Source organism: Bombina bombina, chromosome 3 (genome assembly GCF_027579735.1).
Source record: "Bombina bombina isolate aBomBom1 chromosome 3, aBomBom1.pri, whole genome shotgun sequence".
NCBI classification, from domain to species: domain Eukaryota; kingdom Metazoa; phylum Chordata; class Amphibia; order Anura; family Bombinatoridae; genus Bombina; species Bombina bombina.
The window spans coordinates 65,559,370-65,631,458 of record NC_069501.1 but is presented as its reverse complement, the minus strand read 5'-3'; positions in this window follow the sequence as shown (position 1 = coordinate 65,631,458).

The following is a 72,089-nucleotide window of genomic DNA, read 5'->3' as shown; positions in this document are numbered from 1 at the left end:
ACACAGGTAAAAAGGCTACAGGTGTAGAGGTTCAGGTATGGTCTATGATTAAGGCGGTCAGGATCCGCTGAAACATGTAAGACTGAAACCGGACCTCACATCAGCTCCTATGGTTTTAAGTGTGTGTCTCTGAAGTTTTTTGCAACAATTATTTGTGAAAGAAAATTGCTACAATAAATTCACAGTGTTTTGGAAGTATTGGATGGATCCGCCTCTTCTTTTCTACTTCATGTAACTTGCAAACAGGAAGGAGTTTGCTCTCAGGATCACATCCCAAATTGGAAGGCAGCATCAGGTGCAGCTGTGACCGGGCGAGCTGTGAAATTTGGGACGTAACAGGAACCGCGACTGTGGAGGTTGCAAGCGGACACTCTACACCAGGTAAGACCTCTTCCTTCTGCTTTGAAAGGAGTCAGATCCGGGAGGACAGACCAAGTGAGGCTGCCGCATGAAGAGCGGGGTGAGTGAGAGTGTATTTAACCGCATTTAGCAACCTGTACCTGTAGTTCATATAAAGCTTGCTATATAAAAAAAAGGGGAATAACACACTGCACCTTATGTACTTGTGGCTAAGGGACTAAAGACATTGCAAAGGGCAAACCTGGTTTTGCCATTTTTTCAGAAAACTATAAATTAATCTAGTTTAAAACTATCCTTGTAAAAATTAAAAAAACACCCATATAGCGATAGAAAACAGTGCACAGTCTACCCATCCTAACAACCTAATAGCGGCATTTAGATTGGTTAGCAGTGTTGTGGATGGAAATGGTTTGCAATAGTTAACTCTGAAAGTTGCGATAATGATATATCCTATAAAAACACTATTTTAATAACACCTTTGATGTTAGTGACAATCACGCCAGTGTAAATCAGAAATAAATTCCTACATGAAATATAAAATCACACCATTGTAAATTGTGTTGTCCTGAAGTGCCTATAGAAGTATGTCTCTCCTGCCAATATACGTATGGCCTTCATATGGAGTGTTGAGAGGTGTCTTGTGATGGCAATAGGTTAGTATCACACATGTAAATTAGTTTTATCCTTGTGAGCAAACAAAGAGGTTCCATTAATAGAGCTTTGCTGTAACCTTAAGAGGTGTGAATGGGCTATTGTATCTGTTAGTTTCAGGAGACCTCCCAGTTTCTATTTAAAAAAACAGGCAGTTATCCCATGTAAAGTCCTTTTTGGGAGCTTTTTTTTGTAGAAAACTCATTTGCAGGGGCAGGTTTTTAACAAACAATATGATATAGCATTGTGATGACTCAAGAAATTCATCCAGTAAAAAAAATCTTTTTTTGGGAACCAATAGCTAATAGATTGTGATCGACCCCTTAGTTTGTATGTAGATAATTTTGCAAAGCAGCTCTCAATTACTAATACATGCTGTACCTGTCCCTTTAATCACTGCTAAAATGATAATGTCTGCATTGCTCAAAGGCCTTATATATTATTCATATCCTAAAATATAAGCAACAAGCAAGAGCTTCCGAGATTCTCGGACTTATGGAAAGACCAATTTCCCTTTCAACAATATACACTAATACAAAACAAAATCAAGCGACCCCTAGGCGATGTAATTAAAGTCTGTTGACTTGCCAAGATGTCCTTGGATTACAGGGGGGGATAATACATTGATAAGGTAAAATTTCTATTATGATGGATGCATATAATATCCAGTAGCATAGTGATGCTGCCCTGGGGTGATTCTTTACAGGTCGCAGGGAGGGATCAGCTGCACAGACATCCTGTGATTCATTGACTTGTTTCTCTATCTCTTCAGAACACATTAGCAGAGAACAATTTTCTCAGTTTCAGAAAGATACACTTTATATAGTATAAGTTATTAGTGTTAGTGTCACTTTTCCTGTCAAGCAATATGGCTCCTGAATGTGAGAGCTGAGTGGTGCAGCTGAGCTCTGTGGGCATCTAATATTGAACTGGTTAACGCTTTGTCTGCCACTGAAGTATATTTTTTTAAATATTAACAATTAAAATTTCATTGCAGTTCTCTGGTTATTTAACATCAAAAATCTTATAATGAGACAAAAAATTTAAAGAAAGAAAATAGGCTCTTCTAGGGCGGAGTCCTTTCGTCTAAAGTGTCAAATAATTAGAGCTGGAAAAGATGTCAAACTCAGTTTACAGTTGATTCCCCACACTAGGTATAGATTTCTTTTTTCCAATAATACACAAGAAAATGGGGTGTAAAGGCCACGGACAATATTTATTAACCAATAAATATAAACATTGATAAAACATTTAATAGCAAATAATAAAACCCATGAAAATGCTTGTCCTCCAAATATGCCTTCCACCGGCTTGAATGCCAGGCACATTCCCCACCAATTACTCTCCCGCCTCTTAGGGAGGTACCACCTCAAATTAGCTAAAAGCTCCACAAAAGATAAGCATTCTGCCCACCTGGCCGTGGACTAACCTAAAATACAGGGAGGAAGGGCACTTATCTTTGCAGTTGCAAGTCAGAATGAATGGCAGCTACCCACCTCTCTTAACCAGCTTACCCTCCCCCTGACCTCTCTGTCACCTCACTACATGCCTCTGTGGGGTCTAAAACCCTTCCTTCTAATTCTTTCTAGCAACCCCCACACTAGGTATATATTTTGTTCCAATAATAAACATGTTGCGTGCTTTTAACTGAAATTGAATCTCTAATTATCATCCGTAATGATTGGTTTTCCACCTATAGTTCATGTAAACCCTGAGCCAATTGATCTACCTTTTGTGACAGAGTATAAACAAACTGAGGTAAATCTGCTGGTTCCATATTAAATATTCAGGCTTAGTATTATATCAAGATCCTTTCCTGTGTCTAAACTTACCAAATGAATATAAAGGATTTTTGTGGAAACTCAGCTGCAGATTTTTGTTTTATACGATGAGTGTTGCTTTGTATCACTTTGCAATATAGAGCCACCATGAAGTTTTAATGACTCTTTAAAATGCGCAGTGAAAAATAACAATAACAGGATTGTTACTTAGTTGTTATTATTTTATTACAGTAATATTTTATATAATGTTACTGCAGTAGTGGTGAGAAATGTCATTCAGGTCTCATATTATTACGGCTCCCAGATGAACCCAGATGAATTATAATTCCTACAATGATTACTTAGAGAGTGGCAGAGATGCTTGATAACTTGATGGTTAAATATGAGGTTCGTTATAGATTACCTTCTAGTCTCTCTTTGCTGCGTCTGGCTTTCCTGTGTTACCGCTCTGTGTATGAAGCATCGGATCAAGGGAGTAGGCGTGTCGTTTGGTGACGTCAGAATTGTTTGGCGTGTTGGTAAGCAAAGAGTATCGACAAAAGGTAAAATAACCACAATATGTTACAAAACGTAATCGTCAAGACAATAAGATATTCTTCTACAATTGCTGATGCAGATACAGAGACATTCTCAATGTGCACAATGTTTAGCTGAGCAACAGTTCATGTGTACACAATGAAAGGAAAAAATCATTTACCTTGTTCTTGTTTGTTCCTTACTTGGTTATTATTTAGGGAGTAACGTTACCAAAGGTGAGACGAAAGTACTGTAGGTTCCTTAAGTGAAAGTCTTTCAGATAGAAACTGCAAATCAGATCGTGAAGGGCTGAGTAGAGAGCAAGTTGCTATGAGGCTAGAAAACACAATACTAAGCACAGAATGTAGGGAGGATCTGATATTTAAGGCTTGCAGATTGTTGTGATTGGTAGAAGAGTTTAAAGAGACAGTAACATAATATCAGAATCCTGACACCAGCATGTACCAACAGAATAGTTGGAGGCAGAAACAATCTCTGAAAAATCAACAACTTTATGAACCACCTGGTTCTGTCTCATACCCCAAACCACTTCACAACCACCTGTTCAGAAGAAAAATTAACTGCAACTCTTTATGCTTAATTGCTGCTGCTTGTCTCACCCAGTAAACATATGAATGACTGTTGATCCAACAATGTAACGGACCTGTTTAACAAAACTATAACACTAAGCTTCTAACTTCGCGTGAACATACAACTTAAAACATCCAGACTTCCATCTGCCAATCCTCTTAATCACATTCACTCCCAAACCCAGACTTGCTGCCTCTTTAGCAGCCCCAATCCGGAAAGAATGTGAAACAAATTCTCTCCCACTAACCCAAACATTTTAATATTTTTATGAAAACAGCTACAAACTGGAACCATGACAAATACGATCCATCTTCATGAACTAACAATGGAAACCCCCCACTTGGCCTAATTGCCAACACTTCCCAATGCCTCTATTGGGCAATACAAATGGTTAATTGCAAATAACCTAATTCATCCTCCCAGCGCCCTCCTGGTCATTCTTCGCTTTGCGCAACAAAATCCACAACTCCCTATTCTTAATAGACACATCTGCATCAGTACACCCCTTTGTCGCTTCTATTGGCTTTTCTCAACTCCGAAATCCTAAAATCCCCAAAAAAGTCCCAATACGCTGCCCTGAACAAATTAAAATAAAATTCAGAACTACACACTCCCCACAAACCCCCAATAATTTGATTCACCAGCCCAAAAGCCACTGGTCTACGCTGATCACCGGTATTCTTCTCCTACACACCCCTTACTGCCATACACACCACAAAAAAGCTTAGTCAAATCAGCCTTTCCCAATAACTGAAACAAAAACACCAGCTTCATCCTCCTTTTAATCATCGACTTAGATAAGCCATCAGCTCCCCATTCGTCAATCCACCTCCCCGGGACATGAAAAGCATGAAACGGATCATTAACCCAAACATTCCAGTACAAAGAGCTACAGCAAGTGAACTACAGGCAAAGAACTAGATTTAAGCTGTTTGATAGCAAAACAACATCAAAAATTGTCTGAATGAAAAACCACTCTCTTGTTCCTCAACCAATCAACCAATACCTGCAGACACACCACAAAAGGAAAGAGCTCAAGGAACACCATGTTCTTCGGCAACCCCCACTCTTCCAACATTCCGGCCATATTCCCACACACCATTTTACTTAAAAATACACCCCCACTCCATCAGTGAATAAATGAAGATCGTCAGCCGACACTGCCACCTCTTGCACTATCATTCGCCCATTGAATAAATGTAGGAACACTAGCCACACTTTTAAGTCCTCCTTAAGAGAAGCTGTGAGACTCATCCTGCGATTTGGAGCCTTAGCACCCACTGTCACCAGAGAAAGATTTCTACAAAATATGCACCCCAGTGGGATCACCCTGCAGGCAAAGTTCAGTTTAGCCAGTAAGATTGCAACTCCTTCAGCAACAGCTTCTTCCTTTTGAGGGTCTTAACGATTGTGTACCGCAGACCCATTAACTTTTCTAGTGGCAAAAAAAGACATTCCATTCTTTCTCAATCAATTTGAATTCCCAAAAATCAAAGATGACTATTTCCAAAAAAGGCATCATAAGCTCCTGCACGCACTCGACCCCGCTCACAAACAGGAATAGTCCAAATAATGGACAACCGAAAACAAACCAGATGGCACTCGAACAACCCACTCACAAAATAGCTGAATTTTTCAAAATAAGAGCATGAGATCAAGCACCCCATTGGCAAACACAATCAACATAGAATGCACCCCGAAAATAGCAACCCAATACATGATGACACTTCAGGTGAACAGGTAATAGCTAAAAGGCTGCCTCCCATCTACTTTCGCTAAAAGTGCCCCTTCTCCCGCCTCACTCACAATAGCAATGCTTTATCAAATGAGGAAATCATACATACAAAACTGACCTTCCACCTTTTTCTGAACCGCCCCCAATGGAGATACTCTCAAGTTGGTAAATGGCAGTGAAGCGAAGGAACCCACCATTCTGTCCAATGCCACTTCCTTATCCAATTTTTCTTGCATGACCTCCGGAAACTCCCTAGCTGAACCGAAGATTGCCCTAAATACCTGATAACACAGTCTCAACAAAATGAATGTGAAACACTGAGCTAAAAACCTGATAACAATAGGTCTGTATCCCGTGCCCATCTATTACCTTAGTGTATCGCTGGGCACGGAACCATCCTTCTTATCTTCACCAGAGTCCTGGCTCTCTCCCTCTTTGCCATTTCCTGTCCCTTTTTTGAAGAATTGTGACAAAGCATGCACTTCCCCACACCCTGAAAACTCATGCTTATACTTACAAGCTGATCCAAGCCAACACTGTGCTTTGTTGAACTGGAAGCACAAGCCTTTATGGGCCATGGCTGTGTGCTACCTGGGTGCACCCCCAACAGCATTCCCTCCAGAGCCACTAAAGGAAATAAGAGGATCATCAACTCCAACCACAACCCCATATCCCTGTGTGATGGAGTGTATAAACTCATTCCTGTAGAAAGAGTTAATTTCTCTACAGGGAAAAATGCTATCCTGAAAGAACCAAAATGCTGTAAGGCTTGCCAGCTCACTGCTGAAAACATTACTATTAGTAACAGGCAGACTTATTTTCTATCCGTTACCTATTTCCATCCTGGATGACAACTCCAGTTGAAAGATGGCGACCCTTCGACGCGTTGCGAAAACGTCACTGTCAAGAAGACACGCTCTATGTTGGCTTCTGTGCCGCAATATGCGCATGTGAGAGTACTCCAATCCAATTGCACATGCGTAGATTGACAGAAATGAATATTAATGAGATGCAAAATACTCGCCATCCGATTGGCAAGTGATTTATACCATGGACGGCTTATATTTGAGGGCTGGATGAGGTGATGTCATGGGGATAAAATAAAAATGTATTTTAATAATAAATTGAGCTTCGTTTTCAACACAGAATAAGGTACATTTGATTTGTGTTATAAATTGTAATGTGAAAAGTATGGTCCATTTGGAATAAAAAAAAAAAAGTTAGTAATCCTTTAACAACCAAAGGGTGGTTTTTTTAACCCTTGAACTGCTGACTTTTGTTTAAAAGTGAAAACTTTTCACCCCATTTCCCCTCTGGCGAAACTGTTCATCATATCGCCAACACGCCATACCCCCATACATATGATATGCACTTGTAATTTCATTGAAGTAGCAGAACAAAGAAGAATAATGGTCAGGAAATTCCTCACATATCCAACACGCCAGACTACAGAAAGCCTTACAAAGCAGACAGAAAGCTCAGCATGCTAAGGCACTGTGGCTGAGTCGTGTAGCAACCCAAGGGTTGCAGGTTCGATCCCCGGTGAGATCTACTCAGCCTTTCATCCTTATGAGACCCTTATGGGTGATTAGCCGCGCTTTTACAAGTACCCAATACATACATACTGTACATACTTAGACCAATTCGTAAAGGTTTTTCGGTAGCTTCCTATATCTCTTCTTCCTTATTTTTGTATCTCTAATTAGAAAAAAATACAGTGTCTGCAGCTGTTTTCTGTTATCGTCAGTACTTTGCTACTGACCTATAAAATGCCTAAATAGAAAATATCTTAAATGTCCCTTTAAGAAATAAAAATGGTTTATTTGATTGCCATCTGTATAGGGGCTTCAACACCCTTACTGTTAGTGCAAAGCCACACATATGATACTGTGCTGGCTTGAGGGAAGAAGCAATTTTACTGTCCACTGGGTCACTAAGGAGAGACTTAAGGTCCAAATTATCTAAAATTCACTTGATGGAACATGAGAAGCCACACTTACACTATGGGCCAGATTATGAGGTGAGCGCAAAATATAGCTTACACAAGCGCACACAAATGTCACAAGAGCACACTTCTATAGACTTCAATGGGAGCCTCGTTCTCATGCCGTCAGACACGGCTGAGAACCTAGCACAGCGAAGGGGGTAAGTCACGCATCAAAGGGCAGCAAAGTTTAAATATAAATGTATATGAATATACTGTATACAAATATATTTAAGTGTTTATATGTGTATATACAACTGAAACCAAAATACTATCTAGGATACCCCAATTTAACAGACATTATAGTGAAATATCATATGACATGATCTATTTTATAGCTTTTGTAATTCTAACACCCGCGACCCTACAATGCTGAGAGCACTAATGATTCTGAACAGAAACAGCTGGTGGTCACCCAATCAGCAGCGGTGGTCGCACATCTGTGTCAGCTTCAACCTCTAACAACTCCTCAGAAACACACACAAACAGCAGGTGTACTATCAAGATCCCAGGATTGTACAAGAAAGCTCTGTTGTTTTACACTCAAGCACAGACAACTCAACATGTCTTAATAATACTGAAGAAAAAAGAGGGCAGTTCCTGCAAGTGGCGAGATATCTCCTATAGAAAGTAATAGGGTTCGCTTGAATGAGAAACTTCTCTATGGAGGGCTAAGTTAGCAGTGAGCAGGGAGGCGGAAATTAAATTCTGCATAAAAAAAAAATCACATTTCGCTACTTTCTGCGTTATAGCATCTTGCAATCATATGCATGTGTTTTTCTATTAGGGTATTAAGTATTTTGGGTTTTTTGTCACAACCTCGCCACCCTTTTAGTTTGCCCTATTGACCCCCCTAAACCGCAGTAAACCCACATCACAATTTACCAAAAATTTAAAAATACAGTTATACCTATTCTAAAACTAAAGCTCCACTTAATAAAAAAACATCCCAAATAAAAAAACCCTATACAAAAACTAAACTTTAGTATAGTTTTTTTTATTTTGGGTTGGTTTTTTTTAAGTGGGGCTTTAGTTTTAAAAAAGGCAATAACTGTTTGGTAATTTCTTTGGGTTTTTTTCTCTAATGGTAGCTTTTTTTCAAGTAATACTAGGTTGTTTTTTTCCTATAATCCTAGTTTTTTTTTTTTTGTGTGTAATGTTAGGGTTTTGGTTTTTTTAACTAGGGGGTGTAAGGTTAGGGGGGGCTAGCTAGTTAAACGGTTTAGATGTTGGTGGAATTTTGTGATGGGGTTGTGGTAGTTTAGGGGTTAATAGTGTAGAGTGGTATTTGCGATTGGGGTTGTGGAGGTTTAGGGGTTAATAGTGTAGTGGGGTGGTTTGCAATCTGGGGGTGTGGTGGTTTTAGAGGTTAATAGAGTAACTTAGTGCAACTGTTCAATCCGGCCAAATTCTTTACACAAGCTTTTCAGGTTGGGTAAAAAAGTTTGAGTGCTAAATGCGATTGACTTTGAGCAAAGTGAACTAATTTGCAGTAATTTATACAGTGCGCCACTAGTAATATGGATTTTGAGCATAAAAAAACATCATAAGGCTGGTGGCATCAAAGTAATGCAACTTGGTGGTCAGAATACATCAGCAATCCAGATGAACCACGAGTAAAGGAGTGAGACGCTAGTAGTGAATCTTTCCCTGCTGGTATTTGCCCAGAGGAAAAAGGGACTATTATAAAAGGTTTATACTTCTGCCAAACTAAGCCTTGTAACTTTTTTTAATTTAGAACAAGATCTCTTTAGACTTTTCCGTATAATAAAGTTAAATCTTTTTTTTTTTTTTATTCAAATGAAGATTATAGTGATATAACAGTTGTTAATACAGAGACTGTTATGCACATTAAGTGATTGGGTCTTAAGGAACACTGAACCCAAATTTTTTCTTTCATGATTAAGATAGAGCATGTAATTGTAATCAACTTTCTATATTTACTCCTATTATCATTTTTTTCTTTGTTCTCTTGCTATCTTTATTTTAAAAGCAGAATTGTAAATCTTAGCAGCATTTTAGGTTCAGCACCATGGATAGTGCTTGGGTATTGGTGGCTTACATTAGCAAGAGAACGAAGAAAAATTGATAATAGGAGTAAATAGAAAATTGCTTAAAATTGCATGCTCTATCTGAATCATGAAAGAACAAAATTTGGGTTTAGTGTCCCTTTAAGAACAAAAGTGCTTTTATACTATGAATTATGACGCAAATGTTGACACTTTTATTACATTGATTTAAATTGATATTGAGAAGCTTAAGGGTGTCAGTGAACAGAATAACTATAGGATGAGCTTTAAGAGGCCATTTATCAAGCTCCGAATGTGTTTCTGGCGAGTCTATAACAGCAGTTATGAAGCAGCGGTCGGGCAGACAGGAATCGCCACAATTCAACCCGATCGAGTATGATCAGGCAGCCCACGGCAGAGCGCTATTTTACTTTTTGTTGTGAGGTGACTTTCCACCTCTTAGCAAAACAGCTGTGTGGGCCAGAGGCGCCAAGCAGGACCTATTGGCTAAGAAAGTGGAAATATCACCTCTCAGCAAAATTGCGTTCTGCTGTGGGCTGCTTAGGCACTCAAGGCGGCGACGCTTCAAACAATAAAGGAACTTTCTGCATGAAGTATTTTATACTTCATGAATCAAGTCCCCCTTTATTTGTTCCAATTGTTAATCCTAGCGTTTCACAATCTCTAGGGTTTACCATCACTTTAAGAGTGGTCTGATCAATGAAGATACAGAAAAGTTAAAGAAGTAGTATTGCAGTTTTTATATGCGCTCCCCGAAATTAAGTAAGAAACTTAACACAACCAAAGGCAGACTTATAGTTGCCAGTACAGATTCAATTTTTTCAAACATTTCTATATATTTAGGATTCTTAGACCTTTTTTTTTATTAGAGTGGTATCATGGTATATATGTGAAAGATACAGGGGATTTTTTTTAACAATGATAAGAGATTTCGCCTTTATGTCAGATAAATTATGTTTTATTTACTGTAGACATTGTGAGTCTGTATACATCCATCACCCATGCGATTGGCTTAGGTGCAGTGATAAATATTCTAAATGACTTAATATGCAACAATACAATTTATTTAGAAATATTAGAGATTGTCTTTATTGTAATGTTTTTCTATTTTAAGAAAACGTTATCTTCAGAAACAAGTTACCGCAATTGGTTACAATGTCACCCCTATTTTGCTAATTTGTTTATGAATCAGTTTGAGGAAACATATGTATCTACCAATATATTGTTTTACTATATGGTGCTGTTGGTGGCGCTATATATAAAAAAAATATTATAATATATATATATAATATCTTTGGGTGTATGGTGGGGAGACCCTTGAAAGTTTTGTTAACAGATCAACAAAATTTCTGGTAACATAACGCTTACTCTTGATATGGGAGTGAGATGTCTGTGAATTTTCTAGATACTGTTGTATACAAAGAGATTGGGGTACTAAGACAGATTTATATAGAAAACATAATAATGTATTGCACTATTCTAGTGCACATCCCCCTCACTTGTTAAATTCCTTGCCAATTATTATGAGTTAAATGAATAGTGAGGATACTGAATTAGTTTCTGTGAGATTAAAATAAATGGGACAAAGATTTATTGAGAGGGGATATACTATTGAACAAATAGAGAATGAGATTAGGAGGATTCAGGAGATACATAGACATGAGATTTTACAGGCTAATATATCAGGAGAGTTGAGAAGAGAGATAGTGACTGTTTTACCTTTGTGTCTGAATATAACACTTTGAGCCCTATAATCTATAAAGTGATTAAGAAACATTGGCCTATTCTTTAAGATTGTCATCCTAATGTTGTAGCCTTTCAAAATCCACATATGAAAGGATATAAACAATCTAGGCATTTCATTTGTGGGATATACTTGTGAGAGCAGAAGTGGGCATCAAACAATCAACTATATTGGGTTACATTACTACCAACAATCGAGGTTGTTATCATGTCTGTGGTGCTCTATATGTAGCAGTCTTATTAAGGGTGTGTTTTTCACTCATCCTAGCAGTGGAAAAAGGTTTTTGAAAAAGAATATTATATCTGTAATATCTTGTTTGTTATATATTTTATTAAAATGCCCCTATGGAATTATATATATAGGTGAGATTACACAGAAGGTTAGCAACTGGATCATACATCATAAGTTAACATTAGGAGAAGAGATCTGGGGGCACCTGTGGCTCATCCTTTCCTTATAACAGGACACACAATCTCACAACTGAGATTTCAGATAATAGATCATGTACCTCCATTAAGGACAGGAGGTGACCGAGAGAAAATTTTGAGACAGAGGGAGACCTTTTGGATCTAGCATTATAAATAGGGAATTGTGGGTTTATTTACATCATTGATGGAATTATTTATTCTTTCTGCAAAAAATATAATTGTGTGAGCTACCAATGTGTTTATAGTTACAGTATAGTGATTGGATCTGAAATATGGTTTCACCACTAGGTGGTGCTCAGTTATATGTTTTGTATATAACCAATGGTTTATAAGGAGTTTAATGTGATTGAAGATTAATACACCTGTTTATTGGAGTACAACTATGTACCTATTTAAGGCTGTATAATATGTTTTGTTGTATAGGGCAATGATTAAGGGCAAGTATCCATAACGTAGCCATGCTGTCCTTTCCTTCCTTTCTGCATTAAAAGAAAATTCTGCTTAAGAGTGTGCTGCTGGATTATAATTATAGATTATTTTTTTTAATTCCATTATTTGATAGGGATATTTTAAAGTTAATATTTGCTCTATAATGATCTATAAATCATTAGATTTTTTTCTTATCTTACTGTTGCACTCTACTAATTAAATGCCTGCCGGGTTCATCTAGCAACATTTGGTGGCTAGGATTTTGCCTTTTTTAAAGGTTTGCAGCTCCAGTTTGGTTTCATCAGCTTCTGCAGCATTGTATTTTCATGCAGTTTCCAGATACTTAAATGACTAAAGGAATTTAAGCAAATGATTCTATCCTTGGATATTATTGCAAAAGTTAATCAATGTTTATAATTTATAAATGAAATTAAAACTTAATAGCGTTGTGTAGTAGACTCATAAAACTGAATTAGTTCATCAGGAAAGAGGCTTGATTAAGGACGGATTAATCGATTAATTAAAGAGCAGAAAAAATTGTCATCAATACATTTTAACCCTTTCCCTGCTAAGCCATTTTCCACACCCCAAATGCTAAGCCAATGTTGATCTTTTTTTGCTACATACATTTAAAACACTATTGTCAGTCATATTACAGTGAGTGACTCACACAAATGATATATTGTTTTTTTTCAGCAGGCCTAGCAGATTCAGAATATACCCATTATTATATACACTAGAGAGGTCCCTTGTGAAGCACAGAAATAAAAGCACTTTTATTGAGCATTATAATGTCCCATTCTCAAATCACCTTGTGGTTTATTGTGGTTTTCCAATACCACCACCATTTGCATGTGATTTTTTGTCAAATGAGGGGTTTTGGATATCTGTGGATAAGAGGCAAATGAGATTGAGGATTTGAACTGCAAACCACCCCACCCTCAAGTCAGCTCTCTTACTGCCTGTTATATTATGGCCCGGACCCCTCTGTGATGTCACCAGCACGTTTGTGGTGATATCACTTGCACTTTCATGTAGCTCTGTGACGCTGCCCACTATTCCACCAACGATCCAGTGCTGTGATCAGCGATTCCCCTTCATGACGAGAAGGGGTCATCAGCACTCACAGCAGCAATTTGCACAATGACCAGTTCTCATCATGCGCCGGTAAGTGGTTTAAAGTGACATGGAAGTCAAACTGAAGCTTTCATGGTTCAGACACTGCTACAGAGTGCAGTTTTAGAAAACATTTATATGTACTTCTGTACTTAAATGTAGGCTCAGAAGCAATGCATGACTGGGAGTTAGCTGCTCATTGGTGAGTACATATATGCTTTTTGGCAGGAAAAAAATACAGCCCCAAAACTTCTCTACCAGCAGTTTTAAATGTTTGGACTTATATTTCTAAATGCAGTTTTTATAAACTAAACTATACAAAGACTGAAGTTCTACACATAAATATTCCAAACCCAGATCTGAAATTTCTACAAAGAAAATATAATTTTCAATGGTCTCCCTCTTCTAATTAAAACACCTAGGTATATCATCCGAGCCCCAGACCCTGACACTATGATTTTGAGAAACTCTCTGATCGAGTTCCAGAATTTTAAGAAGCTGCTCGAGAGCTGGGAATTCGAGAATTCTCATGGATAGGAAGAATTGCCGAGTTAAAATGTCGCTCCTTCCTAAACTTACGTATCTCTTTAGAAGCATAAACCTTGACAGTTCCAAGGACCCATACTAAATAAGTTCCAGAGCATAATATCGAAATATGTGTGGAAAGGTGGAGACCCCAGGATTGCCACCACGACGATTCAACAACCTATTGACCCGGGGCGGGTTAGCCTATCCTAGTGTCCTGATCTACCATGATGCTGCACGACTAGCTCACCTTATGGGTTGGAGCCTAAAAGATGTTAAACAAAGATGGTATGAGGTAGAACAATCTCTCCTCCCTAGGAGTATACTTCTCTCTGATCTCCCTTGGATCCCTGTGCACGTCCGTAAGACTTTACAAATTGACCACCCACTTCTCCTGAACACTTTGTGGCACTGGGACTCTAAAAAAAACATAGAGACTATTGCCCCTCACCCGTCCCCTCTCTATAAAATTCATAATGTACTGGTTTCTATGTGCGAAAACATAATTTATGCTTACCTGATAAATTTATTTCTATTGTAGTGTATCCAGTCCACGGATCATCCATTACTTATGGGATATTCTCCTTCCCAACAGGAAGTTGCAAGAGGATCACCCACAGCAGAGCTGCTATATAGCTCCTCCCCTAACTGTCATATCCAGTCATTCGACTGAAAACAAACAGAGAAAGGAGAAACCATAGGGTGCAGTGGTGACTGTAGTTTATTTAAAATTTAGACCTGCCTTAAAAGGACAGGGTGGGCCGTGGACTGGATACACTACAAGAGAAATAAATTTATCAGGTAAGCATAAATTATGTTTTCTCTTGTTAAGCGTATCCAGTCCACGGATCATCCATTACTTATGGGATACCAATACCAAAGCTAAAGTACACGGATGATGGGAGGGACAAGGCAGGATTAAGCGGAAGGAACCACTGCCTGAAGAACCTTTCTCCCAAAAACAGCCTCCGAAGAAGCAAAAGTATCAAATTTGTAAAATTTGGAAAAAGTGTGAAGCGAAGACCAAGTCGCGGCCTTGCAAATCTGTTCAACAGAGGCCTCATTTTTAAAGGCCCAGGTGGAAGCCACAGCTCTAGTGGAATGAGCTGTAATCCCTTCAGGGGGCTGCTGTCCAGCAGTCTCATAGGCTAGGCGTATTATGCTCCGAAGCCAAAAGGAAAGAGAGGTTGCCGAAGCTTTTTGACCTCTCCTCTGTCCAGAGTAAACGACAAACAGGGTAGATGTTTGACGAAAATCTTTAGTAGCTTGTAAGTAAAACTTCAAGGCACGGACTACGTCCAGATTATGTAAAAGACGTTCCATCTTTGAAGAAGGATTAGGACACAATGATGGAACAACAATCTCTTGATTGATATTCTTGTTAGAAACCACCTTAGGTAAAAACCCAGGTTTGGTACGCAGGACTACCTTATCTGCATGAAAAATCAGATAAGGAGAATCACATTGTAAGGCAGATAGCTCAGAGACTCTCCGAGCCGAGGAAATAGCCATCAAAAACAGAACTTTCCAAGATAAAAGTTTAATATCAATGGAATGAAGGGGTTCAAACTGAACTCCTTGAAGAACTTTAAGAACCAAGTTTAAGCTCCACGGGGGAGCAACAGGTTTAAACACAGGCTTAATTCTAACCAAAGCCTGGCAAAATGCCTGGACGTCTGGAACCTCTGCCAGACGCTTGTGCAAAAGAATAGACAGAGCAGAAATCTGTCCCTTTAAGGAACTAGCTGATAATCCTTTGTCCAAGCCCTCTTGGAGAAAAGATAATATTCTAGGAATCCTAACCTTACTCCATGAGTAATTCTTGGATTCACACCAATAAAGATATTTACTCCATTTCTTGTGGTAGATTTTCCTGGTAACAGGCTTTCGAGCCTGTATTAAAGTATCAATGACTGACTCAGAGAAGCCACGCTTTGATAGAATCAAGCGTTCAATCTCCATGCAGTCAGTCTCAGAGAAATTAGATTTGGATGATTGAAAGGGCCTTGTATCAGAAGGTCCTGTCTTAGAGGCAGAGTCCATGGTGGAAAGGATGACATGTCCACTAGGTCTGCATACCAAGTCCTGCGTGGCCACGCAGGTGCTATCAGAATCACTGATGCTCTCTCCTGTTTGATTTTGGCAATCAGTCGAGGGAGCAGAGGAAACACATAAGCCAGGTTGAAGAACCAAGGCGCTGCTAGAGCATCTATCAGCGTCGCTTCTGGGTCCCTGGACCTGGATCCGTAACAAGGAAGCTTGGCGTTCTGGCGAGACGCCATGAGATCCAACTCTGGTTTGCCCCAACGATGAATCAACTGAGCAAACACCTCCGGATGGAGTTCCCACTCCCCCGGATGGAAAGTCTGACGACTTAGAAAATCCACCTCCCAGTTCTCCACGCCTGGGATATGGATTGCTGACAGGTGGCAAGAGTGGTACTCTGCCCAGCGAATTATTTTTGAGACTTCTAACATCGCTAGGGAACTCCTGGTTCCCCCTTGATGGTTGATCTAAGCCACAGTCGTGATGTTGTCCGACTGAAATCTGATGAACCTCAGTGTTGCTAACTGAGGCCAAGCCAGAAGAGCATTGAATATCGCTCTTAACTCCAGAATATTTATTGGAAGGAGTTTCTCCTCCTGAGTCCACGATCCATGTGCCTTCAGGGAATTCCAGACTGCACCCCAACCTAGAAGGCTGGCATCTGTTGTTACAATTGTCCAATCTGGCCTGCGAAAGGTCATACCCTTGGACAGGTGTACCCGAGACAACCACCAGAGGAGAGAATCTCCGGTCTCTTGATCCAGATTTAGCAGAGGGGACAAATCTGTGTAATCCCCATTCCACTGACTCAGCATGCATAATTGCAGCGGTCTGAGATGAAGGCGCGCAAATGGCACTATGTCCATTGCCGCTACCATTAAGCCAATTACCTCCATACACTGAGCTACCGAAGGGCGCGGAATGGAGTGAAGAACACGGCAAGCATTTAGAAGTTTTGATAACCTGGACTCCGTCAGGTAAATTTTCATTTCTACAGAATCTATAAGAGTCCCTAAGAAGGAGACTCTTGTGAGTGGGGATAGAGAACTCTTTTCCTCGTTCACTATCCACCCGTGCGACCTCAGAAATGCCAGAACTATCTCTGTATGAGACTTGGCAACTTGAAAGCTTGACGCCTGTATCAGGATGTCGTCTAGATACGGAGCCACCGCTATGCCTCGCGGTCTTAGAACCGCCAGAAGTGAGCCCAGAACCTTTGTAAAGATTCTCGGGGCTGTAGCCAACCCGAAGGGAAGAGCTACAAATTGGTAATGCCTGTCTAGAAAGGCAAACCTTAGAAACCGATGATGATCTTTGTGAATCGGTATGTGAAGGTAGGCATCCTTTAAGTCCACTGTGGTCATGTACTGGCCTTCTTGGATCATGGGTAGGATGGTCCGAATAGTTTCCATTTTGAAAGATGGAACTCTGAGGAATTTGTTTAAGATCTTAAGATCCAAAATTGGTCTGAAGGTTCCCTCTTTTTTGGGAACCACAAACAGATTCGAATAAAAACCCTGTCCTTGTTCCGTCCGCGGAACTGGATGGATCACTCCCATAACTAGGAGGTCTTGCACACAGCGTAGGAATGCCTCTTTCTTTATCTGATTTGCAGATAGCCTTGAAAGATGAAATCTCCCTTGTGGAGGGGAAGCTTTGAAGTCCAGAAGATATCCCTGAGATATGATCTCCAACGCCCAGGGATCCCGAACATCTCTTGCCCACGCCTGGGCGAAGAGAGAAAGTCTGCCCCCTACTAGATCCGTCGCCGGATAGGGGGCCGTTCCTTCATGCTGTCTTAGAGGCAGCAGCAGGCTTTCTGGCCTGCTTGCCTTTGTTCCAGGACTGGTTAGGTTTCCAGGCCTGCTTAGATTGAGCAAAAGTTCCCTCTTGTTTTGAAGCGGAGGAAGTTGATGCTGCACCTGCCTTGAAATTTCGAAAGGCACGAAAATTAGACTGTTTGGCCTTTGCTTTGGCCCTGTCCTGAGGAAGGGTGTGACCCTTACCTCCAGTAATGTCAGCAATAATTTCCTTCAAACCAGGCCCGAATAAGGTCTGCCCCTTGAAAGGAATGTTGAGTAATTTAGACTTCGAAGTCACGTCAGCTGACCAGGATTTAAGCCATAGCGCCCTACGCGCTTGGATGGCGAATCCGGAATTCTTAACCGGTAGTTTAGTCAAATGAACAATGGCATCAGAAACAAATGAGTTAGCTAGCTTAAGTGTTCTAAGCTTGTCAATAATTTCAGACAATGGAGCTGTATGGATGGCCTCTTCCAGGGCCTCAAACCAGAATGCCGCCGCGGCCGTGACAGGCGCAATGCATGCAAGGGGCTGTAAAATAAAACCTTGTTGAATAAACATTTTCTTAAGGTAACCCTCCAATTTTTTATTCATTGGATCTGAAAAAGCACAACTGTCCTCAACCGGGATAATAGTACGCTTTGCTAAAGTAGAAACTGCTCCCTCCACCTTAGGGACCGTCTGCCATAAGTCCCGTGTAGTGGCGTCTATTGGAAACATTTTTCTAAATATAGGAGGTGGGGAAAAGGGCACACCCGGTCTATCCCACTCCTTGCTAATAATTTCTGTAAGCCTTTTAGGTATAGGAAAAACATCAGTACACACCGGTACCGCATAGTATTTATCCAGCCTACACAATTTCTCTGGTACTGCAACTGTGTTACAGTCATTCAGAGCAGCTAATACCTCCCCAAGCAACACACGGAGGTTCTCAAGCTTAAATTTAAAATTAGAAATCTCTGAATCAGGTTTCCCCGAATCAGAGATGTCACCCACAGACTGAAGCTCTCCGTCCTCATGATCTGCATATTGTGACGCAGTATCAGACATGGCCCTTACAGCATCTGCGCGCTCTGTATTTCTCCTAACCCCAAAGCAATCGCGCTTGCCTCTTAATTCAGGCAACCTGGATAATACCTCTGACAGGGTATTATTCATGATTGCAGCCATGTCCTGCAAGGTAATCGCTATGGGCATCCCTGATGTAATTGGCGCCATATTAGCGTGCATCCCCTGAGCGGGAGGCGAAGGGTCTGACACGATGGGAGAGTTAGTCGGCATAACTTCCCCCTCGTCAGAATCTTCTGGTGATATTTCTTTTATAGTTAAAGACTGATCTTTACTGTTTAAGGTGAAATCAATACATTTAGTACACATTCTCCTATGGGGCTCCACCATGGCTTTCAAACATAATGAACAAGTAGTTTCCTCTGTGTCAGACATGTTTAAACAGACTAGCAATGAGACTAGCAAGCTTGGAAAACACTTTAAACAAGTTTACAAGCAATATAAAAAACGTTACTGCACCTTTAAGAAACACAAATTTTGTCAAAATTTGAAATAACAGTGAAAAAAGGCAGTTACACTAACAACATTTTTACAGTGTATGTAACAAGTTAGCAGAGCATTGCACCCACTTGCAAATGGATGATTAACCCCTTAATACCCAAAATGGAATAATAAAAGACAAAAACGTTTTTTTTTTGTTTTGTTTTGTTTTTTCAAACAGTCACAACTGCCACAGCTCTACTGTGGCTTTTTACCTCCCTCAAAAACGACTTTGAAGCCTTTTGAGCCCTCCAGAGATGTCCTGGATCATGCAGAGGGAAACTGAATGTCTGTCAGTATTTTTAGCTGCACAGAAAAGCACTAAAAAAGGCCACTCCCACTCATATTACAACAGTGGAAAGCCGAAGGAAACTGTTACTAGGCAAAATTCAAGCCAGCCATGTGGAAAAAAACTAGGCCCCCATAAGTTTTATCACCAAATACATATAAAAACGATTAAACATGCCAGCAAACGTTTTATATTACATTTTTATAAGAGTATGCATCTCTATTAATAAGCCTGATACCAGTAGCTATCACTGCATTTAAGGCTTTACTTACATTAGTTCGGTATCAGTAGCATTTTCTAGCAAATTCCATCCCTAGAAAAATATTAACTGCACAAACCTTATTGCAGGAAAACCTGCACGCCATTCCCTCTCTGAAGTTACCTCACTCCTCAGAATATGTGAGAACAGCCATGGATCTTAGTTACTTCTGCTAAGATCATAGAAAACACAGGCAGATTCTTCTTCTCAATACTGCCTGAGATAAACAGTACACTCCGGCACCATTTAAAAATAACAAACTTTTGATTGAAGAATAAACTAAGTATAAAACACCACACTCCTCTTACGACCTCCATCTTGGTTGAGGCTTGCAAGAGAATGACTGGATATGACAGTTAGGGGAGGAGCTATATAGCAGCTCTGCTGTGGGTGATCCTCTTGCAACTTCCTGTTGGGAAGGAGAATATCCCATAAGTAATGGATGATCCGTGGACTGGATACACTTAACAAGAGAAACACATGTAGTAAATTGGTCAGATGCTGCCAATGGGCCTATATCATCTCTATATAACAAAGAATCTCTCCTATCATTCGAAGAGGTTAAAGTTAAACTCTCCATACCTCCTTCTCTGGACTTTGAATTCATTAGATTAGCTAGTATCCCCAAGGCTTGGGGACTCTCAGGACAAGATCTCCTACAAGATCTCCCACCAGGTGGGAACAAAGATGGGACTTAGGCAAACTACTCTAAGGCTCCCTCTCTTTTCATTATAATTTAATGATTGCACCTCCGCAACCAGTTAAACATAGCCAATATAAAGCTTGGGAAAGGGAACTTAAAGCTAATACTGAGATTTCGATTTGGCTTAGCGAGTTAACTAAGGCAAAGAAAATTTTACATAGTGCAACTTTATGAGAGCTTTACTACAAGATAACTACTAGATGGCACTGTGTGCCGATATCACTAAATAAATACTATCAAACGGCCTCTCCCATGTGCTGGAGGAATTGTGGTAGCCTGGGTACGCAGGTTCATATATGGTGGGATTGCCCCGTAATCGGGAATACCTGGAGATTTGTTTTTAATGCTTTCAAGGCACTCGACATTCCACTATCCCCGTCGCCATCCGTGAGTCTCCTGCATCACGGTTTCCCAACTATGTCCGAGGTGGATAGAAATCTTGCCCTATACATTCTTATGGCCACTAAGTTGGCTATTGCCATAGACTGGAAACAACCCTCCTCTCCCTCTCCTAAACAAATTATTGCCATAGTAGAACACATTAGGCATATGGAGGAATTTGCATTCCGACATTTAAATAAACTCGAACTCTACCATGAGATCTAGAATAAATGGAGTGTGATTCACTCCCCATAGGAATCTATGATTTTTATGGTTCGGGGTACTTGTTATGAAGTGACTTGATTGGTTCGTTTTCTCTTCTCCTCCTCTTCTTCCTCCCCCCCCCCCCCCTTTTTTTCCCTCCTGCTGTATAACTTCCCTTTTCCTCTGAGGCACAGAGTATTTAATATATATCGATAAGCACCCTTTAATACAAATTTCATCTGCAAATTTTCCTCTAGAGACGAAGGCATTTTGCACTAGGGCAATTATATCTTAAATCCTATTATAGGATCTAGCTTTTATGTTCGAGATGTGTTAAATGTATCAAGGTTAAAGGGACACTCAATCAAAATTAAACTTTCATTATTCAGATAGAGCATGCCATTTTAAAAAACTTTCCAATTTACTTCCATTAACTAAATGTGCACAGTTTTTTATATTTTTGAGTCTCCAGCTCCTACTGAGCATGTGCAAGAATAAGTGTGTATGCATTTGTGAATGGTTGATGGCTGTCACATGGTACGTGTATGCATTTGTGATTGGCTGATGGCTGTCACATGGTACAAGTGGAGTGGAAAAAGACATAACTTTTAAAATTGTCAGAAAAAAAATCTACTACTCATTTGAAGTTCAGACCAAGTGCTTTTGCATTGTCTTGTTATCTTGAATTTGTTGATTATGCAAATCTACTGTGTTGACTGGTCCTTTAAGGTATGAGCTAATTGTTTTATTTTGTTTTTTCATATCTATATAATCTATTTAAAAGAAAAAGAAAAAATGAGGATACAATTTATATATATCTACCCTCACCCCTCAAGAAACGGTTCTTCTACTGTGCTAATTGTATCATTGCAATTGTGACAAGATTTTTTTACTTTACGTTATTATTACTTGAGGTTGTATGGTGGTTCTAGCCATGTAATACCTATGTTTTTTTTTTGTTTGTTTGTTTTTTTTGTTGTTTTTTCATTATTCCTCAATAAAAAATATTTAAATAAAAAAATAAAATACAGCCAAAACTACAAGTCTTAGGGCCAGATTACAAGTGGAGCGCTAATTTAACGTGCGCCCGTAAGGGGCTAATTTGCCTGTTCATGGGCGCAGGTTAAATAACCAGCCATTACAAGTGCTTATTACAAGAAATCTTGCAATAGGAAAATCATTTTATGTTTACTTGAAGCTTCAATACAATCAAATTAGCATGCTCGCCACTGTCACTCAAATTAGCATGCTCGCCACTGTCACTCAAATTAGTCTGCTTGTCACTGCCACTCAAATTAGTATGCGCGCCACTGTCACTCAAATTAGCCTGCTTGTCACTGCCACTCAAATTCTATGTGAGACATAAGCAAATCATACACAGCAGATCATACACACAGATTAACTGCAAATTCTATGTGAGACATAAGCAAATCATACACAGCTTATCATACACACAGATTTACTGCAAATTCTATGGGAGACATAAGCAAATCATACACAGCTTATCATACACACAGATTTACTGCAAATTCTATATGAGACATAAGCAAATCATACACAGCTTATCATACACACAGATTTACTGCAAATTCTATATGAGACATAAGCAAATCATACACAGCTTATCATACACACAGATTTACTGCAAATTCTATGACAACTAATATTAGTAGCCATTTTACAAACATATATATTGATAAACTACTTCTAAACAAATCAGAAATTAACTAATGTGTTCCTATTGGATGTTAAAGGGACATAAAACCCAATTTTTTTCTTTCAGAATTCAGATAAAGAATACAATTTTAAACAAATTTCTAATTTACTTCTATTATCTAAATTAGTTTATTCTCTTGGTATCCTTTGTTGAAGAAAAAGCAATGCACATGACTGAGCCAATTACATGAGGGATATAGGTGCAGCCCCCAATCAGCACCTACTGAGCCCACCTAGGTATTCTTTTCAAGAAATGATACCAAGAGAACAAAACAAATTAAATAATAATTGTAAACTGGAGAGTTCTTTAAAATTCTTATGAGTGTTCTCAAACCAGAAATTTCCCTGACTTTCCTTTTTGAGATAAAACTCAAAACTATTGTATAAACATTTGCCATTTAATCTGGATTAAAACTGTAAAACAAAATACTCTAAACATCAGCAAAACAAGTACAGCCTCGCTTAAAAGTACGTTGCACTGTACATTCTCTGTTTTAATGTGTTCCCAATAATCAGTTGTACCTGATGGAGTGTAATAAATTGTTTGCAAATAGTTAATTTACCTTCGTATTGTCCTTTAAACAGACAGTCAAGTCCAAAAAAAACTTTCATGATTTAAATAGGGCATGTAATTTTAAACAACTTTCCAGTCTACTTTTATCACCAATTTTGCTTTGTTCTCTTGGTATTCTTAGTTGAAAGCTAAACCTAGGAGGTTCATATGCTAATTTCTTAGACCTTGAAGGCCGCCTCTAATCTGAAAACATTTTGACATGTGTTTCATATAGATAACATTGAGCTCACGCACATGAAGCTCCCAGGAATCAGCACTGATTGGCTAAAATGCAAGTCTATCAAATGAACTGAAATAAGGGGGCAGTTTGCAGAGGCTTAGATACAAGGTAATCACAGAGGTAAAACATGTATAATTATAACTGTGTTGGTTATAATTGTCCATTGTGCAAGTCAGGTAGATAAGAGGAGGCCGTTATTTATACAATGATAGATAATATTAGGAGGTGTTCTATTTCTGCAGGCTCAGCCCATTCATATGGCCATATTATTGAGAACAATGGATTTAATTCAATCAGCAAAAGATTTTCCATAAACAAAATTAAACCTAAAGAAGCAATTTCCCATACATTAATTTTGTAGGAGTGGTTTTAGAATTTTCAGGGATATGTAAGCTGTTTTAATTTAACAACCTACCTTTTTAACAGGTAAATGGATTAGATTCCCAGTAGATGGTATATAGCAAAATGTACTCGCATTTAAACCTAAAGGGACATGGAAAAACTGCATGTAATAGACACTACTAAAAAGAAGAATATGCACAGATACTGATATAAAAATCCAATATAAAACCTTTTAGAAACTTACTTAGAAACTTCCAGTTTAACACTGTTGATTAGGTTAGGCTGGGACAACCAATGAAATGGGCGGGGAAAACAATAAGAGCACAGACACTCCCGCTCCCCTGCATATGAAAAGACAGATAACATAAACAGGAGCCTGCAGGAGTCTGTATACATCAGTATACATCTGACACTGTGGGGCTTGGTTAGGAGTCTGAAAATCATCACAATGTTATTACAAAATAAGAAAAACTACACAGTTACAATAGCACTACCAGATGGGCTATATAAATGGATCATCTACAAAACATTTATGCAAAGAAAACTCTAGTGTACAATGTCCCTTTAATTGTTGCTACTATATACAAGCAACAAAGTGAGAAGCTATTAAAGAGATTTTAATATAAAAAACTTTCAGTATTTATTTTGTTCTCTTTTCATGTAATTTAGCGCTGAAAATTATGCATTTTCTAATTCTCAGAAGTGTAAAAGGACACTGTAGGTTTCTCAAGGATAACCCTGCTACATGTTTTACCTTATTGGTTTTAACAGATATGAACTGCACTTTATGCTAGCACAATGATCATGCCTAACCTTGTCAGCTGTAGACTCAAGCTTGGATTGGCTCCTTCAAATAAGACAAGTGGTGGTTTAATTTAGGCTATTGAAAAACAATCACAGCAAACAAGGTGTTAATTTGTTTTCAAAATGTTTACACTTGGCTGATATGTTATTTTAAAGCAGCACAACAGAAATGTCTTCTACAGGTACAAAACCATCTATCCAAACTGCTTGGGGCCAGAAAAGGTTTGAATTTCTAAATAGTTTGGATTTTGGAATATTTGTATATTTGCGTCTGTAAAATGGGACAGTTTGGAGAGGGGATGTGGGACCAAGTGTAAACAACAAAATCTTATGTAATTTAGGCAATATTTACATGTTAATATAAAGTATATACATGCAACTTAACCCCTTAAGGACCAAGGTTTTTCCCATTTAACGTGCTTAAAGGGACACTGAACCCAAATTTTTCTTTTGTAATTCAGAAAGAGCATGCAATTTTAAGCAACTTTCTAATTTACTCCTATTATCAATTTTTCTTCGTTCTCTTGCTATCATTATTTGAAAAAGAAGGCATCTAAGCTTTTTTTTGGTTTCAGTACTCTGGACAGCACTTTTTTATTGGTGGATGAATTTATCCACCAATCAGCAAGGACAACCCAGGTTGTTCACCAAAAATGGTCCGGCATCTAAACTTACATTCTTGTATTTCAAATAAAGAAACCAAGAGAATTAAGAAAATGTGATAATAGGAGTAAATTAGAAAGTTGCTTAAAATGTCATGCTCTATCTGAATCACAAAAGAAAATTTTTGGGTACAGTGTTCCTTTAAATGACACAAGCAGTTTTTGCATTTTGCTCACTATTGGTTTCACCTGAATTGTCCGCTCTCTTGTTAAGCGCACCCATACATATTATACACCGTTTTTAAAAGACAAACAGGCCTTTCTAATAACACCCTCTATGGGTATAAAAAACCCCAATAAATATAAATATAATATTAAAAAAGTGGAAAATATGCAGTTTTTTGTAGTTTTCGTTAAAACGATTTCTACAAAACGAATGTAGCTAAAGAAGAATACCGCCAAACAAATTAATTATGTTGTCCTGACTTTAGGAATACCCCATATGTCTATGTTTCCAAATAATTTATAGCAGTTATAGGTCAAATATTACAAAGATGTAATTTTTGGTTTAACGATATAGATATAGACCTTTATATCTATCTATCTATCTATCTATCTATCTATCTATCTATCTATCTATCTATCTATCTATATACACTGTATATATATATATATATATAAATGCAGCTAGAACGAATCCTCCCACCAGGTACAACTACCTGGGTGCAAATATAGCCAATAATAGTTCCAATAAATATTGCACTCTCAGGATTTGCATGAAAAAGGTCAGCTTTAATAGATGACGTTTCAGGGAGCTCAAGTCCTTTTCATCAGATCAAAAAACAGTGAACTATATATATATATATATATATATATATATATATATATATATATATATATTACATTAACATTATCATATATATATATATATATTTAAAAATAAAAATATTTTGATATTGTAAAGAACATTGGAATGTAAAATATGCGTAACGTTCTTCGTGTTGCACGCTGTATGTCTAACGTGCTGTCGTTTTATCACACATGAAGAAATAGTTATATTGTTTGGTTAATCAGCTCCTTTGTTGGACAGGGGGTCTAACCATTCATTTGTCCATCATCCCTGTCCAATCCTGATATAGTATTACTAATAACTGATGTTAGGGACAGCCAGTCAGGCACTAAATGTTAGATTTTTAGTCATACAGGTTTGTTAAAAACAAGTTCAGTCAAACAGAATATTTGTAAAAATCTGAAACAAATCTTTTTGACCAAACAAATGTTTCGACCGTGCATATGTTTACTGGCTTTATATTGTTTTTTAATACTATTGAATACATAGTACAATCTGAGAGATAGTACAGTACAGATATCAGAAAAGTAAATATAGACAGAAGATAGTGACTTACTGGCAGGGAGAAATGGTCATTTTTACTAACTTTATTTTTTTATATATTTTTTTTAATAAATGAAAATGTCTGGATTTTGGAAATATAGATTTGGAGAGTTGTTGCAGCAGCATAATAGTGAAACAGTAAGGGTTAATTGCATTGGGGGTTATTTTAACTCTCTGAAGTTTTGTTCAAGCAGCAGGGTTAATGAGAGGGGTGGGATAATGTCAATGTCTAGAACACATTGGAATTATAGATCATATTAGTGACAGGTGGCTATTAATGTGTCAGTTAATATATACATACTGTATTTATTGCATGTTCATATATACCAACAGCATTTTAAGCAAACCCAGGAGAGGAGACAATAAGGTAAAACAATCCATATTTAATAGTTTCATTCTAAAACCATGAAAAGCACGGCACTCACCAAAACACTGCTGGTGCTTCCTGCCTATCAGCAATTCATCAGAACTGTTAATGACAGCTAGTTATTAATATCCCAGTGAAATATATCATTGCATTGGCAAACACTTCTTCTGGGGCCAGGGGAGTTGAAAAGAACACAGTATTGTTGCAGCTGAAAACCCAGGTTCATGGCATAAACTTAATTACCAAGATAGACACCAGGGCGCGCAAGAAACAGAAAACAGAATAACAGAATGAAAGAAAAACACAAAGAAAAATGGTTTACTATTGCTATTTATTATACACCTTTTTAATTAATTTACGCCTAGATTTAGAGTTTTGCGTTAGCCGTCCAAACCAGCGTTAAGGGGTCCTAACGCTGGTTTTGGCCGCCAGCTGGTATTTAGAGTCAGTCAGGAAAGGGCCTAACGCTCACTTTCCAGCCGCGACTTTTCCATACTGCAGATCCCCTTACGTCAATTGCGTATCCTATCTTTTCAATGGGATCTTTCTAACGCTGGTATTTAGAGTCTTGGCTGAAGTGAGCGTTAGAACTCTAACGACAAAACTCCAGCCGCAGAAAAAAGTCAGGAGTTAAGAGCTTTATGGGCTAACGCCGGTTCATAAAGCTCTTAACTACTGTGCTCTAAAGTACACTAACACCCATAAACTACCTACATACCCCTAAACCAAGGTCCCCCCACATCGCCGCCACTCTAATAAAATGTTTTAACCCCTAATCTGCCGACCGCACACCGCCGCAACCTACATTATCCCTATGTACCCCTAATCTGCTGCCCCTAACATCGCCGACACCTACATAATATTTATTAACCCCTAATCTGCCCCCCCCCCCCCAACGTCGCCGCTACCTTACCTACACTTTTTAACCCCTAATCTGCCGACTGGACCTCGCTGCTACTCTAATAAATGTATTAACCCCTAAAGCTAAGTCTAACCCTAACACTAACACCCCCCTAAGTTAAATATAATTTAAATCTAACAAAATAAAATAAATCTTATTAAATAAATTAATCCTATTTAAAGCTAAATACTTACCTGTAAAATAAACTCTAATATAGCTACAATATAACAAATAATTATATTGTAGCTATTTTAGGATTTTTTTTTATTTTACAGGCAACTTTGTATTTATTTTAACTAGGTACAATAGCTATTAAATAGTTAATAACTATTTAATAGCTACCTAGTTAAAATAAGTACAAAATTACCTGTAAAATAAATCCTAACCTAAGTTACAATTAAACCTAACACTACACTATCAATAAGACAATAAATTAATTAACTAAACTACCTACAATTATCTACAATTAAATCAACTAAACTAAATTACAAAAACAAACAAACACTAAATTACAAAAAATAAAAAAAGATTACAAGAATTTTAAACTAATTACACCTACTCTAAGCCCCCTAAAAAAATAACAAAGCCCCCCAAAATAAAAAATGCCCTACCCTATTCTAAAATAAAAAGTTAACAGCTCTTTTACCTTACCAGTCCTTAAAAGGGCCTTTTGCGGGGCATGCCCAAAAGAAAACAGCTCTTTTGCATTTAAAAAAACATACAATACCCCCCCCAACATTACAACCCACCACCCACATACCCCTATTCTAACCCACCCAACCCCCCTTAAAAAACCTAACACTAACCCCCTGAAGATCTCCCTACCTTATCTTCACCACGCCGGGTATCACCGATCCGTCCAGAAGAGGGTCCGAAGTCTTCATCCTATCCGGCAAGAAGAGGTCCAGAAGAGGGTCAGAAGTCTTCATCCTATCCGGCAAGAAGAGGACATCCGGACAGGTAGAAATGTTCATCCAGGCGGCGTCTTCTATCTTCATCCATCCGGCGCGGAGCGGGACCATCTTGAAGCAGCCGACGTGGATCCATCCTCTTCTTCTGGCGACTCCCAACGAATGAAGGTTCCTTTAAGTAAAGTCATCCAAGATGGCGTCCCTCGAATTCCGATTGGCTGATAGGATTCTATCAGCCAATCGGAATTAAGGTAGGAGAAATCTGATTGGCTGATTGAATCAGCCAATCAGATTCAAGTTCAATCCGATTGGTGAAGATAAGGTAGGGAGATCTTCAGGGGCTTAGTGTTAGGTTTTTTAAGGGGGGTTTGGGTGGGTTAGATTAGGGGTATGTGGGTGGTGGGTTGTAATGTTGGGGGGGGTATTGTATGTTTTTTTTAAATGCAAAAGAGCTATTTTCTTTGGGGCATGCCCCGCAAAAGGCCCTTTTAAGGGCTGGTAAGGTAAAAGAGCTGTTAACTTTTTATTTTAGAATAGGGTAGGGCATTTTTTTATTTTGGGGGGCTTTGTTATTTTTTTAGGGGGCTTAGAGTAGGTGTAATTAGTTTAAAATTCTTGTAATCTTTTTTTTTTTTTTGTAATTTAGTGTTTGTTTGTTTTTTGTAATTTAGTTTAGTTGATTTAATTGTAGATCATTGTAGATAGTTTAGTTAATTAATTTATTGATAGGGTAGTGTTAGGTTTAATTGTTACTTAGGTTAGGATTTATTTTACAGGTAATTTTGTAATTATTTTAACTAGGTAGCTATTAAATAGTTATTAATTATTTAATAGCTATTGTACCTAGTTAAAATAAATACAAAGTTGCCTGTAAAATAAATATAAATGCTAAAATAGCTACAATATAATTATTTGTTATATTGTAGCTATATTAGGGTTTATTTTACAGGTAAGTATTTAGCTTTAAATAGGATTAATTTATTTAATAAGATTTATTTTATTTCGTTAGATTTAAAATAAATTTAACTTAGGGGGGTGTTAGGGTTAGGGTTAGACTTAGCTTTAGGAGTTAATACATTTATTATAGTGGCGGCGAGGTCCGGTCAGCAGATTAGGGGTTAATAAGTGTAGTTAGGTAGCGGCGACGTTGGGGGGGTCAGATTAGGGGTTAATAAATATAATATAGGGGTCGGCGATGTTTGGGGCAGTAGATTAGGAGTACATAGCTATAATGTAGGTTGCGGCGGTGTACGGAGATACGCAGATTAGGGGTTAATAATAATATGCAGGGGTCAGCGATAGCGGGGAACGGCAGATTAGGGGTACATGTTAGGGTGTTAGGTGCAGACGTAGGAAGTGTTTCCCCATAGGAAACAATGGGGCTGCGTTAGGAGCTGAACGCTGCTTTTTTGCAGGTGTTAGTTTTTTTTTTTCAGCTCAAACTGCCCCATTGTTTCCTATGGGGAAATCGTGCACAAGCATGTTTTTGAAGCTGGCCGCGTCCGTAAGCAACGCTGGTATTTAGAGTTGCAGTGGCGGTAAATTATGCTCTACGCTCCCTTTTTGGAGCCTAACGCAGCCCCTCAGAGAACTCTAAAAACCAGCGTTGTTTAAAAGGTGCGGGGGAAAAAAAACACTCGTAGCTAACGCACCCCTTCTAACGCAAACCTCTAAATCTAGGTGCTAGTAATGTAATCACCAATTCCCTGGGGTGCATCTGCTTCAACAACTGAATTATAAAAAAGGAATGAAATAAGCTAAAAACTTGCAGTACACATTTCAGTGAACACAGGTTACCTATCTCAGGACCAGTTGGCTGATTAAAAGGAACATTAAGCACTAAATACATTTTATAAGCATAGAGTTAAGGATATTCACTGCCTCCCCCTAGTAACAGGTGCCACCATGTTGAAATTTAGCTTTCACTGTATTCCAGTGCTGACCTGTTTGCACATGTGCAGCAACTCTCCTTCAGATACCTACTGGGAAACCTAGGTTTCAAAATGGCCACACTTAAAGGGAAGTGCATGAAATGTATAAAGTGTTTAAAGTCCCTTTAAATTTGCAAGCAAACTACTATTTTTCTTGATGAAGATATTTTAGACATTGAAGCACGCTGAGCAAATAAAAATGAGCTTGTTTTAGCTATAAATAAATCTGTAAAAAAAAAATAATAATTAAAAACTAAATTGTAATATTTTGTAACTAATGTTTTAATACTTTCCCATTTGAGATTGAGTTTTCTGTCTTGAACTTTCAATAGCGCAAATGGCTGCCATCTTGGAGAACCCTTTAGGTCTGCGTCTTTAAGGATTGGCACAAAAATATCAGGATATCTGTGAGCGCAGTTGTTATTCAGCATCATTACAGAACGGAACTACTATACAATCAGAATTGATTTCTTATGATTTTATTTCTTTGTATCACCTCTGGACTTTTATTGCTCTCTCTGAAGCTTTGCCAACGTGCAGGATATATAGGAGGCAGCAGCTGATTCTGAAGTGTTGTTATTTTTATTTCATGGTGTTTCTGTTTTTAGTACCAATATTTCTTAGCAATAGAAAGATGAGTAACAGCGCTACACGTGCAGGTACAAATCGCCAAATTCAGAATTCCAAAATCTGAACTTATTCTGATATCCAAATTTTAATTAACATTTAAATAAAAAAAATATATGGAAAATTATTCTTTTTACTGCCTTTTAGATCACAATCTTCTCTGCCTTTGGGGTATATTTATTAATGTGCGAGCGGACATGATACGATGTACCTTATCATGTCCGCCACACATCGATAAATGCAGACAGGATACTCTGTCAGCATTTATCATTGCGCCGGGCAGTTCTTGTGATCTGCTGGTGCAATGCCGTCCCCTGCAGATTCACAGCCAATCGGCCGCTAGCAGGGGGTGTCAATCAACCCGATAGTATTCGATCGGGTTGATTTCTGTGGCCTCAGAGCAGGCAGACAAGTTATGGAGCAGCGGGCTTTAGACCATTGCTTCATAACTTCTGTTTCCGGCGAGCCTGATAAATCGTCCCCTTTGTCTTTAGTTTGGGTTTTTGTCATCTAAAATGCAAATAACAGTCTATATTTATATAAAACAACAAATATTACCTTTTTGATTATAGTACTGTAATATCTTTCTGAGGGTACAAAAGTACAAAAATTGTTAGTAAACGACCTTTAGGTTACATGTGTAAGCTGTATTATGATCTGTAAATAGTGTCTAAATGACATAAGATATTGTTGTTTACACTTTGGGGCCGATTTATGTAGCTGCGAATGCAGCAGATAAGTTAAGAAGACCGATGTTCCTTTACTCGTCCGTCACCTCTGAGGCAGCGGACAGCAATCAGTCCGATCGGATACAATCGGGATGATTGACACCCCCTGCTAGCGGCCGGTTGGCAATTCACTAGAAATGTTTGTGCAATGATAAATGGCGACAGCATATGCTGTCGGAATCTATCGATGTCGGGCAAACATGATTCGCTACAATGAATCATGTCCGTCCGCAACTTCATAAATCGGCCCCTATTTCCCATACTCTATCCAAACTGTCCCATTTTAAAGATGGAAATATTCTAAAATACAAACCTTTTCCAGTCCAAAGCATTTTGGATAAAGGGTTTTCTACCTGTGATACGTTCTCTTTTCTTAAAGTATCAAAGGATAGTTTTCTTTTTTACTTTATTAACACCTAATTAAATATCTAAATTTCAATATCCAAATATAGTTATCTCTACTGTGCTAAACACAGGTCACAAATTGCAACTAATTGTCCGTGCTTGGTTTCCCTCATAGGATACTACTCACATTTGGTCTAATTATAGGTAAGTATATGATCCTATTGGGAATGCACATTAACCACTCTCATATATCCGCATGCCTCTGGAAGTGCCACAGATCTTATTGTGCAATCTACAGACTTCTAGGCAATTACTTTCTCTCTACAGGATCCGCTTTTGCTGTTTGGGCCCACGTAGGTAGAGTTACAAAGGGGAAAGACATAAACAATAGAAATATAGTGTATTATTTCATATAAAACAAAGAAAATCTTTAAAAACAAATCTTAATTCACTCATAAAGGTAACCTCATGACTATGAGGTATAGATAGTGTTATTCCGCACAGTGGATGTCTCGGTTTTGGTGGATCCAGTCTACTGTCTATAATTTTTATTTTTTATTTCTATAGATGCCCAATAAGGAAAAGCAAAGAATAAAAGTCTAAAAGAATATAAATAACATTATATGAATTGTCAAACAACACCACTATTTCTTGTTTGTTTCTTGATTTAAATGAAGCTATTTGAACTGCAGGATTAAGGAGATGATTATAAGCAGCTCCTTATAATTATAAGCATTGTTATAAGCAGCCAATTACTCATGCTTTCCTGTGCCCATGAGGCTAATATTGATAGGAGACTGTACCTTAAACACAGGTATACTAGAGAAGCACGGCAATCATCAAAAAAAAGCAATACACTGTTGCTCTTGGTAAAACTCTTAGCAGGTTGTGTGCAATATGTGTCCTTGTGGTACACCAGTATCGTATGTCCCAACATTGTAAGTCCGAACCAGGACTGAAACTGCGGTGCCTATTTCCTGAAGTAGGAGGAGCTTGCACAATGTCATTATAGAAAGGTGATGCTCAGGCCATAATCAAAAAGGGGAGGGGCTTATAGAACCGTTTATGCAAATATTGAATGAGGGTTTACAGTGATTGAGGCATGCACAAAATCTCCAGTAGCATTATGGGAAATGGCAAGTGCTGATGGTAGTGAGCATGACTTTATTCCTGCAAATACTTTAGCGTTAAAAATTGTGGGCTAAAATTGTGGGCTAAATTACAAGTGGAGCGCTTAATTATTGCGCACCCACAAATAGGCAAATTTGCTCATTTGCGGGCGGGCAATAATTAATCAGCCAGTACAAGTGGCTCGTGGTTTCAATTAGCGCTTATACAATTAACCAGAGGTCAAACTGATAACAGCATCTTTATTTTTGAATAAAATTACTGCACTAGGCAGTATTTTGGGGCTAAAGTTGGTGGGAGTGAGGTGTTAGTTCCCAGTAAATATATATGTATATGACTATATATATTTATCTATATACACATATTAACACATAAATACATCAGTATATCAGCATATACATATATATTTATGTGTTAATATGTCTATATACACATATTAACACATAAATACATCAGTATATCAGCATATACATATATATTTATGTGTTAATATGTCTATATACACATATTAACACATAAATACATCAGTATATCAGCATATACATATATATTTATGTGTTAATATGTCTATATACACATATTAACAGTAAATACATCAGTATATCAGCATATACATATATATGTGTGTGTGTTAATATGTCTATATACACATATTAACACATAAATACATCAGTATATCAGCATATACATATATATTTATGTGTTAATATGTCTATATACACATATTAACAGTAAATACATCAGTATATCAGCATATACATATATATGTGTGTGTGTTAATATGTCTATATACACATATTAACACATAAATACATCAGTATATCAGCATATACATATGTATTTATGTGTTAATATGTGTATATAGACATATTAACACATAAATACATCAGTATATCAGCATATACATATATATGTGCTTAGGTTCTGATGCTGTCTCTGATGGAATGAGAACAAGGCTCTCATAGGAGCATATGGAAGAATGCAATGCTTCCTAGCAATGCGAACCAGAGCTCGTGTTCGTACTGCTGCTAACTTTAAATAAACTTAAAGTGAGGGTAAACAAGACATGAAACCCAATTGATATGTAATTATTCAGAGACAGTACAATTACAAAAAACTTTTCAGTTTATTTATTTGATTACATTTGCTTTGTTCTCTTTGTATCCTTTATGGGAGAACATACCTATATAGCAGCAGTTTTGTAGCAATGCTTTTAACAATGTTATACATTGTGCAAACTCTGCTGCCATCTAGTGCTCAAAATTATATAATAAATGCTGCCATAAACTGCAACAGAAATATGCACACTCCTGAGCAAACCTACCTACATTTCAACATAGGACTGAAACTTTTCTTTTAAACAATGTACACTTTATCTAAACCATGAAAGACTTTTTTTGGTTTCAAGTCCATTCATTTGCTATCTTTAATAATATTCTCCCAGTAGTGTGCACTAAACCCCCTTTTATTTTTGTTTTCTGTTATTAACGGCTAAATCAAAGCACATAAGTATAAATTCTTTTCAAATGAATGTTTGTTGTCACTTTTGAGAATTGGTAAAATCATGAGCTCACCTCCAGCAATACAGTGCAACCATTCTTGGCTGATTGATCAACCCCATTGTTTTGTAATAAAAATAATCCCTACATGTATTCTAGTGTTGAGTCTGCAGACAGAAATTCTGTACGCCACATATGATTCTCACTTCAACAAGTAATGAAACTCAAATGAAACTGGCAAGGTGACCTTGAAGGAATGAACTTTTCTCTACAAGACGTATGACTTAAAATGATATCTGCGGCATACATTTTAAAGATGATTGGAAGGAAATTGGAAAGTAAGTTTTGATGGAAGATTTTAAGCTAACAACATCAGATAAACGTCTGTATATGACTGAGAAAACAAGCCGCTGAAATAAATACAAATTGATGCTTCATTTCTGCAGAGAGAGGTCTATATTATATTACTCTACTTCAAAGAAGACTGTTAACCCATTCTGAGCCAGCATATTTTTCACTTATCTTTTTTAACCTTCTACGTTATATGACCCTTGATATTAAAGGGGCATTTTCTTCACATTATTTGTTAATGCGTTAACATTTTTATATAAATCATGAATTCAGGAAGGAATTTTATAAGTATTGGTAGCATGCAGGACTGGATAAATTATTGCTCCCAATTTTAGTTTTACATATTTATTTTTTAGTTTTACATATTGCGTCTTTTTTTCACAGCATATTTAAGAATTTAAATTTTGCATGAATGAAAGGTCATAATAAAATAAAATTCCCTAGGAGACTGATACAAATATTAAAATTATTTTTCTACACATGCATCAGAAATTAAGCACTGTAATGAAAAGACCTGCATACAAAATACTTTTTTGAAAGCATTGTTTTGCAGTCCAGATACCCAACCCTTACAAAGCCTCTTAAAATGAGTTCCTGCACTGATCTAGCAATTATTGTGCAGCATTTCAGTAGGGTCAGTATTTTAAATTCTATGGAATACATTCCACCCTTTCTGGGCACTGGAAAAAAAGCTATAATTTTCAGATATAAATTACAGAAAGGCCAGTAAAATTTGATGTGCCAACAATGGAATCACTAAAGACACGAGAGGTAGGAAGAGAACCATGATTTGGAAGGGTTGGGGCAGTAGTGGATTGTTAAAGGTATCAATATCTCTAGGCAGATAAGGAAGTATTGGCAGAAAGAAGCGGCTTTCAGTTCACATTTGTCAGCTTGCTGAGGGTGATGTCTTGGTGTAATGTTGGCACAAAAGCCGGATTGCAAAGGGTCAAGAGGTGATTGGATTGGCTGCTTTGGTTGTAATGATGTGTGAGTAGTGAACATTGCTGTTGAGTTAGGAGATTATTTTGCATCAAATAGAGTCAATTTAATTCTTGTGGTGGACGGCAAAGTCTTGTGCAAAGAGGAAGGTTGCAATAGTGGGCCCCAGCGGGCATTACATTTAGGATTAGAGGACATGAGTGTTGGTAATAGTTTGCTAAGAGAGATTGGAGATGGAGGTGAGAGATTTCTTCCATTGCCAGTCAGCAGAGTTGGAACCATTTTGGATGCACCTTGACAACACATTTTTTTCCTGTGTATTTATGTGTGAATGGTTCAATTATTAGATTTGTATGATTTTTAATTTATACTTTTCATTGTGCACTTTTGTAATGTATGCATCTCCTTCCCATATGAAAATGCAGTATACGCCCCTTAGCGAGAAGCCCTGTTTTAAGGATAAAAGTGTTTTTAGATAATTCCACCTGAGAAAAAGAAGTACTGGTGAGCGTTCTTAAATAATCTCATCAGCCCAGAGACCTTTAGATAATCGGGCCCTAAATTACTATGGGACAATTAACAGGGATAGTGAAATGAGCAAGAATGAGGATACGGGTGTCAGAGAAGAGGAGGTAACCATGGTAACCAACCAGCAAAGTGACTAAAAATTGTGTGGGTGATATTATATAAACAAGGAGGGATTTTCCAAGCAAGTGAGAAGGTCGAATTTCAAGGCAACAGTATCACCATTGCACTAGTGTAAAGTCAAAAACTCCAACTTTTTATTAACAAACTATAAAACTTACAATTTGCAGAGGACACAGCCTACATCATCTGACGCGTTTCACGCCTTGATGGCGCTTTCCCAAAGACAGTGATATTATATATATATATTGTGTGTGTGTATATACAGTATTTATATATATATATATATTGTGTGTGTGTATATACAGTATTTATATATATATATATATATATATATATATATATATATATTGTGTGTGTGTATATACAGTATTTATATATATATATATATATATATTGTGTGTGTGTATATACAGTATTTATATATATATATATATATATATATATATATATTGTGTGTGTGTGTATATACAGTATTTATATATATATATATATATATTGTGTGTGTGTATATACAGTATTTATATATATATATTGTGTGTGTGTATATACAGTATTTATATATATATATATATTGTGTGTGTGTATATACAGTATTTATATATATATATATATATTGTGTGTGTGTATATACAGTATTTATATATATATATATATTGTGTGTGTGTATATACAGTATTTATATATATATATTGTGTGTGTGTGTATATACAGTATTTATATATATATATATTGTGTGTGTGTATATACAGTATTTATATATATATATATATATATATATATATATATTGTGTGTGTATATACAGTATTTATATATATATATATTGTGTGTGTATATACAGTATATATATATATATATATTTATATTGTGTGTGTGTATATACAGTATTTATATATATATATATATATATATATATATATATATATATATATATATATATATATATTGTGTGTGTGTATATACAGTATTTATATATATATATATTGTGTGTGTGTATATACAGTATTTATATATATATATATTGTGTGTGTGTATACAGTATTTATATATATATATTGTGTGTGTGTATATACAGTATTTATATATATATATATATTGTGTGTGTGTATATACAGTATTTATATATATATATTGTGTGTGTCTATACAGTATTTATATATATATATATATTGTGTGTGTGTATATACAGTATTCATATATATATATTGTGTGTGTGTGTATATACAGTATTTATATATATAAATTGTGTGTGTGTATATACAGTATTTATATATATATATTGTGTGTGTGTATATACAGTATTTATATATATATATATATATATTGTGTATGTGTATATACAGTATTTATATATATATATATATTGTATGTGTGTATATACAGTATTTATATATATATATATATATATATATATATATATATATATATATATATATATATATATATATATATATATATATATATATATATTGTGTGTGTGTATATACAGTATTTATATATATATATATATTGTGTGTGTGTATATACAGTATTTATATATATATATATATATATATATATATATATATTGTGTGTGTATATACAGTATTTATATATATATATATATATATATATATATATATATATATATATATTGTGTGTGTATATACAGTATTTATATATATATATATTGTGTGTGTGTATATACAGTATTTTGAGAGTGGAGGGCCCTCTAGTGGGTCTGTAACAACATTAAGGGCTTACCAACTTGAAGTCTAGAGAATGTGAGATTGTGTTTTGTTACAATGTTGCAAAGGAGGAGGCGGTGTTTGTGCTTACCTTTATAGGGTCCTGCAGCAGAGTATCCGGCCTCTTTTCGGTTCCAGACTTCAAGAGGAAAGTTTCTGTGTCCCTGAAGGAAGAGTGTTGAAGATGGATAGGTCTAGGAGGAAATCTCTGCCACCCAAGAGATACAGGGAGGTTGTTGAGATGACGTCCAGGAAAAAAGGACCTGCTAGACAGACAGAGGAGCATGGATCAGATGATGTGGTACCCCCAACCCCCCAAAAAACGCCCCCCCAGAGAAGTTTTAATAAGGGAAAAGGGCCTGCAAAGGGGGGTAGGAAGGGTACTGGGCCCAAATCGAGCCCCATAGTGAGGCCTGGGTTAATATCCGTATCGCAGCCGGGGGGAGTGGGCTGTGTGGAGGCCCAGGCTGGGCCTAGTGGGGGGCGGGAAGGCCCGCTGGTGCTGGCGGCCCCCCTTATGGGTCCTGGGGTTGATTTGGGGAGGGAGAGTGCAGATCCCTTGCAAGCTTTGCCACCGGCAGCCATGGCGGCGGTAATGGCCCTGGCACAAACTTTGGCCTCTGCTATGGCCCCTTCTGCCCAGGTGCTGGGTCCGGCCGCGGCCCAGGCTGTCGGTGGTTCGGTGGTGATACAGCAGGCTGATGGGGCGGGGGGCCCGGTATCGGCGAGTGCAGAGTGCGCAGCGTGGCCTTCCCTCTCAGGTGGCGGGTCACGCGAGATCTACTCCTCTAGTTCGTCAGAGGAGGAGGATCTCGGCCGCCATCTTGGAGGGAGGCCTGAGGCTGGAGATGTCCCACCGCGCGACCGGAGCGGCCCAGGTAACTTGGGGAGGCTTCCGGTCACGGGTGGGGCGACAACAGGCGGCAGCGGTGTGAGGCAGGAGTACTTACCCAGGGAGGCCAGGGTGCATGGTGCGGTTCAGGCTCAGGGGTGCAGCATGGAGGAGAGGCCCAGCACAAGTGCGCAGGCGCGCACGTGTGCTGATGGGCAGAGAATGACCGCGCATGCGTGCATGGTTGTGGCGGCTGGTAGTCAGAGGTGTGAGGCTGTGACTGATGGTGCAGGGGGGGCTTCAACTTTGGTGGCAGCGCGTTTGAGTGTAAACGGTTCCCTGCAGCTGCGCATGCGCACACGGGGACTGGAGTTTGTGAAGGTACAAGTGCGTCTGGTGCTGGGGGGAGCAGGAACGTTGTTGCATGTAATTTAAGGCTCACGGATGCTAGAGGTGGCATGTTTGTGGGGAATGCTGCTAGCGGCTCAAGTGGGTCGCATGCGGGGATAACGCATGGCGGTGCCCATGGGACACAGTATGGCATCAGTGGAGAGACAGTGCTTGGCGGGCATGGTTGTGGGATGTCTGCGAATGAGGAGTTAGGGGTTGCTGAGCGTGGGCCGACATTAGGACAGGTTACTACGATGCAGGTGCAGGAGGAGGTCATTAAGAGGGCTGTTGAATCTGCGCTGCATGAGATGGCAAGGCAGCAGGCTCCTCCCGGGTTGAGTGCACACGCTCAGGAGGGGTCTGATCAGGAAGTTTTGATTAGAAGAGCTGTGGCTGCAGCTCTAGGGATGAGTGCTGGTGGGGACCATAGGATGGAGGGGAGGAATGTCTCTTTTGGCGCACCACCTGTTGGCCAGAGTACTCCCCAAGTTGCTTTGTCTCCACAGGTACAGATTAGGCCTGCTTCAGCTATGGCGACCGAGGCTGGGGCACTGGTGGTGGCGAATCAGAGCAGCGAGCAGCTGGATCAGACAGGATCGTCGGCACCAGCACCCAGCGAAGCAAGCCGCCCTGGACATGGTGAGTACTACGCACCCCACACACTACAGGCTGACACGGGTTCTTCATCTAGTGGCTCAGGGTCAGACAGTGGGGAGGACCTGGGACTAGTGGGGAAAGGCCAGCGTAGAATGTTTAGGTGGATCAAGAAGATGGCGGCAGGGCATGCGAAGAACAGGGCCAGGGGGTCGGGGCCCTCGGACGGGGAGCCTGGGGTCGCAAGACCTGAGGGAGGTGCCCTCGGGGCTGCTGTGCCTCGTAAGGTGGCGGCACAGGGGGACACTTACCCGTGCTTCGTTCATTCACTTTACGGTCACCTTAAGATAAAAACAATTACAAAAATACAGGAGGGTCGCTACGTTAATGTTTTCGACCTCTCACTGGACGCGTTTAGGGCGAAAGAAAGGGCCCAGGATGGATCCGGCCCTAAAAAGGTACGCAGGCCTGAAACGTACGAAGAATGGCTTAAATGCTTCAGAGTACTAGCGGCCTGCTATGTGGATAGGTGGCCGCTGCAAGGCCATAACCTCTTTAAGTATCAAGATACTATTGAGGATATCCACAACAGATTTAAAGAGGGTGCATGGCGGGAGTATGACATGGCCTTCAGGAGGAAGATGGTGGGGAACCCATTGCTGCATTTCGGCACGCAGGATATGCACCTGTGGTCGAAATTAGGGCTGGAAGGCGGAACCCCACCCCCAGCGCAGGCGCGGCAGGGACTTCAGCGACAAGGGGCAAGAGTCAGTAGGCGGGGGCGCGAGTGCTGGAAATTCCAGGACAAGCAGTGTGACAGGGGGAGCAATTGCTCCTTTCGGCACATATGCAGATACTGTGGCGGTCCCCACGCCGGAGCGGATTGCGGTAAACGCAAGGACCAGGGGCAGCTTAAACCAGCTCCAAAACCGGGAGTTGGGGTCAAGGGCCCCAACCCCGCTTAAGCTGCCTCCTATGCTAGCATGGCTGGCACACTACCCAGACCGGGAGGCAGCGGCGCTGCTCAGGGATGGCCTGGAGTGGGGTTTTGTGATCCCGGTGACGAGAAATGTCCAGGGGTCTGGGTTACACAAAAATTTGAAGACGGCTTACGAATTCCCGCACGTGGTACGGGATAAATTGGCGAAGGAAGTCGCGTTGGGTAGGGTGTCCGGCCCATTCACGGAGCTCCCAATGGCGGATCTGGTGATCTCGCCTTTGGGGGTGGTGCCAAAAAAGGAGCCGGGGAAGTTCAGGCTGATTCATCACCTGTCTTTCCCAAAAGGGGGATCGGTCAATGACGCCATTGACCCCGAAATCAGCTCGGTGCATTATCAATCGTTTGATAATGCTCTAGAGGTGGTAAGGTCGTGTGGCCCGGGGGCACTGATGGCTAAGCTCGACATAGAGTCGGCGTTCCGTCTGCTACCCCTCCATCCCTCGGCATTTAGGCTCATGGGGATGAAGTTCGAGGGGTGTTACTACGTGGACAGGTACTTACCAATGGGTTGCTCCTTGTCCTGCTCATTGTTCGAGTGCTTTAGTTCATTCTTGCACTGGGTGGTGGAAACGGCGTCAGGAGGTGGGGCGATTGCTCATTACCTCGACGATTTCCTATTGGTGGGAAGAGCGGGTTGCGCGGAATGCGACCAGCTCATGATGGTCATGAAGGAGCTGATGGCTCGTTTTGGGGTCCCCCTAGCGGATGAGAAGACGCAGGGGCCATGTACGTGCATAACATTTCTTGGGATAGAAATTGACACGGTGCATGCGGTTTGCAGATTGCCGGATGACAAAGTGCAACGTATGCTGCAGGCCGTCAGGGCGTTTATGGGGCGGTCAAGGGTTCCCATTAAGGAGGTCCAATCTTTGCTTGGCCTTCTGAATTTCGCAGGGCGTGTGATCCCAATGGGAAGGGTCTTCAACCGCCGCCTGGAGGGGCAATTGAAGGGCCCTCGGGGCCATGCAACATGGGCTCGGGTCACGGATGAGGTGAAGGAGGATCTAGAGGTGTGGGATAGGTTCTTGGTTAACTTCAACGGGGTTTGCCTGTGGAGGCACCCGCCAGTTTCGAATCAAGCGCTTCACCTCTTCACAGACGCAGCAGGCAGCTCGGGTTACGGAGCATACCTGGATGGGGAGTGGAGTGCGGCTCCATGGCCCAGAGACTGGATAGAGGCTGGGTGCGTCAGGAACCTGACGCTACTGGAGCTGTTCCCAATTATAGTAGCTGTGGAAATATGGGGTGCCCGGCTGGCAAACAGGTCGGCGGTGTTTTGGACGGACAACCAGAGTGTGGTGTACGCCATTAACAGGTTGTCTGCGACTTCGCCTAATGTCGTGTGCTATCTGAGGCACTTGGTGTTGCGCTGCTTGCAGCTCAACATATGTTTCACCGCCAAACACGTCCCGGGAGTGCAGAACGTGATAGCGGACGCACTCTCTCGATTCAATTGGGGGCAGTTTAGAAAAGCAGCGCCCAGGGCGGCGAAGGAGGGTCTAATGTGCCCTTCTTATCTTTGGCAGCTGATGAAGGTTGGGAGAGCATCCTCGGTTTAGTTAAGGCGTCCCTGGCCCCGAAGACTTGGGTGAACTACCTGTGCCACTGGAACAGATGGGATGCTTTCTGCCGTCAGAGAGGCGTTCAGGTACAAGGGGCCAATAGGGTTCATGTGTTGGAATGGCTGGCTTGGATGCGGAAAGAGGGCATTAGCAGGGCAGGAGCTGCAGGTAGGCTGGTGGCAGTGTCCTTCTTTAATAAGGCGCTCGGTTATGCGGACCACTCTCTGGCTTTTCTGGTTAGAAAAGTGCTGAAGGGTTGGGGGAGGATGGTTCCCCGGGTCAAGGACCATAGGGAACCTATCACAGCGAGTAGGCTGAGGCAGTTGGCACTTGGCTTACAGGAAGTCTGCAAATCGGAATACGAGACGCTGCTCTTTCGAACAGCGTTTGCGTTAGCGTTTGCAGGAGCGCTGCGGGTGAGCGAGTTGGTATCATTGGCAAAAACAAATGGCACAGGGGGGGTTTTGGCGGAACATGTGCGGCTAGCCCAAGGGGGCGTCTTACTATTCGTTCCAAGGTCAAAAACAGATCAAGAAGGTAGGGGCACGTGGCTCCCCCTGGCGAGACAGGAGGAAGCAGTATGCTGCCCTGTGCGGTGCGTGGAGGAGTTCCAGAAACTCCGCCCGCAACATTGTTCGCAGTTCCTCGTGCACGAGGATGGAACGGCATTGTCAGTATTCCAGTTCAGAAAGGTCCTGGGGAGAACGGCGGGGTTAGCAGGGCTAGACCCCAAGAGAATAGCGGCCCATTCCTTTAGGATTGGCGCTGCTACCTGTGCAGCGGAGAAGGGGGTGGCAGCGTCGGAAATAAAGCGCTTGGGTAGATGGAGGTCAGCCCAATATAAAACTTACATTAGGCCCGCCCCTAGTTCACATTCCTAGAAGGGGATGTGGTTCAATGGCGCTTAGTTAGTCATGTTTAGCGGGCACCAACGGGGCCCCCATGGGGCGATTAGCAGGTTGGTGCAAGGGATGGGGGCGGCGTATAAGGGAGCTTGACAGTGGGGGGGCTGTGTTGTGGGCCAGTGTGGCTCTGGCTTATGGGATATCGTCTGTTTTACCAGGTGTTTTGAGAAGTTCACCCCCAGTTCGAGTGTGGATAGTTGGACACTCATTTATCCATTGGGCGTCCATTAGGGCGCTGCGGACGCCGGAAGGGCAACAACTTGGATTCCAAACGTCCAGGGCCAACTTCCGGTGGTTAGGACGCAGAGGTCTTGTGTCGGGCAATTTGCCAGCTTTGTTGCAGGAGGCGCATAGGAGGTGGGGGCAGCCTAATGTTATAGTGCTGCATTTGGGTGGTAATGACTTGGGGGCATTACCGGCCCTGGATTTGATTAAGAGGATGACAGCAGATATCAGGTGGATTTACACCTGGTTGAAAGAGGTCAGAATTGGTTGGTCCAACGTGGTTGCTCGGCTGCATTGGCGACACATTGTGACCCAGAGAGCCGCTTATAATGTGCGGAAGAAGGTGAATAGAGAGTTGGGGAGAGCGGTCACGGCCCTGGGGGGCTTCGTGATTAGGCACGATGGGATAACGGCCGACAAAAAGGACCTATTTCGTCCTGATGGGGTCCACCTGACCGACGTCGGTCTGGACTTGTTCTTGAAAGACCTTAAGAATGGGTTGTTAAGGGTGCTATAGAGTTCAAAAAAAAAAAAAAAAAAGTTTAATTGTTAATGGTTATTAAGGTTATATTTAAAGTTGATGTTAAGTTATTATAGGTGCCTGACGGTTTTTGTGTGTGGCGGCAAGAGAACGCCTGGCTCTTGTGGCAGGTGGTCAGGGCCCTGGGGAGCGGGCACGGGGAGAGAAGAGTGACGGTCTAAAAATGGGAGGGGTTACGCCCACCAGACGCCGGTCTGGGGGTCCTCTCCCTTGTGAACAAGACCGAAGATCTATAACCTTCACAGCTCTCTCTCAGTGCCATTGGGCGTGACAGGCGGGTGTCACGCTGCAGACATCGAAAGGGGCCTTGACCATCTACCTAAAGTGGCTAGGTTAGGGAAAGATGCCGCCAACTGATATTTCTGTATACGAACTTGTTGCCAAGTTTGGAAATAAGATTAAGTGCCTAAGGTAATTCGAATAACATAAGGCACTAGTTATTCGTTTATTTGAATAAACGTGACCGTGACCGGTCTTTTTCTTCCCAACTTGGTGTGCTGTCTTATTTATTTATGGTATGCTACACGACGTAGGACGTAATAGGGGGTTTAGACCTTAATATATATATATTGTGTGTGTGTATATATACAGTATTTATATATATATATATATATATATATATATATATATATATATATATATATATATATATATTGTGTGTCTGTATATACAGTATATATATATATATATATATATATAGATATATATATATATATATATAAAACAACAACTCTGAAAGAAAAGGGTGAAAATAGGCAAATCAATTATTAACTTCAAAGAAAGAGAGAGGAAAGAAAAAGTGCAGCTGCAGCTAAGCAGAGTTAAGAATTGCTGCATTAGCCTTAATTGCCATTTTTTGCACGTGGGTTGTAGACAGACACTGAACTTTCCAATTTACTTCTATTCTCAATTTAGCTTCGTTCTCTTAATATCCTTTATTGAATGAGCAGAGCAATGCTCTACTGGGAGATAGCTGAACACAGTCAGTAAGACAAAGAAAAGAGGCATATATGTGCAGCCACCTATCAGCAGCTCGATCCCAGCTCCTGAGCCTTCTTAGGTATGCTTATCAACAAAGTATACCAAGAGAACAAAGCAAATCAGAAAATAGAGAGAAACTGGAAAGTTGCTTACAATTGCATGCTCTATCAGAATCATGAAGGACAAATGTTGGGTTTCATGTTTCTTTAAGAACTGACTACTGATTTCCAAGTCCCATTAAAGGACAACGCATTACCCAGTAGATTTCTTGTTTTTTTGGTGCAAAGTTTAAGAATTAGACCAGCAGGTAAAGTGTGACCATAGGCAGCTGCTTACTTTGCCTAATGACAAACCCAGTCCTTGGGATAGACTATCACTTATTATAGGAGATTTATAAAACGAATATACAAATATACTTTTGTCCAGTTCTTCTTCCGTGATCGTTTGTTTTCTCCGTTTTATATTCCAGTTACCCTAAAAGGATGCTGAAAACTGGGGACGAAATTTTGCCCCTGAACGCATAACCTGGTTCATAGTCTATAAAGATCTGACCTCCCGCAACACTGAGATCAGACTGCAAAGACTCCACCCCCAAAGTTTACCCAGATGCCTCTTCTGGACCCCATAGTCAACCTCACGCTGTCAATGCCTGAATGAAGAATCTCAGATATACAATAATAAAGTTGCAGGTAACGCTATATGTATATTTTTACAATAAGGCGCAGGTCATGTTATATGTATATCTTTACAATAATAAAGCACAGGTCACGTTATATGTTTATTTTTACAATTATAAAGGCGCAGGTCACGTTATATGTATATCTTTATAATAATAAAGGTGAGGGTCACGTTATATGTATATCTTCTATACTATAATCGTGTTCGTAAAGCGTCCTTTGGTGTCGCCAGTTGCGCACGCATCCTCAAAGGAATGTTGGCAGCGCGAGGCAGCCAACAGAATGTTGGCTGAATACACCTGGATGCAGTAAGTATTAAAAAAAAAAAAACCTAACCATCCACAATAAAAAAAAACTATCCGTCCGCTATAAGTTACAAAAAAAAATAACCGCCCGTACGAACTATTAAGAAAAAATTCAACTAACCGTCCGCACAAAGTATTAAGAAAAAAATAAATACCCAATGAAATTATTAACCCCTAAATCCACCCAACCAACAAATCGCCAAAACTACCCTAATACATCTATTAACCCCTAATCCGCCAACTCGCCCCTACAACGCAGTTAAACCTAATTGACCTTATAACTCATAAACCGCCAACCCCCACAACGCAAAAAAACTATTTAATGACTAAGCCCCCTAACCTAACCACCCCTAATTTAAACCCTTAGTCACATAAAAAATACTACATTACAATTAAAATAAATTTTAAAAAAACTACATTACATTAATCTAAAATTACAGAAAATAAAAAAAGGCTATCATTACAACATAATATATAAACAACACTATCCAAAATAAAAAAATTAAACCTAATACCCTAATAACCTAAATAAAGTCCCCCCAAAATAAAAACACCCCCTAATCTAAGAATAAACTACAATAGCCCTTAAATGGGCTTTTTGTAGGGCATTGTCTTAAAGAAATCAGCTTTTTAACATTAAAAATAAAACAGTCCCCCCTAACAGTAAAACCCTCCACCCACCAAACCCCCCCAAAAAAACCTAACACTAATAAACCTAAACTACACATTGCCCTTAAAGGGGCATTTGTATGGGCATTGCCATTAAAAGGGCATTCAGCTCTTTTCCACTGCCTTATAAGGACATTCAGCTCTTTTTACAAATTGCCCAATAAACCCTAATCTAAAAAAAACATCATCTTCATCCACAGCAAAGGAGGCGCGGAGCGAAGGTCAGGAGCGCTCTTCCCAGATGTGGTGATCCTCGGTGGCGGTCCTCTGCGAAGGCGCGGAGGTTCCTCTTCATGCGATCGTCTGCCACACACTGAAGATTGAATTCAAGGTACCCCATATTTATTGGAGAGCTACTTAAATCTTATTGGCTTATTTGAACAGCAATAGGATTTCAGTAGCTCTAATCCTATTGGCTGTTTTGAAAAATTCAGCCAATAGAAATTCAAGGTACCCCCAAATTGATTGCAGTACCTTGCATTCATTAATCAGTATATGATGGACATAGGATGAAGATGAAGCCTCCATGCCGCCAAGGACCAGCGCCGAAGCGAGGACCACCCGCCGACGCTGAGGACCGCCGACGCCGCCACAGATGACCACCCGCCGAGGAACACCACATCTAGGAAGACTGCTCAGGACCCTCCGCGGCGCCTTCGCTGTGGATGAAGATGATGGACCCCGCCTGGAAGAAGACCTTCTCTGCCGGACTTCTGAAACTGTTTTTGTTTTTTTAGATTAGGGTTTATTTGGCAATTTACAAAAGAGCTGAATGCTCTTTTAAGGGCAATGCCCATAGAAATGCCCCTTTAGGTGTAATGGGTAGTTTAGGTTTATTAGAGTTAGTTTTTTTTATTTTTGGGGGGGTTTGGTGGGTGGGGGGTTTTACTGTTAGGGGGGACTTTGGTTATTTTTTAATGTAAAAGAGCTGATTTCTTTAGGGGCAATGCCCTACAAAAAGCCTTTTTCATGGCTATTGGTAGTTTATTCTTAGTTAAGGGGGGTGTCTTTATTTTGGGGGGCTTTTTTTATTTTCATAGGGATTAGGTTTAATTTTTATTTTGTAAAGCTGTTGTTTTTTGTAGCCTTGGGGGCGTTACATTTCTCACCTCAAAGACTGCCCTCTTGGCAGGTTTATCAACCAGTTACAATAATAAAGGCGCAGGTTGTGTTATATGTATATCTGTACAATAATAAAGCGCAGGTCCTCGTTATATGTCTATCTTTATAATAATAAAGACACAGGTCACATTATATGTATATCTGTACCAATGATAAAGAGCAGGTCACGTTATATGTATATCTTTACAATAATAAAGGAACAAGGTCACATTATATGTATATCTTTACAATAATAAATGCGCGGGTAACGTTATATGTAATCTTTACAATAATAAAGCGCAGGTTACGTTATAAGTATATCTGTACAATAATAAAGGTGCAGATCACGTTATAAGTATATCTGTACAATGATAAAGAGCAGGTCACGTTATAGGTTATATCTTTACAATAATAAAGGACACAGGTCACATTATATGTATATCTTTACAATAATTAAACGCTGCGGAGGTAACGTTATATGTATATCTTTACAATAATAAAGGCGCAGGTTGTGTTATATGTATATCTTTACAATAATAAAGACACAGGTCACATTATATGTATATATTTACAATAATAAAGACACAGGGTCACGTTATTTGTATAGCCTTTACAATAATAAAGGCGCAGGTAAACGTTTTATGTATATCATGTACAATAATAAAGGCACAGGTTGAGTTATACGTATATCTTTACAATAATAAAGACACAGGTCACGTTATATGTATATCTTTACAATAATAAAGACACAGGTCACGTTATATGTATATCTTTACAATATAAAGGTGCAGGTCACGTTATATGTATATCTTTACAATAATAAATGCGCAGGTCACGTTATATGTATATCTTTACCAATAATAAAGGAGCAGGTCACGTTATATGTATAGCTTTACAATAATAAAGGTGCAGGTAACGTTATATGTATATCTTTACAATAATAAAGGCGCAGGTCACGTTATATGTATATCTTTACAATAATAAGGCGCAGGTCACGTTATATGTATATCTTTACAATAATAAGGCGCAGGTAACCGTTAGATGTATATCTTTACAATAATAAAGGCGCAGGTCACATTATATGAATATTTTTACAATAATAGAGGAGCAGGTCACGTTATATTATATCTCTTACAGTAAAAAAGGTGCAGGTCAAGTTATATGTATATCCTTTACAATAATAAAGGCGGCAGGTCACGTTATATGTATATCTGTACAATAATAAAGGTGCAGGGTCACGTTATATGTATATCTTTACAATAATAAAGGCACAGATCATGCTTATATGTATAATCTTTATAATAAATAAAGGTGCAGGTCACGTTATATGTATATCTGTACAATAATAAAGGCGCAGGTCACGTTATATGTATATCTGTACAATAATAACGGCACAGGTCACGTTATATGTATATCTGTACAATAATAACGGCACAGGTTGCGTTATATGTATATCTGTACAATAATAAAGGCAACAGGTCATGTTATATGTATATCTGTACAATAATAAGGCACAGGTCATGTTATATGTATATCTGTACAATATTAAAGGCACAGGTTGCGTTATATTTATATCTGTACAATAATAAAGGTGCAGGTCATGTTATATGTATACTCTTTATAATAATAAAGGCGCAGGTCACGTTATATGTATATCTGTACAATAATAAAGGCACAGGTTGTGTTATATGTATATCTGTACAATAATAACGGCACAGGTCACGTTATATGTATATCTGTACAATAATAACGGCACAGGTTGCGTTATATGTATATCTAAAGCACAGGTCATGTTATATGTATATCTGTACAATAATAAAGGCGCAGGTCACGTTATATGTATATCTTTACAATAATAAAGGTGCAGGTCACGTTATATGTATATCTTCACAATAATAAAGGTGCAGGTCACGTTATATGTATATCTTTACAATAATAATGGCACAGGTCACGTTACATGTATATCTTTACAATAATAAATGCGAGGGTCACGTTATATGTATATCTTTACAATAATAAAGCGCAGGTCACGTTATATGTATATCTTTACAATAATAAATGCGAGGCTCACGTTATATGTATATCTTTACAATAATAAAGCGCAGGGTCACGTTATATGTATATCTTTACAATAATAAAGCGCAGGTCATGTTTATATGTATATCTGTACAATAATACGGTTGCAGGTCACGTTATATGTATATCTGTACAATAATAAAGGCGCAGGTCACGTTATATGTATATCTGTACAATAATAAAGGCGCAGGTCACGTTATATGTATTATCTGTACAATAATAACGGCACAGGTCACGTTATATGTATACCTGTACAATAATAACGGCACAGGTTGCGTTATATGTATATCTGTACAATAATAAAGGCACAGGTCTGTTATATGTATATCTGTACAATAATAAGGCACAGGTCATGTTATATGTATATCTGTACAATAATAAAGGCACAGGTTGCGTTATATTTATATCTGTACAATAATAAAGGTGCAGGTCATGTTATATGTATATCTTTATAATAATAAAGGCGCAGGTCACGTTATATGTATATCAGTACAATAATAACGGCACAGGTTGTGTTATATGTATATCTGTACAATAATAACGGGCACAGGTCACGTTATATGTATATCTGTACAATAATAACGGCACAGGTTGCGTTATATGTATATCTAAAGGCACAGGTCATGTTATATGTATATCTGTACAATAATAAAGGCGCAGGTCACGTTATATGTATATCTTTACAATAATAAAGGTGCAGGTCACGTTATATGTATATCTTCACAATAATAAAGGTGCAGGTCACGGTTATATGTATATCTTTACAATAATAATGGCACAGGTCACGTTACATGTATACCTTTACAATAATAAATGCGAGGCTCACGTTATATGTATATCTTTACAATAATAAAGCGCAGGTCACGTTATATGTATATCTTTACAATAATAAAGCGCAGGTCATGTTATGTGTATATCTGTACAATAATACGGTGCAGGTCACGTTATATGTATATCTTTACAATAATGATGGCACAGGTCACGTTACATGTATACCTTTACAATAATAAATGCGAGGCTCACGTTATATGTAATATCTTTACAATAATAAAGCGCAGGTCACGTTATATGTATATCTTTACAATAATAAAGCACAGGTCATGTTATGTGTATATCTGTACAATAATACGGTGCAGGTCACGTTATATGTAAATCTTTACAATAATAAAGGTGCAGGTCACGTTATATGTATATCTTTACAATAATAAAGGCACAGGTCATGTTATATGTATATCTGTACAATAATAAAGGCACAGGTCATGTTATATGTTTATCTGTACAATAATAAAGGCACAGGTCATGTTATATGTATATCTTTACAATAATAAAGGCGCAGGTCAACATTACATGTATATCTGTACAATAATAAAGGCGCATGTCCGTGTTATATGTATATCTGTACAATAATAAAGCGCAGGTTACGTTATATGTATATCTTTACAATAATAAAGGCACAGGTCATGTTATATGTATATCTTTACAATAATAAGGTGCAGGTCACGTTATATGTATATCTTTACAATAATAAAGGCGCAGGTCGCATTACATGTATACCTTTACAATAATAAAGGCGCAGGTCGCATTACATGTATATCTGTACAATAATAAAGCACATGTCGTGTTATATGTATATCTTTATAATAATTAAGGCGCAGGTCACGTTATATTTATATCTGTACAATAATAACGGCACCGTTTTGTGTTATATGTATATCTGTACAATAATAACGGCACAGGTTGCGTTATATGTATATCTGTACAATAATAACGGCACAGGTTGCGTTATATGTATATCTGTACAATAATAACAGCACAGGTTGCGTTATATGTATATCTGTACAATAATAAAGGTGTGGGTCGCGTGTACATGTAAATCTTTACAATAATAAAGGCACAGGTCACGTTATATGTATATCTGTACAATAATAAAGGTGTGGGTCGCGTTACATGTAAATCTTTACAATAATAAAGGCACAGGTCACGTTATATGTATATCTGTACAATAATAAAGGTGCAGGTCACGTTATATGTATATCTTTACAATAATAAAGGCGCAGGTCACATTATATGTATATCTTTATAATAATAAAGGCACAGGTCACGTTATAAGTATATCTTTTACAATAATAAAGGCACAGGTCACGTTATAAGTATATCTTTACAATAATAAAGGCGCAGGTCGCATAACATGTATATCTTTACAATAATAAAGGCGCAGGTCGCGTTATATGTATATCTTTACAATAATAAAGCGCAGGTTACGTTATAAGTATATCTGTACAATAATAAAGGTGCAGATCACGTTATAAGTATATCTTTACAATAATAAAGGCGCAGGTCACGATATATGTATATCTTTACAATAATAAAGGCACAGGTCACGTTATATGTATATCTTTACAATAATAAAGGCACAGGTCACGTTATATGTATATCTTTACAATAATAAAGGCGCAGGTCACGTTATATGTATATCTGTACAATAATAAGGTGCAGGTCACGTTATATGTATATCTTTACAATAATAAAGCGCAGGTTACATTATAAGTATATCTGTACAATAATAAAGGTGCAGGTCACGTTATAAGTATATCTTTACAATAATAAAGGTGCAGGTCACGTTATAAGTATATCTGTACAATAATAAAGGCGCAGGTCGCGTTACATGTATATCTGTACAATAATAAAGGCGCAGGTCACATTATATGCATATCTGTACAATAATAAAGACATAGGTCACATTATATGCATATCTGTACAATAATAAAGGCGCAGGTCGCGTTACATGTATAATCTGTACAATAATAAAGGCGCAGGTCGCGTTACATGTTTATCTGTACAATAATAAAGGCGCAGGTCGCGTTACATGTATATCTGTACAATAATAAAGGCGCAGGTCACATTATATGCATATCTGTACAATAATAAAGACATAGGGTCACATTATATGCATATCTGTACAATAATAAAGGCGCAGGTCGCGTTACATGTATATCTGTACAATAATAAAGGCGCAGGTCGCGTTACATGTATATCTGTACAATAATAAGGTGCAGGTCACATTATATGCATATCTGTACAATAATAAAGACATAGGTCACATTATATGCATATCTGTACAATAATAAAGGCGCAGGTCGCGTTACATGTATATCTGTACAATAATAAAGGCGCAGGTCGCGTTACATGTATATCTGTACAATAATAAAGGTGCAGGTCACGTTACATGTAAATCTTTACTTTAATAAAGGCACAGGTCAAGTTATATGTATATCTGTACAATAATAAAGGCGCAGGTCACATTATATGCATATCTGTACAATAATAAAGACATAGGTCACATTATATGCATATCTGTACAATAATAAAGGCGCAGGTCGCGTTACATGTATATCTGTACAATAATAAAGGCGCAGGTCGCGTTACATGTATATCTGTACAATAATAACGGCACAGGTCACGTTATATGTATATCTGTACAATAATAAAGGCGCAGGTCGCGTTACATGTATATCTGTACAATAATAAAGGGTGTGTGTCGCGTTACATGTATATCTGTACAATAATAAAGGCACAGGTCGCGTTATATGTATATCTGTACAATAATAAAGGCGCAGGTCACGTTATATGTATATCTGTACAATAATAAGGCACAGGTCGCGTTATATGTATATCTGTACAATAATAAAGGCACAGGTCGCGTTACATGTATATCTGTACAATAATAAAGGAGCAGGTCGCGTTACATGTATATCTGTACAATAATAAAGGTGTGTGTCGCGTTACATGTATATCTGTACAATAATAAAGGCGCAGGTCGCGTACATGTATATCTGTACAATAATAAAGGCGCAGGTCGGTTACTATGTATATCTGTACAATAATAAAGTTGTGGGTCACGTTATATGTATATCTGTACAATAATAAAGCACAGGTCGCGTTACATGTATATCTGTACAATAATAAAGGCACAGGTCGCGTTACATGTATATCTGTACAATAATAAATGCGCAGGTCGTATTACATGTAAATCTTTACTTTAATAAAGGAGCAGGTCGCTTTATATGTTCTGCATGCAATAAATAAGATTTTTAATGTTGCTGCTTATCTTTAATACAAGTTCTAATGAATATTATCAATGCATTTTTTTTATTTCTTTTATTGGGATTTTGAGAAAGAATAACATTACACGTAGAATTTCCAATGTCTCCAGAGATACAGATAAGAACAATTTTCACAACCTAACAATGATATATTTACTTAATTACATATAAATCCAGTGAAGATTAGGTGAGAATATAACTGAAACCTCCTTTTTTATAATTATATATAAGGTATTAATATGCCACACTTGCACCAGTGGTGCAGCAATATAAGTCAATAGAAGTAGACTATCTAGATATATAGCCACTCTTGGGCTTGGTAAAGTAACAAACACAATGTAAGTGCTCTTATGAAATATAACAATAATATCTGCAATAAAATGGTACAATATAGTGATTATTTATGAAATACAAGAATCACTACTAACTAAGGAAGTCTGGGACGTGTACTCCAAGGGGACAATTTATCAAGCTCCGTATGGAGCTTGATGCCCCGTGTTTCCGGTGAGCCTGGAAACAGAAATTATGAAGCAGCGGTCCTAAAGACCGCTGCTCCATAACCTGTCCGCCAGCTCTGAGGCAGTGGACAGAAATCAACCCGATCGAATACGATCGGGTTGATTGACACACCCCCTGCTAGCAGCCAATTGTCCACGAATCTGCCGGGGCGGCATTGCACAAGCAGTTCACAAGGACTGCTTGTGCAATGATAAATGCCAACAGCGTATGCTCCAACCCCTCTATGAGCGCTTGCAAGGTATACCCAAGGTCCTCCATAGTTATTAGTTATATTAGCTGTGGGAGTAGTGAGATTAATTTTTCAAAGTTTTGATGAAGAGCAAAGTCTTATAAGCAGGATTAGTACACTGCTTGTCAACTAGGGTTGCCACCCGCCCCGATATCACCAGGACAGTCCCGGTCTAACACTCTATGTCCCGTGTCCCAGAACTACCTTCAAATGCCCCGGGCTAGGAGCTCCCCTGACGCAGCAAGCAGTAGTGAGCACAGAATTAAAAAAAAATTAGCTGGCCAGGGGAGCTCTTAGACCCGGGGTTATTAAAATACCGGGTAGGTGGAGTCTGGAGAGGGACGGAGGATGAATGGTGTGGGAGGAGGGAAGAGGGTCAAGGAGGGGAGTTGTCACAATCCTGCTGAGAGTGGCAGAGAGAGCAGAGGGTCAGGTGTTGGTGCGGTGGCCGCGGTGCTGCACCGCTGAAACATGGCCAGTTACCTTCGAGTAGTTAGTGTCACCAGCACCTTCGTCTACTCTGTAGGTTCTCTGCAGCAGGCAGGCTTTGGCAAGAATCCTGGAGCCCTTGCCCTGGCCCTGAGCCAATAAGTGCAGTGCAGCCACAGAGAAACTGTGAGTAATATTTTTTTTTTCTTGGTAATTGGTATGGTCATTTTTTGGGGGGGGCTTAATAATGTGTAAATGATTTGGCTTAGAATTCTATGTTTTATATTTATATATATATAGTATATATATATATATATATTATATATATATATACAGGGAGTGCAGAATTATTAGGCAAGTTGTATTTTTGAGGATTAATTTTATTATTGAACAACAACCATGTTCTCAATGAACCCAAAAAAAACTCATTAATATCAAAGCTGAACAATTTTTGGAAGTAGTTTTTAGTTTGTTTTTAGTTTTAGCTATTTTAGGGGGATATCTGTGTGTGCAGGTGACTATTACTGTGCATAATTATTAGGCAACTTAACAAAAAACAAATATATACCCATTTCAATTATTTATTTTTACCAGTGAAACCAATATAACATCTCAACATTCACAAATATACATTCTGACATTCAAAAAACAAAACAAAACAAATCAGTGACCAATATAGCCACCTTTCTTTGCGAAGGACACTCAAAAGCCTGCCATCCATGGATTCTGTCAGTGTTTTGATCTGTTCCACCATCAACATTGCGTGCAGCAGCAACCACAGCCTCCCAGACACTGTTCAGAGAGGTGTAACTGTTTTCCCTCCTTGCAAATCTCAATTTGATGATGGACCACAGGTTCTCAATGGGGTTCAGATCAGGTGAACAAGGAGGCCATTGTCATTAGATTTTCTTCTTTTATACCCTTTCTTGCCAGCCACGCGTGTGGAGTACTTGGGCGCCGTGTGATGGAGCATTGTCCTGCATGAAAATCATGTTTTTCTTGAAGGATGCAGACTTCTTCCTGTACCACTGCTTGAAGAAGGTATCTTCCAGAAACTTGCAGTAGGACTGGGAGTTGAGCTTGACTCCATCCTCAACCCGAAAAGGCCCCCACAAGCTCATCTTTGATGATACCAGCCCAAACCAGTACTCCACCTCCACCTTGCTGGTGGTCTGAATCGGACTGGAGCTCTCTGCCCTTTACCAATCCAGCCAGGGGCCCATCCATCTGGCCCATCAAGACTCACTCTCATTTCATCAGTCCATAAAACCTTAGAAAAATCAGTCTTGAGATATTTCTTGGCCCAGTCTTGACGTTTCAGCTTGTGTGTCTTGTTCAGTGGTGGTCGTCTTTCAGCCTTTCTTACCTTGGCCATGTCTCTGAGTATTGCACACCTTGTGCTTTTGGGCACTCCAGTGATGTTGCAGCTCTGAAATATGGCCAAACTGGTGGCAAGTGGCATCTTGGCAGCTGCACGCTTGACTTTTCTCAGTTCATAAGCAGTTATTTTGCGCCTTGGTTTTTCCACACGCTTCTTGCGACCCTGTTGACTATTTTGAATGAAACGCTTGATTGTTCGATGATCACGCTTCAGAAGCTTTGCAATTTAAGAGTGCTGCATCCCTCTGCAAGATATCTCACTATTTTTTACTTTTCTGAACCTGTCAAGTCCTTCTTTTGACCCATTTTGTCAAAGGAAAGGAAGTTGCCTAATAATTATGCACACCTGATATAGGGTGTTGATGTCATTAGACCACACCCCTTCTCATTACAGAGATGCACATCACCTAATATGCTTAATTGGTAGTAGGCTTTTGAGCCTATACAGCTTGGAGCTAAGACAACATGCATAAAGAGGGTGATGTGGTCAAAATACTCATTTGCCTAATAATTCTGCACTCCCTGTATATATATATATATATATATAAGCTTCCTTCCTCACTATATAGAAACACCTTATGTGCAGGTTCTAGTTGTCTCTGCATAATTGTGCGGCTGATAGAATCACAAGGAGTGTGGATGGTCATCAAGTCTGTATGGTGGTCTGCTTTAACCGGGAGAAAGTAGGCTGGTTTCGCCCATATGGTATACTCTCCCGGACTCCAGTTACTGAGTTGCATATGGCATCTTGCGGGTATTCTTACTTTACTTAGGCAAATTTTAGAAAAGTATATAAGAAAAAAAAAAAAACAAATATTTAAAACTGAAGCCAGGAGCTGCTCTGAGATGCGTCTTGCCACTTTGGTAGTTTTTTCTGCCCCCATCAATGCAATTTTGAATGCACACTTTCATTTCAATTTGTACTCTTTCAATATAATTTCTAAACTGTTTATTTTATTGAGCACTTTAATGCAATGTATGTGTCTCTCCCTCACTACAGAAATGCTCTCTAGGATGAATGAGGACCCATGACTTTGTCGCTGCTTCTCTATATTAGCTACAGGGTTAATGCAACATACTGAGCTAGTGACATTACTGTCTGCAAGATAACATACATAGCATTACATCAGCGCGTTTCTACTGCTTGCTGTTTGGAACGACAAATGTCTTATAATAAATGCTGCAGAATATGTTTTTGCTTTTAATTAGCAATAAAATTCATGACAATTAAGAAGATGAACATTAATTGGCTATTCTCACTGAGCCATCAGCAGTGCGTTGTTTCATATTTAAATACTAAACACTGACAAACCATTTTAACACACAAAAAGACAGATTGCAAATTAACCTTTGCCCTCCCTATAATTATCACAAGATTGCAGCAGAACAAATTTGGACATTAATTATATCAAAGGAGAACAAAATACAGCTTACACTTATTAGTGTTGTTACTATAATTATAATGGCTATTTGTCAGCAGAAGGGCGGTGTTCAGTGGGGTGATGTTACATAATGTTATAGAATTTCACTTGCTTAAAGGGATACTAAACCCAAATGTTTTCTTTAATGATAGATAGAGCAGGCAATTTTAAACAATTTCTAATTTACCTCCTATTATCAATTCGTCTTAGTTCTCTTGCTGTTTTTATTTAAAAAGTAGGAATGTAAAGCTAAGGAGTTCACGCATTTTTGGTTCAGAACCTGGGTTACTTTTGCTTATTCGTTGGCTGAATGTAGTCACCAATAAGCAAGCACTATCCAGGGTGCTGAACCTAAAATATGCCAGGTCCTAAACTTTATATTCCGGCTTTTTTAAATAAAGATAGCAAGAGACAAAGAAAATTGATAAAAGGATTACATTAGAAAGTTGCTTAAAATTGCATGCCCTATCTGAATCATGAAAGAAAAAAATTGGGTTTAGTATCCCTATAACAAGCAAGCACACATTACAGCTTCATTCTAAAAAACATAACACTTATGTGTGTTCTCTTTTATATGTGTCATATTTTCATGCATATTTAAAAGAAATGTAAGTAAGACGCTTGATGGACAAACAGATAGCAGCGCAATTTCAAGCAGAGAATAGGGGTAGTTTTATTTGGAGTGCGTTTCATAGCGTCATGAATACCTCATGATTGAGACGCTAAGTGGTTAATTTTCTTTACCCTGTGTCCTAAAAACATTTGTTTGTTTGTTTGTTTTTTTCAGAAGAAATTTGCTGGGTGTGTTTCCCTTTGATAAGCCAGCACCCCTAATAAATAGTTTCTAAGTTCCACTTCACCCAAATGTTATTGCGTATGCCTTGATGCATAAAGAAAATTAAAGTGTCAGCTCAAGAGACAATAAGCAGTGCACTCTCCCCAGAGCAGATATGGTCAATAAGAGGACACCAGTACAATTGGACACATGCTTTATAAACATGTTATGACACTAGATGAGGGAAATATGACAACCATGTCATATTTGGTACCAAACTAATTCTCATGGTGTCACTGGCAAATTGCTTTTATAGGTGTATGCACTGAATATGCCTATCAGAAGTTATAAGGTGTTCTATAATTTCAAGAAAAGACTCAGAACTTTATGACCCATCGTAAAAGAGAGGGGTAGATATTTCCCTAGCCACCTCTGCAAGAAGGTTGGGCCAAGCAATTTGATATCATGGAAACAAGTTATAAAATTTTGTGTTAAAGGGACAGTCTACACCAGAATTGTTATTGTTTTAAAAGATAGATAATCCCTTTTTTTACCCATTCCCCAGTTTTGCATAACCAACACAGTTATTTTTATATATTTTTTACCTCTGTGATTATCTTGTATCTAAGCCTCTGCAAACTGCCCCTTTATTTCAGTTTCTTTTGACAGACTTGCAGTTTAGCCAATCAGTGATGGCTCCCAGGTAAACTTCATGTGCATGAGCACAGTGTTATCTATATGAAAAACATGAACTAACACCCTCTAGTGGGGAAAAACCTGTTAAAATGCATTCTTAAGAGGCGTCCTTCAAGGTCTAAGAAATTAGCATATGAACCTCCTAGGTTTAGCTTTCAAATACCAAGAGAACAAAGAAAAATTGGTGATAAAAGTAAATTGAAAAATTGTTTAAAATTACATGCTCTATCTGAATCATGAAAGTTTATTTTGGACTAGACTGTCCCTTTAAACAATTCAAGTTGTTCATTCTTCATGGGAGAGGCTGTATACTACAGAGTGAGTGGCCAACTAAAAGCTTTTTAAAGTAAAAGGTTTCTGTTATTTCTCCTTTTAATTTTTAAAACTGTTTGCTTGTGTATAATTCTATTTGTTAACATCTTTTTATTAATAATGCACTGTGCATTCTTTTTCATAAACATTCAATTATTAAGTTTTTGCCTTTGTCTAATATTTGAACCTCATTACTGAAAGGGACTGGGTCTGGGTTTTTACTTAGGATTTCTCATAAATAAACCGTACGTGGTGGCAGCTTAGAGATAGTTTTGTGTAGGTAGCTTTAAAAGGGGAAGTTTAGGCATTTTTTCTAAGTCTAGAAAAAAAACTACAGAGTGTTGTTAACCCTTGTACCCATTGAACTAAGTTACAGGCTTGCCATAAGTGGCTACACTGTGACAGATTAGTGAAAGTGGAAAGGGTCTGTTAACCCTTTCTGTGCCAAACAAGTGACCTGCTACAGGGTTGGTCAACCCTGGTCATCACACATAGGTTGTTGTTTTCTTTTCAGCATTAATTTAACAGTCGCCTAGATTTAGGAGTTTGGCGGTTAGCCGTCAAAAACCAGCGTTAGAGGCTCCTAACGCTGTTTTGGGCTACCGCTGGTATTTAGAGTTTTGTAGGTAAGGGTCTAATGCTCACTTTCCAGCCGCAACTTATTATTATATTTATTAACCCCTAATCTGCCGCCCCCAACGTCGCCTCCACCTACCTACAATTATTAACCCCTAATCTGCTGACCGGATCCTCACCGCCACTATAATAAAGTTATTAAACCCCTAATCTGCCTCACTCCCGCCTCAATAACCCTATAATAAATAGTATTAACCCCTAATCTGCCTCCCTAACATCGCCGACACCTAACTTCAAGTATTAACCCCTAACTCTGCCGACCGGACCTCACCGCTACTCTAATAAATTTATTAACCCCCTAAAGCTAAGTCTAACCTTAACACTAACACCCCCCCCTAAGTCTAACGAAATAAATTAACTCTTATTAAAATAAATTATTCCTATTTAAAGCTAAATACTTACCTGTAAAATAACCCTAATATAGCTACATATAAATTATAATTATATTGTAGCTATTTTAGGATTAATATTTATTTTACAGGCAACTTTGTATTTATTTTAACCAGGTACAATAGCTATTAAATAGTTAATGGACTATTTATAGCCTAACTAGGTAAAATAATTACAAATTACCTGTAAAGTAAATCCTAACCTAAGTTACAATTAAAACCTAAACACTACACTATCAATAAATTAATTAAATAAAATACCTACAATTAAATACAATCTAAATAAACTAAAGTACAAAAAATAAAAAAGAACTAAGTTACAAAAAATAAAAAAATATTTTACAAACATTAGAAAAATATTACAACACAATTTTAAACTAATTACACCTACTCTAAGCCCCCTAATAAAATAACAAAGCCCCCCAAAATAAAAAAAAAATGCCCTACCCTGATCCTAAAATACAAATTGAAAAGCTCTTCTACTTTACCAGCCCTTAAAAGGGTCATTTGCGGGCATGCCCAAAGAATTCAGCTCTTTTGCCTGGAAAAAAAACATACAATACCCCCCCCCAACATTACAACCCACCACCCCACATACCCCTAATCTAACCCAAAACCCCCCTTAAATAAACCTAACACTAAGCCCCTGAAGATCTTCCTACCTTATCTTCACCACACCGGGTATCAGCGATCTGTCCAGGCACCGATGTCCTTGATCCAAGCCAAAGCTGGGGGCTGAAGACATCCATCCTCCGGCTGAAGTCTTGATCCAAGTGGGCAGAAGAGGACAATCCGGACTGGCAAACATCTTCCATCCAAGCCGCATCTTCTATGTTCTTCCATCCGATGACGACCGGCTGATCTTCAAGACCTCCACCGCGGATCCATCCTCTTCTTCCGACGACTAGACGAACGAATGAAGGTTCCTTTAAGGGACGTCATCCAAGATGGCGTCCCCTCGAATCCGATTGGCTGATAGGATTCAATCAGCCAATCGGAATTAAGGTAGGAAAATTCTGATTGTCTGATGGAATCAGCCAATCAGATTCAAGTTCAATCCGATTGGCTGATCCAATCCGCCAATCAGATTGAGATCAGCAATTCTATTGGCTGTTTCCGATCAGCCAATAGAATGCGAGCTCAATCTGATTGGCTGATTCGGATCAGCCAATCGGAATTGAACTTGAATCTGATTGGCTGATTCCATCAGCCAATCAGAATTTTCCTACCTTAATTCCGATTGGCTGATAGAATCCTATCAGCCAATCAGAATTCGAGGGACGCCATCTAGGATGACGTCCCTTAAAGGAACCTTCATTCGTCGTCTAGTCGTCGGAAGAAGAGGATGGATCGCCGGTGGAGGTCTTGAAGATCAGCAGGTCGTCATCGGATGGAAGAACATAGAAGATGCAGCTTGGATGAAGATGTTTGCCGGTCCTCTTCTGCCCGCTTGGATCAAGGACTTCAGCCGGAGGATGGATGTCTTCAGCCCCCCGCTTGGGCTTGGATCAAGACATCGGAGCTCTTCTGGATCGATCGGTGAACCCGGCGTGGTGAAGACAAGGTAGGGAGATCTTCAGGGGCTTAGTGTTAGGTTTATTTAAGGGTGGGTTTGGGTTAGATTAGGGGTATGTGGGTGGTGGGTTGTAATGTTTGGGGGGGTATTGTATGTTTTTTTTTACAGGCAAAAGATTTTTTTATCTAACGAAATAAATTAACTATTATTAAATAAATTATTCCTATTTAAAGCTTATACTTACCTGTAAAATAAACCCTAAATATAGCTACAATATAAATTATAATTATATTGTAGCTATTTTAGGATTAATATTTATTTTACAGGCAACTTTGTATTTATTTTAACCAGGTACAATAACTATTTAATAGTTACCTAGTTAAAATAATTACAAAATTACCTGTAAAATAAATCCTAACCTAAGTTACAATTAAACCTAACACTACACTATCAATAAATTAATTAAATAAAATACCTACAATTACCTACAATTAAACCTAACTAAAGTACAAAAAATAAAAAAGAACTAAGTTACAAAAAAATAAAAAAATATTTACAAACATTAGAAAAATATTACAACAATTTTAAACTAATTACACCTACTCTAAACCCCCTAATAAAATAACAAAGCCCCCCAAAATAAAAAAAATGCCCTACCCTATTCTAAAATTAAAATAGAAAAGCTCTTTTACCTTACCAGCCCTTAAAAGGGCCTTTTGCGGGGCATGCCCCCCAAAGAATTCAGCTCTTTTGCCTGGAAAAAAAAACATACACTACCCCCCCCACCAACAGTACAACCCACCACCCACATACCCCTAATCTAACCCAAACCCCCCTTAAATAAACCTAACACTAAGCCCCTGGAAGATCTCTCTACCTTGTCCTTCACCACCACCGGGTTCACCGATCCGTCCACCGAAATCTTGATCCAAGCCTCCGAAGTCTTGATCCAAGCCCAAGCGGGGGCTGAAGAGTGACGTCCATCCTCCGGCTGAAGTCTTGATCCAAGCGGCGGCTGAGAAATTCCATCTTCGGGCAGAAGTCTTCATCCTATCCGGGCAGAAGAGTAGATCCGGACCCGGCAAACATCTCATCAAAGCCGCACTTTCTATGTTCTTCCATCCGATGACGAGCGGCTCCATCTTCAAGACCTCCAGCGTGGTCCATCCTATTCTTCCTATGTCCCTAAAACAGAATGAAGGTTCCTTTAAGGGACGTCATCCAAGATGGCGTGCCTCGAATTCCGATTGGCTGATAGGATTCTATCAGCCAATCGGAATTAAGGTAGGAAAATTCTGATTGGCTGATAGAATCAGCCAATCAGATTCAAGTTCAATCCGATTGGCTGATTGGTTCAGCCAATCAGATTGAGCTCGCATTCTATTGGCTGTCCGGATCTACTCTTCTGCCCGGATAGGATGAAGACTTCTGCCAAAGATGGGAATTCTTCAGCCGCTGCTTGGTTCAAGACTTCAGCCGGAGAATGAACGTCACTCTTCAGCCCCCCGCTTGGGCTTGGATCAAGACTTCGGAGCTTGGATCAAGAATTCGGTGGACGGATCGGGTGAACCCGGTGCGGTGAAGACAAGGTAGGGAGATCTTCAGGGGCGTAGTGTTAGGTTTATTTAAGGGGGGTTTGGGTTAGATTAGGGGTATGTGGGTGGTGGGTTGTAATGTTGGTGGGGGGGGTATTGTATGGGTTTTTTTTTTCCAGGCAAAAGAGCTGAATTCTTAGGGGCATGCCCCACAAAAGGCCCTTTTAAGGGCCTGGTAGGTAAAAGAGCTTTTCTATTTTAATTTAGATAGGGTAGGGCATTTTTTTTATTTTGGGGGGCCTTTGTTATTTATTAGGGGGCTTAGAGTAGGTGTAATTAGCTTAAAATTGTTTTTTTATTAGCTTTGTTATTTTATTAGGGGGCTTAGAGTAGGTGTAATTAGCTTAAAAAAAATTCTAATGTTTGTAAATATTTTTTTATTTTTTGTAACTTAGTCTTTTTTATTTTTTGTACTTTAGTTAGTTATTTAATTGTATTTATTTGTAGGTATTCGTATTTAATTAATTTATTGAGAGTGTAGTGTTAGGTTTAATTGTAGATAATTGTAGGTATTTAATTTAATTTATTTAGTGATAGTGTAGTGTTAGGTTTAATTGTAACTTAGGTTAGGATTTATTTTACAGGTAATTTTGTAATTATTTTAACTAGGTAGCTATTAAATAGTAAATAACTATTTAATAGCTATTGTACCTGGTTAAAATAAATACAAAGATTGCCTGTAAAATAAATATTAATCCTAAAATAGCTACAATATAATTATAATTTATATTGTAGCTATATTAGGGTTTATTTTACAGGTAAGTATTTAGCTTTAAATAGGAATATTTATTTAATAAGAGTGAATTTATTTTGTTAGATAAAAATTATATTTAACTTAGGGGGGTGTTAGTGTTAAGGTTAGACTTAGCTTTAGGGGTTAATACATTTATTAATGTAGCGGTGAGGTCCGGTCGGCAGATTAGGGGTTAATACTTGAAGTTAGGTGTCGGCGATGTTAGGGAGGGCAGATTAGGGGTTAATACTATTTATTATAGGGCTATTGAGGCGGAGTGAGGCGGATTAGGGGTTAATAACTTTATTATAGTAGCGGTGAGGTCCGGTCGGCAGATTAGGGGTTACTAAGTGTAGGTAGGTGGAGGCGACGTTGGGGGCAGCAGATTAGGGGTTAATAAATATAATATAGGGGTCGGCGGTGTTAGGGGCAGCAGATTAGGGGTACATAGGGATAACATAGGTTGCAGCGGTGTACGGAGCAGCAGATTAGGGGTTAAAAATATATGCAGGGGTCAGCGATAGCGGGGGCGGCAGATTAGGGGTTAATAAGTGTAAGGTTAGGGGTGTTTAGACTCAGGGTACATGTTAGGGTGTTAGGTGCAGACTTAGGAAGTGTTTCCCCATAGAAAACAATGGGCTTCGTTAGGAGCTGAACGCTGCTTTTTTGCAGGTGTTAGTTTTTTTTTCAGCTCAAACTGCCCCATTGTTTCCTATGGGGGAATCGTGCACGAGCACGTTTTTGAAGCTGGCCGCGTCCGTAAGCACCGCTGGTATTGAGAGTTGCAGTGACGGTAAATATTGCTATACGCTCCCTTTTTGGAGCCTAACGCAGCCCTTCTGTGAACTCTAAATACCAGCGGTATTTAAAAGGTGCGGGGGGAAAAAAGCCAGCGTTAGATACGTGGGTCGTTACCGACAAAACTCTAAATCTAGCCGAGTATTTTTAATGTAACTTAAAGGGACAGTATACTATAAAAAAAAATTCCCTGAATGTGTTTCCAATTACTTTTTTTTTACCAGCTACAGAGTATAAAATGTATGAGATTTGCTTTTAAGGCTTAATTGTGTACACAAATTAGCTGATTTTCGGCTAGATTTAGAGTTTGGCGTTAGCCGTCAAAACCAGCGTTAGAGGCTCCTAACGCTGGTTTTGGGCTTACCGCTGGTATTTAGAGTCAGTCAGGAAAGGGTCTAACGCTCACTTTCAAGCCGCGACCTTTTCCATACCGCAGATCCCCCTACGCCATTTGCGTATCCTATCTTTTCAATGGGATCTTCCTAACGCCGGTATTTAGAGTCGTGGCTGAAGTGAGCGTTAGAAATCTAACGACACAAAACTCCGCAGAAAAAAAGTCAGTAGTTAAGAGCTTTCTGGGTTAACGCCGGTTTATAAAGCTCTTAACTATTGTGCTCTAAAGTACACTAACACCCATAAACTACCTATGTACCCCTACACCGAGGCCCCCCCACATCGCCGCCACTCTAATAAAAAATTTTAACCCGGACTTCCGGGAGGCGGAGCTGCAGAGTGGAAGCAAGGACAGAGAGCTCCGGACAAGCGATAGTAATAAACTATAAAAAAAACCACTCAACTAGCTCCAACGCACAAGCCTTACATGACCCTTAGTCCCTAACACCTTGGACAGGTCAGTGTTGGCCAGAGAAGCGTGCGGGGGAAATACACCGACCCCGGCACCCGGACAGACAGTACAGCAGTGGCGCGAAAGCGCAGCAACCATCTTGCCCGCATCAGGTACAGAGGCCATAAAAGCAACCATACCGGAGGAGTGCAAAACGGCACAAGAGATAGCAGAGGAAATCGCCCGGTATCCACAACGACAGTGAGTAATAAAGAGACTATTTGACGCAAAGCCGAAAGGCCCACGTGGCAAGGGCTACACACTATTGCAGAGTAAGCGGAACTGCAACTTAAGAGCATCACGCTACACCCTGCAAAATAAAAATCACTAAAAACCCACACATATATCTGCATCAGAAACAAAGGGACAAAATACATAGAAATAAAAATCACCTGATGGGGTAATAACGCAAAGGCACACATAAACTACAGGCCCCTACACAGATACCAGGTGGAGAGAAAGGACATACAAGCTTGAGAGCTGAGCAGAGAGGTGATTAACCCCAAAACGACTCCCGCACCACACACAGCAACAGGGATACGAAGGGGGGCGCAGCACAGCAAGAGAATTGGGCCTGGGGAAAGGAAAATTAATTACTGGAAAGGATGGTAACCGTTTCATAATCAGTAGTGATGACACTATGTGAGGAGTAAGACCCTATGGCCTGAACCCCCCCCAATGCCCCCAATACACCATCGCCTGAACAAACACAGAGACATTCCTATAATGGTGAAGACCAAGACCTTACTGAGAGACTAACACAATCTACCAGGACTACAGATACTCCTACAAAGCCAATTACACAAGGGGTGCAGCCGCACAAAGGGGTATACATTTATCCCTTAGAACTCTCACCAACCCGATTCCTGTTTTAACAAGAAGCTCAATTGCCAGACACCTGTATGCAAAAATATTATCATAGCTTCAAAAAAAGAACAGAAACCATGACAGCCAGGAACAAAACTGCAGAGCGCAAAACAAGACACTTGGCAGAAATACATGCAGAATCCAATAATGAAGACACAACATTTGATTCTCAACTACATGATACTCACCCCATAGTCTCACAGTTGTCAGCGTTGTTCCTCCCAAAGATTGAACAGCTCCAAAATGGGATGGATTCACTTTCGTCTGAATTCAAACACTTCTCAACAAGATTGACACAAGTTGAACAAAGAATCTCAGACACAGAGATCAGACAACGTGATACCACCACAAACGTCACACAACTTCAGAGACAAAATTCTATACTGCTAGCAAAAGTGGATGACCTGGAAAACAGGTCGAGGAGGAACAACTTGAGGGTTGTGGGGTTGCCAGAGTCAGTTCCAGGCACCGAACTGATACATTTTGCAGAGGTTATCTTACCACAAACACTACAAAATTCCAGAAGCCAACATTCCGTGTGTAGTGGAAAGGGCACACAGAGTAGGCAGGATGAGAGAAATGGACAATAAAGATGCACCACCTCGGCAAGTAATGATAAAATATTTAAACTTTAAAGACAAAGTGCAACTGTTGAGAGCATACAGACAAGTTGGACCAATCCAATACGAGGGCAAAAAACTACACGTCTTTCAAGGACTATTCAGCGGACGTGACCAGGAAGAGGAGAGAATTTTCCCCATACTGTCGACAATTCATAGAAAAAGGAATCCCAGTGGCATTACTATACCCAGCAAATGCTCAGATTCAAAACCCCTCAGGGCCCACGACTCTTTGACTCAACGAGCCAAATACAGAAGTATCTAAGACATGGGGCAGAGGCGGAAACCAACAGGAAGAAGAAGAACATGATCCACCGGCAGAACAGTAAAAATAACAAAGTATCAACAACCCCATGGGAAAAGTTCCATACAAGCAAGGCAAGACCTGCTATAGGTCTGGTAGAAATAATAAGAGCAAAGGGAGAAGAAAGACCAAAGGTCTTCACCTAAGGACTACAAAAGGACATAACTATGAACAGTTAAAATAAGTATCACAGTTCAAGTTATTGGGGGGGGGGGGGGCTTGTTATTTAATTGTTATTTAATAGACATATCGTTTTCTGCAAGGCATATAAAGGCTAGGAGTTGGAAACTAAGGTAACCAAGACAAGTTATTGCTTACACTGTTTTTCTTTTATCTTTGACAAGCAGGTTGGACTCAGCTCACGGACTCCCCTGGGACTCAGCTACAATTCACAGAAAAAGAAATAAGTAGGTCATAAATACATCTACACACTTCTGGTGTACACCACAAGGGTAAGCGCTTACTAGACGACACAAATATCACACAAACATACATAAAAGACACATTTCATTCATAACACAATGGCACTAAACCAGATCAAGATAGTAGCATGGAATGTGGGTGGGGTCACGTCACCTGTTAAGAGAAAAGCTATTCTTAAATACCTTAAAAAACAAAGAGCAGACATTGCAGTGTTGGAAGAGACACATTTATCCCAAGGAGAACACAGGAAACTCCAACAGGAATGGGTGGGGGAGGTCACATTCACACCATACGAAGCTAAACGAGCAAGAGGAGTAGCCATCCTATTCAGGAAACAATTACCATACAAATAACACACAAGGAAATAGACAATGAGGGTAGATACATCATTCTAAAGATAGAAGTAGAACAAACGACACTCACTCTATGTGGACTGTATGGCCCCTTGCACAGGAAGGCTGAGTTTTGGCAAACATTACAAAGAAAATTACTGACCCATACAGAGACACAACTAATAGTGGTAGGTGACTTCAACATCGCACCACAGGTGCCAGCAGACAGATTTCCCAACCCAGACATTCCAGGGAACAAAAAACAGCCAGCCAATTACAGCAAGAGAGACACAAGGATACTGAACAAATTTAAAAGGGGCATTAAAAGTGACAGACATTTTGGAGGGCAAGATACCCAGACAGCAGAGACTATACGTGTATATCCCCATCTAAACAGACACTATCCAGGATAGACTTCTTCCTCACATCACCTACTTTGAGCACACAGATTATGGACACCAAAATTGATACAGTCACACTCTCAGACCATGCACCAATTTCCATGACCATGACGATAGGGCCCAGGCGACCCAAAAGAGAGGGTTGGAAATTCCCATACTATCTGTACAGGGACGCTAACCTGTTAAAACCACCTTAAAGGAGAATGGCTGCATTATGCAGAAGCTAATAAAGCACATATGACAACACCGGCCCTATTCTGGGACACAGCTAAGGCGGTTTAAGAGGAGTCATAATGTCATATGCATCAGGAGCTAATAAGAAAATACAAACAAAGGGGAAGACATACTACTAAGACAAGTCACGAACGCATACAATAAATATCTTAGAGCCCCGAACACAGAAAACAGACAAAAGTATACCGAAGTTAAATTACAAAGGGACACATTTTTGTTGCAAAATGCTAAAAGCACCATAACCAAGCCAGGGCACGTTTCTACAGATATGGCAATAAGATAAGCAGCACCCTAGCCAACATTACAAGGTTAGTGGAGAAAACCCAATGTAATCCAGACATTGAGAGTCCAGGGCAAAACTTTAATAACGGAAAAGGAAAAGCAGGCAGGCATTCAGTGACTACTACTCAGACCTATATACACCACATTCAGTAGACGGGAGACACAGAGATCAGTTCTGGGAAACCATTAAACTACCCCAAATCACGGAGGAGAACCTTCAACTATTAAACGCACCAATCACAATACAGGAAATACACAAGACAATAGGACAACTACCATTAAATAAGACAGCAGGACCTGACGGCTTACCCAATGAATTCTACAAACTGATGAAAGAGGAAATATTGGCGCCACTAGTCACGCTATTTGACAAGATAACAGGAGGAGAAGAGTTAAGCGACAGATTTACAGAAGCACACATTTGTGTCCTTCCAAAACCAGGCAGAGACCCCACTGCTAGGGAATCATACAGACCCATATCACTATTAAATAGTGACTACAAAATTTTCACAAAAATTTTGGCCAACAGGTTAGCTATCATATTACCATCTTTGACCCACAGCGACCAAACAGGGTTTATCAAGGGCAGATCATCAGTCCTCAACATCAGGAAAGTACAATTAGTCTTACAACATTACTGGAACACCAGAAAGGACGGAAAAACAGACTACATATCACAAAAAGCATGCATGCTGGCGATCGATGCGGAGAAGGCTTTTGACAAGGTGTTATGGGAACACCTATTCCACACGTTGACCAGATATGGAATTAGGGGCTCCTTCTTCGGGTCGGTCGCCAGCATTTACAGATCAGCTCAAGCAGCAGTAATCATTAATGGCACACTCTCTCCAAGATTCGGACTGGGAAGGGGGACGAGGCAGGGTTGCCCCACTATCACCCCCTCCTTTTTGACTTGGCCATGGAGCCGCTAGCATACAGAATTAGGACGGACACACAAGGAATAAGGGTGGGGAAGGAGACACTGCACCTATCCCTGTATGCAGATGACATGATAGTATTCATATCAGACCCAGAGAGGGACACACCACGACTAATGTCAATTATTGAAGACTTCAGCAAAATCTCAGGGTACCAAATAAACAAAGATAAAAGCGAGATCTTGTGGCTATCTCCACCTAGTTATAGAGCAGATCTAGGATTTAACTTTAAAACACTAGAGGACACTATTAAATACCTGGGGATTAGCTTATCAAAGGACCCAGCCAAATGGTATGCACTTAACTATAAACCGATAATTGACAAAATTATAGAGGATTTAGAAAACTGGAAGGCATTGCCGATATCAACGACGGGCAGAATTAGTCTGATAAAAATGATCCTGTTTCCTAGACTTATGTATCCCTTCCAAATGCTCCCCATGCTATTACATAAGAAAGATCTGAAACACTTAAACACACAATGGGCGAAGTTCATATGGTCGGGGAAAAAACACAGGCTCAGCCTGGAGAAGGTCATGTGTTCGGTTCACGCAGGGGGCCTTGGCCTACCGAACCTG